General features: G+C 43.2%; 2 protein-coding genes across 2 annotated transcripts; one reads left to right on the top strand and one right to left on the bottom strand.

The window, feature by feature from the left end:
- Positions 1-16650: 16650 nt before the first annotated feature.
- On the top strand, positions 16651-40698 carry LOC107189575 (zinc finger protein 135-like). The gene is made up of 5 exons (XM_015578136.1): positions 16651-16852; positions 19820-19918; positions 25136-25794; positions 26409-26685; positions 40368-40698. Exons 1-5 carry the CDS (start codon positions 16651-16653, stop codon positions 40622-40624), a joined length of 1494 nt encoding a protein of 497 aa, XP_015433622.1. The 3' UTR covers positions 40625-40698.
- An 11927-nt stretch (positions 40699-52625) lies between these two features.
- LOC107189557 lies at positions 52626-53826 on the bottom strand. Its single transcript, XM_015578117.1, has 5 exons — positions 53778-53826; positions 53224-53411; positions 53071-53152; positions 52758-52848; positions 52626-52695 (listed from the first exon to the last, which is right to left on the bottom strand). Exons 1-5 carry the CDS (start codon positions 53824-53826, stop codon positions 52626-52628), a joined length of 480 nt encoding a protein of 159 aa, XP_015433603.1.
- Positions 53827-57372: the final 3546 nt, after the last annotated feature.

The raw sequence follows: 57372 nt of genomic DNA, 5'->3' as shown, positions 1-57372 counted from the left end.
ATGCTTGCCCAGAACGATAGAGGGTCGGGTTCCTCTCGATTGAGCCGAACAATCACTGCCCGACCTCATTGAACTCGCTACGATTAATACTTATATACCGTCAGGTTTTATTTAAGTAGGTCGGGCAATGACCACATATTCGGCGTCTCGGTGCATTGGATCGTTGTTGCAGACGATCTGAATAACTCAACAGCGAGAATCACCTAATCCATAAATCTTAATTAGGAGAGAGTTGTCTATTTTGGACTACTTTTTTATTTTTCTCTCTTACACAAGCATAGAATATCTCAGGATGCAAAGAGAAACGGAAAAAAGACAAGCATTATACGTCGTATTGAAAAAATGTATGATAAAAGTAATATCTTAACTAAACCAATAAAATTAAATCTACAATTTAAAAGAATTGTTCCGGAAGGACCATTGATTCGTGATAATGTCCGTACTATTCCACATGTTAAAACGGTCATCAAGATAATATTATAATTAAAATTAACCGTCCCCAATTCCCCAATATTAGCGTGTAACGCCTGTATACCCTAATAATTTCCTCTCAGCCTAATTAACCTAAGAAACTGTGTCATTCGAGTCGATCGATCGGCCACGCGCAAATCACACGTCCACGGGCAAGGAGGTTGCGTCACGAGCTAATTAACCGGAGCCTCGTTTACGTGCGATCAGATTTTAAACAATTAGCCGATGGGTGTGTGCCCCATCTCGTGGGACCGGTCGCGCCCATCTTCGGCTCCCGTGTCTCCCGGGACGAGCGTGACTTTTCCGCGTGTACTTAATGCCTCGCATGCACCCACACGTGCCACGACCCGTGGTGCTTTATATCCCCGCGTCTCTTTTGTACCCGTTACACCCGACAAACAAGAGTCTCCGAAGGTCCCGGTTACAGTACGTATATGCGGAACAAAATATCCTCGGACGAACTGCCTGCGAACACGCTAGCGCCGTTGGTCCAATTCGATTCAATTCCACCGTGTGCTCTCTCTCTCACTCTTTCTATCTCTTCTTCCTGCGAGTACCCATACTTTTTTTCACTCGGTCTCTATCTCCGACCTGCACGATCCAGTTACTCCCCGGAGAACGATAGATCCTCGGTTGACTTTGCTCGGGGTGGTTTCTCTCAACTCGTGTCTTTTCTCTTTCTCTATTCCTCTCGTCGCGTTTTTTTCTCTTCTTTCGCTTCTTTTGTGTGGCCTGATGAGGGGTCGCGATGATCTCGAATACAATTTCAGGACCCTTCGAATTATCATTGATTTCATTCCCTTCTGAAAATTTTAGGTTGGCCTGGATTCAGGGGTGGATTGGAAGTGTAAGCGTATCCGGTGACGGAGGAGCCTTAGAACACTAATCCAGAATTTACTGTACATGTTCGACGGAACAAATAGAACTTTGAAACTTAAACAAGAATCCAAATGTTGATTCAATATGAACAAAACATTCCCTAGAAGTAGCTATTTGTTGAACACCATTTGCAACAACAGATACCAAGAAAACGTTACCCGTTATTGCTTCACTGTGGACATAGCTTTGGAACAAGGACATAGACCTAGTAAAGAACCATACGGTTCATAATTCGGGCAGCTTGTTGAAGACGATCGATGCCAAAAGTGATGACCATAAAATACGCGGGAACACCCGAGGCCAGCGGCGGCGTTCGATAATTCAATTGCACGCCGTTGTTCATTTGTCTACAGCCTCGAAGCGTGTTTCGTTCGGTGGGCCACTCTCATCAATCCTTTCCGGCAACAGAATTCGAGGAGGCTGGGCCGCGTCTATATCCGGCAGTTTGTGTTCACCGGTTCGGCCCCCGTGGGGTCCCCGGTGTCTCGTTCATCCTGGTCAGTTAATAACCGTGGTCGGGATCCCATCGTCCACTAACGTATACCGACCGCCGTTGCTGACCACCGTGTCTGGTTGGGTTTTCGGCCGAATTATGGAAACACGCCGCCGTTATACGATGCGGTGGCCGATGATAACGCCAACCGTTGCTCGTTCCTCGTTTTAATTAAGCCCACCCCGAGCATTTCCAACGGGCATACATGCAAGATATCCTTGCCCAAGGATCCACTGGTAACCATGAATTCCACGTGACTGTTTCCAGGGGGTGTTTACGAGTGAACGAAAATCCTTTCCGGTGTCCTGGACCGAGGGAACCGCGGAACCTACGCTAACAATTGCGTTATTTCTCCCCACCATTGGAGATTTTTTTTTTGTTTTGGTTTTCTCGCGACACTCGAGCCATTCTGGCACGCGAATTGAAGCACAAGGTTCTGAGAATGATCCTAACCCGGTTGGTTTGCACCACAGTTGGGTGAACTGGAGATCCTCGCCTGGGTTTAATTAAGCTTCGTCCAGCTTGGAACGAGATCTGGGGTTCTGATGAAATTTCGAAAGAACGGAAACTGACCTGAGCTTTTTTGTTCCAGGTGGAGAAATCGGGGCAATTACGGACTTGTATTCGGGGGATGTATTGCCAACCCTTGAAGATTGAATGGACGAGGTGCATAACCTATTTCTTAGTATATTTTTTAGGAAATAACGAAACCTTCAATGCTTAGAATTCACTTTTGGTACAAAGGAAACAGACACTCGCCGTTTAGAAAGTTGATTTATTTCCATGGTTCCCCGCGATGAACACCCGTATCGTTCGTTCCGACGCCCGCGGGTTCGATGGTTAAAAACAGAAGAATCCACTTCTTCAAAAAACCGTTTCAACCCTCCGCAGACGTGAACCCTTTGCAGCGGTGGGTGAGACGTGGCGATGATATATTTTTACAGATGTTCGTATTGTTTCCTAGCTGAAGTCTGGAGAAATATGTATTCGCCCGAATGTGAATTTCTCATCTTCGCGGAAACGGTTGGGGGGGGGGGGGATATAATATTTCTGTTCCCCACGAACCGAAACCACCAACGATGTTAGTAACGTGAATTTTATAAACAGACGGGATTAATAGAAAATAGAGATGCTATAAATGCATAAACATCCGCAGTCCACTCATATGTATTAGGAAATTTATAGAATATGCTGAGAGTCTGAAATAAATATTGTTTAGGGGATAATAAACGAGGTCTAAAATATACAGAGGGGGTCTCAGATTTTAACAGCAAATTTTTCAGTATGTTCTATGGGTCTAAATAAGAAAAAAATGTTACATAAACCTAGGTTGTTTGAAACTTTACTAAAAAACGTATCCTAATACTTATGAACGGACCAGTAGGCAGGATTCATTTACGAAACATCTGGAGCGACGGGATGCGCATGCAGTTCCGTTTATTCCGACAATTTCGTTTAAATTAGCTGAACGCGGCCGTTTTTACGTCGACGCCGACCGGTTCACACGTACTCCCCCTCTTTCTGTTCCCGCGAGTAATCATCCAGATTCGTAAATTACTCGCCCGCCCTTCCCCCTCCCTCTGCCGTTCGCCGCGTTCCTACAAAATCCACTTTGTTTCCGCGCCGGTTCAATTAAAATTATAAAACGACGGAAATATTCGCCCCGGGGGCTCCCGAACGTCGTCGCCCCGTTGTTGCTACGTTAATCTCTTAAGAACTTGGCTTTCCACGGCGACGATTAACCCCTGGGATTAGAGAGACTTTTTGTTTATTGTTCTGTTTCGCGTTTCATTGTTCGTATTAATTTTTGAGATGTCACTGTCTAGATTCTGTCGATTTTTGAAGAGGCAAAAGAGGAGGAAGTGTAATTTTGAATACGAGCTTTTCCTTTCATAGGATTTATTCTTGATGAACTTCTATGAAGGATCAGACTGTGGCTGAACCTAATATGTTAGGTATACTAATAGATAATCCAATAGTTTTATCGATTACAAGGATATATTCTTTGTTGATGAATTTTTAACAAGGTTAGCACTGTTGCAATCCTATACTTCTGCTACATAAAATAAAAAAGTATCCCTTGTTACTTGGTCCTGTCCACGTAACAACACAAGTTACATACCTTCTTCTTGTCAACGTGGTGCAATTTTTATCTGGATAGAAACTCGATATTAACGCATCACATGGTATGGAACTCTTTATATTTCCGAGAATGATACGTAGAACAGAATCAACGAACGAAGCCCACAAACGTCGAACGGGGGGGAGGGGGTTGAGGAACAAAAAAAAAGGGGGAGGTTTATTCGAGGCTCGCCCATGTTTGCCGAGCAATCAAGCCCAATCATTAACCCCCACGGCAGCCTGATCGGAACGAACGTGTGGGCACACGTTGTATGAATAAACTCTGTTGTATGTTCCGCGACGTTGGTCAGCCTCTGTTCCACGTACGGAGGAATTGTTGCGACGACTCGTGGACAGGAAGTCCAGCTAATCAGGGGTAGTGAGTGGCAAACAGGGGTGCGGTTATGCCCATCGGGGGCTACCTAGCGTGGCGGCTGGGCGGCGTGTACACCAGGGATTCGAGGACGACGGAATCGTCGAGGTGAAGCTTCGAGGAAAGACGAAGAAAACATCGTGGCTCGTTTCATCCACGGACGTCTGCTTTCCCTTCCTATCCCGTTACGATTGGCTAATTAAATTAGCCGTCAGTCTCTGATTAGCTCGGAAGAGAACTGGGGGAGGTTGGGGTTCCTCTCTCACCGGGTTGAAAGCGGATACTTAGCTTCCTTTTGTCATCCGTTCGTGATCCATTTAATCTCTCGTATCAGCGATGCTCCCGCTACTTTTCCTGCTTTGGTTTTAATTAAATTTCTTCGGAGTATACCGCGTCTTCGCGTGATATACTGCCCGGATAAAGAAATCCTCGAGGAATATATGCAACGTATTTTCCATCGGACTCGGAACCCACGTCGAGACTTTTACGTCTTCGACGGTAATTTATAGAGTAAATTGTGCTCAACGTATTGCCGGTTAATTAATTGGTTCGTTTGTTCCGTTTTTTTTTTTGGTCTTTAATGGGAAGGGTTGGAACGTGAGGAGGAAACGATTGATCACCGAAAAAAGAAAGAAAACGGGTCGCGATAAATAATAACCGCAGTTCCACACGGCTTCTAGGGTTCCGTTGAGCAAATGAAAGGGCGCGAGTTATTATCCGGAGGGCACTTCTCCTCCGTTCTTCTTTTTTACCCTGGTCTGGAGGGGGCGGCAGTTGGAAGGATGAAAAAGTGCCGCGTTATAACCGCGGTCGATAATAATAAGGCTTGTAATTCGCAGTTTGACGAGCCCTTACGCAACCTTCCCACCCCCTCCACTCTCGAAAGCGACTTAAACTTTTTTCGAGTTCTCTACTTCGTCGTTCGCCCTCGATGTCTCCCCAGTGTGCTCGGGATCACCAATTAAAAAGCAAGCACCTGGACAAAGAGGGTCGAAAGAAGACTCGACTCGCGGCGATTCTTGAGGAAGAAAAATCGTGGCACTGATTAACATCAGGTAATACAGCCACTTGACGGGTTACTTAGCATAGATTAATTTTTCTATTCTCCTTGCCTTTTTAGAAATCAATTTCCTAAATTCGTTAATCTCATAATTTTGAAATAACAATTTGAGGGTCTGGGTGTTAAAAGATTGAGTGTTTCACGTTCCATGTCCATTGCCTGCACATTTGATGGGCGAGACAGAATGTTCAAGGGATAGCAAATGAAGATATTAAACGGGTACGACCGTGTTGAAGTTGAAAGATCCCGGGTCAGTTTGGGGAATATTACATCATGTCGTGACTGTACCATTGAACACACGCCTCTTTTTCCCTTTTACGATATCGCGCGGGGAGACAAGAGTTTCAAATGGGATCCTCGTATAGAGAAGAAGAGACACGAAACGAAGTCAACAACGGCTGACGACGACGATGATGATGACGAAGATGAGTCAGAGTCGAGATTGAGAATAGCGTCGGGGTTAACTGACGAAGGAAGTCCGACTTGACCGGCGTCGTTTAACCCCCGAGATTAGTCGATCGTCCGGCGGCAACGACCCATTGATCTGCGATCAATCGGATTCATTGACGCGACGTTCGAACGTCGCCATTTTTCGCGGCTGTTCGAACGCACTAAAGACCCCCCACCCTTGAAAGAAATTCAATTCGTTTTGCGACAGACGACTTAAGTGCATCTCGAAGACGAACACGATCGAACAAGTGTTTTGTTGAATGTTAACCCTTTGTGATTGAGGAGCCTATTCAGGTGAAATTTACTAGTGATACATTAACCCTTTAACTACGATTGTCTTCAACAGACTACGAAGAAAAAATAATCTCGTATAGTGATATGAACAGTGAAAGTGATGATAGTGAAATCGGCAATGACTCAAATAGTATTGGTAGTGTATTTATTATTTAATATTGATATTGCCTACTTATTATTTTCATTAGTACCATTTATTGGCCTATTTTTTGCGATTGAACGGCCAGTTTCATGAAGATACAGGGTGAAACAAAAAAAGGATTCAATAAATTTTGGGGTAGATAGTACTTTTCGTATGATGAAAGAAAGTTCTAATAAACGTGAGTCGAAAAATTATTATAAAGCTATAAATAATTTTTTTTCGTTAAAGCTACTGACGTTTTTGCTTCGGGACCTATCGTAACGTATGGAAACAATGAATTACCTTATCATTTCTTCTTTTCCTAATTACAGAACGTTTTCTACAATTTTTATTAGTTTTTGTACAATTTCCTTCATTATTTCCGTACGGTACCGATAGCTCCCGAATCGAGAAACTCACTCACTTTAACCGAAACAAAAAATTGGTTATAACTTTGAAAATATTAATTTTTCAGCCTATGTTCATTACGACTTTTTTATACAGCGAATACTATATACAGTAGTAGAAGTTATGAACACTTTTTTGCATCATCCTGTAACGCGTAGATAAAGGGTTAAACTAACCCTATATTACTAAAAGCTGGATAAGAACTGGTGATTAATATTTCACTCAAAGTGTCTCTGTTTAAATGAATTAAAATCGCGTCTCTGTCTCTCATGAGCCCAGCTCCTAAATCTTCGTTGTACTTTTTGTCCAACTGTACCCAAAGTAAATCTCGAATCTCCGGGTCGCGTTATGGCCGCGTCGGGACCAACGCTTTTAGCGGCTCAGGTGGCACCGTCGCCCGATAATATAACATTATTTTAGTGGAAGCGTTTTGCCAGCCAGGCGGCCGAGATTCTAACATCCGATTCAGCTGGCTGACGCAGGGCAACATGGATGAACGACAACCCTCTTACCTGCCTCTCCTAGACGCATCGGGATCTCATGAATTTTTTATCGCGATCCTGGTGAATCATACGCAAACTTACTTTCTGATATCGACGTGTTCGATAAAGAACACAAGAACAATTTGCTAAGAGTTCGCGGGGTGTTCAAGAAGGATAATACTAAACTCTGTCCACTTTAATCAATATACAGACTCCTCTCGATTATTGTCTGGCTTGTTCTACACGATTATTCTCCAGGCATCAAGTGCACACTTTGATGCCCCTTTACTTTTGTTGTCGAGGCTCAGGGGGACACAAAAGGGACAAACTCTTAATATCTCTTAACCCAAATGTGATATTCTATTGCATTTTGCTTCAAAATAATACAAAAAAATGCCTGAAAAGCAATTTCAGGATTTTTTTGAAATTCCATCTCCAGAGGGCGAAAAGGGACAAACGTGTTCCTATGCATTTCTCAATATCTCTTAATCCAGACGTGATATTCCATTGCTTTTTGTTTCAAAATGATACACAAATGCCTGAAAAGCAATTTTAGGATTTTCTTGAAGTTCCATCACCAGGGGGGCGAAAAGGTGTATGGATATAAATAAATGTGAGAATAAATGTAATACAATATATATTTTATTCCGAATACAATTATGTTACACGATAGAATATGCAAATATTAAGTACATTGTATCAGAAAGGAACCGTGTTCGTTCCTCCTGGCAACGAGTCAAATTGCCAGGACAAATCATTCACCAGAAAAACGGATGTCCCCGTTCTCACGAGCATCCTCGATGATCTTATTTGAATCCAGCGTATCCTCCACCGCTCTTTACCGTTGCCTTTCACTTTAAATACACACACCAGGCCAGAGTTTCCATCGCCCTTCCGCGAGGCTGCATAGGTGCGGAAGACGCGCGTCAGTGAGGATAGAGGATCCACGCTGGCGGGGGCAGGGGTGGTCTTTGATATGCTGACGTCGATATTATCAATTCAGATGAGGCAGGGAGGCGGCGCAGTCGTTTGGTAAAACTGCGTTTGATCTGGTTCATTCCGCGTGTTACGTGTGCGTGAATGCACGGGACCGGTCTAAGGCCGCCTTGGGCATTTCTGTTTCAGAGGATCCAGGTTCCAGGCGGAATTTGTGATCATCATGCACCGCCTGTCTCCTATCATTATATCCTCGAAATCTATGGATGGAATATTCTTCAGGCTCTGAGAGGACCGTTAGTCTCCAATTACGATCAATTAAAAAAGTACCGAGCACACATTCCAATTATCTTCATCCTATTCCCACCAATATTGCTTGAGTTCATCTCGCTTGTCATTAGCTTTTCCGGGACACACCAGGTTTCCACGAAGTTTCACGCGGCGATCGTGTCGCGACGCCGTGTACGGTTATAAAAATTAATCGTTTTGCCCAGTTTCCTAATTCCTGCCGCAACAGGGGGAGGTAGTCGACTGCCCGTTCAATTGGTTTGTATGGGCATCGCTCGAGGCCGAGCCTAGAGGACCAACAGTCGAAGTGGGTCTTTAGGTGGCATAGCTGCTGCTCATGCGGGTTTCGCCACGAGGGCTTCCTACCGAGCGGTGGCTAACCCCCTGGCCAGGCGTTTATTCTTCGTCGTTCGTTTCACTCTTCTTCTTCTTTTTCTTTTTTTTCGCCTCCTCGTCTAGTCGATGGCGCTCGGTCGCCTCCGCTCCGTTCTTCGGTTCGTTCCTACTGTCGTGTATAACCCAATAATCATTTAATTCCGGCAGTCGTACGCGCAGCGCTTGGCGCCAAGTCAATCTAAGCCAACCGGATATGCCTCTCTCGTCTGCCTCGTTCAGCCACTGACGTAATCCCGAAGTTTAGGAGCAGAGAAGGAGGATGCCCCCTTCGCCAATTGTGAACTGGTGTCCTCTGTCAAAAATGTTTGAAGGGAACTTCGGTATTGGAGAACCGAACGATTTGAAAATATTGAGGATGGAGAGGAATATGACTTCAGGTATTAAATTTATAGAATTGTATATTCTGTATTTTTATCATAAGTGTATTGATCCAAAGGAAACACTTTAGTTATCGTTAGCATTACTGTACTAGTGTATCTTCTGTCCATCTTGTCGCCATTGAAGAACAGGTTCAGTCGTCCATATGGAGTCCTATTGTCCAATAAATTCGAAACGATTTTCACTGTCCCTCTGATTACAGCCGGCTAAATATCTCAATCTGGATTCTCTCTCCTTTGTGCCCAGAACGAAACCATAGATCAATGACGGAGGGGAGTGACGTTATGGGGTATCGAAGTACCCTTTTGAACGGTTATCATCGAGAACGTCGGCCAGGTCAGCTCTCAATTCCACCCTCTCTTTCTCGATCGTTCGTTCTCTCTATCTCTCCCTCTGTCGCCAGGCGTGAAACTGCTAATGAATATCGGCCCTAAATATCAGTCCACGGGGATCCACGAGGGTGGTTGTATTCGTCGGTGCATATGTCTGTATATTATGGGGGATTACATACCCCGTGGAAACTCACCGTGAAAGTCCCCATACGTGTGGACCCACGACCCTGGTCACGCTCGTTTGTCCCGCGTTAAGGCTACCTTCCCCTCTTTGTCCCCGTACTGTGATCAACTGTTCCCCGTCTTTTTCTGTCGCAGTTCGAAACGGCACGGTGTAGTTCGTACCATATGCCAGCTCCCATCATACGGGAGTCAAGGCGTGCCCGTGTAGGAAACCCTATTCTATGAAAATCTAATCGAACATTGGCGACGACTTCATGGCTCGATGCTACTATTAACACTAGAACTACCAACGATAAACGCATATCTTTTTCGATCGATCGATAAATACTTTTGAAAATTTACAAATTTATAAATTAACTAATTTCTTTAATGTCGTATCGTAATAAAAGTTACAAAAGATCTGAGAAAATGGATTGTTAGAACATTTTAATCATCGTTGGAAGAATGTATTGGCAAGTCATTATTTTGACTTGATTGGTGGTTCTATTCTCGGTTCGAAAGACGAAACAGGTCTACAAAAAAAAATAATGAAATCTTCCGGTTCAGAGTCGATTCCACTGTTTTCATCGACGAGACATTCCACGATTATTCGCATAAATCGTTTGTTTATACGTTACAGTAACCCAACTCGTGTCGATAACGATATTTCGAGACGGTGACGCGACTGAAGCTTTGTTTCCATCGTGGACTAACCGCCACAAAAGCTGACCAAGACTGTTTTCGTCTGGCATACAGAACACAACGGCCTTTACTGTGATCAATGACACCACCGTTTTAATTGATCTCCCTCGCTCGTCTGCGCAGTCCGTCATCGTACCACGTCGAAATCCATCGATCTTCGCGGGATTTAAATCGCGCCGGTTTCCCACCGATGATCCCGCGGAAAATTAGATAAGCGACGCCGATTCGGGGAAGCAGCGTTAATGCACTCGTAATGCCGTTGACGTTGTTCGTTCCATTATGCACGGGATGTGTGACAGGCAGAATTACGGATTTCGAAATTTCTGATCGATACACCGCGACCAGCCTCGGACAATTTGTTCATTGTTGTTTACACGACAGAGATTTTTCTGGGACGGTTCCGAGTGTTTCACAAACTGGTATTAGAGTATTACTCCGATAAGAAGTTTGACAAATGATTGGACAAAGAGTACATTATCTTGTTTATTTAGAAACTATTTAACACTAGAACTACCAAAGCAGTCAAAATGACTGGTACGTAAATTCTTCTCAAAATTATTAAATGTCATAACAGTGTATTTTCTGAGATTCTTCGCACCTTGAATTGCAATGTACAATGGAAGAAGTTAGTTAATTGATCAGTTTGCACATTTTCAACTAGCTATCCCTTTCACGTACACGATGAAGATAACACATTCATCTTCGGTAGTTCTAGTGTTATAATATTCCTGAATTATATTTTTGGTAATCATGGAATCACTTTAAATGTAGGTAAAGTACAGGTGTACACGTTCATTGGATGTTTCTTAAATTAACATCGTTACACATGGAGTGTCCTTTGTCCAAGTGATTCGCAATCAAATGGTTAAACAAGTATTTCGAAATCAGTTGTTCAGTCGGAATAAGTAATATCCTTTAAGCAAGTGCATAATAAATAAATATAAATGATTCATCGTTTCGAGTAATTTCCGTCCAGTTCAACGAACGAATATTATCAAGAAGTGAACGCTACTGTCGATGTCGATACGAATTTGTCTTGGTCATCGTTGCCGAACGTTTCGAAATCACCGATCGCTCGATACGATCCGCTCCAAGATTCATCAAGATCCCCGATTAATCGGTTTAATTTCGACCAATTCCATCCAATTACGGTCTACGTGTATCCGTTTCCAGATATCGTTGCGTTTACTCTAAAACGATCGTTCGTCTACCCGCAGGGATCCATCTGCGTTTCGACACGTGATCTTCGGTTGGTGTCTGTTACGCTGCTGCCCACATGCCGCAGCGTGCGTTCCTTTACGGTCCTGTAATATCACACGAATTATTGTACTATTATTGTTCACGTATCGTTTTCAGCCCCGACGATAGCCATCACCCACATCCCCAATTGGTAAAGACAATCGCTAATATGTTTTCTCCTTGATTGAGGGAGTGACTCATCTTGCGCGTCCTCTCGTCTGGCCTCCGAGAGAAGACACGAGCGTGAGGCTTGTTATAATACCGGCGAAACAATTGTTCGACGGGACAATCAAGTGTTAAATTCGTGGCGCCAGCCGCTCGTCCCCTGTATCCGGCACATTGAACTACTTTGTCAAGGTGGATGATACGATTCGCCAGTAGAAAAGTGCCTGTTGTTCACGCTTGAACACCCCTGAATTTATTAATTTATAAAATCACGTTCTTCGAACGTGACGAGACGGATCTGAAAGAGATAGTTCAATTTAATATATCTTAATATCTAATTTAAAATTTACATTATAGACAATACATTAGAATGCTGCAATTTTGCAATAAATAAGATGGATGTTTCTAATACTATTTACCCAATTGAATAGCTTTCTTTGACTAATTTCACCTTTGACTAAATTCTTCTTTAGAGCTCGAGTTCGCAATCTCTTGCACTGTTAAACGTGAACTAATCTTAACCAGCCACCTGCATCGTCTTACTGACAAGCTTTGTTATTTTGATATGACTGATATTCGACTAAACGCATAAAAATACAACAGAACTTAGAGAAAAGTAGTTAAAGCTTGTTCCTTTTGTATATATTCTAGGTAAATACCACGTTATTCTTTAACGATATAATCACTTTCGATAAGGTTATAAAAACTAATAGAAACATTTTGTATAGAAAATATTTATAAATATTCCTAGAATATTTCACAGATTTCCATCATCATATCAGTGTCTGGATACTTCTGGTCGGTAGTGTACGTAGAAAGAGTTCTATTGTTTAGGGGAGATAAAAAGGTGAAGAAATAGTTTTCTAAGTCGTTCAGTAGATCATTTCTAATCTACATTTGGTGCCTTGAACTTTGATGTTCATCGAAACATTGTGAATACTCCCAATATGGCTTAACAAGTGTGTACGTGTATTTTACATAATTGCAGCGATAAGAAGACGAATTCTTTGATTGATTAATCGTCTTTTTAAAAGCATGATTTCATGGTTTGTTTGTCCGTAGAGATTCTCCGCGAGTTGTTCGTATTATGAATATGATGGATCGGAGAGAGTGCCAGACGATTCGACGAACAGCCTGTCGTGCCTGGTGTGAGACATACTTAACGATCGCTACACAGCTCGTAGATGTCCATCTGTGTGCCGATGGATTAAGCTATCTTGCAGCCTGTAAATCACGTCCGGTATATACTTGTGCAAACAAACATGGGCAGGTTCGGTCGTCGCGGTAACATTTAATACGTATCCGTGAATAAAGAAAACCGATAAAACGATCTCTTCTTGAAAACGATTACGGTTTCATTGAATTTTCGTTTCGCACAGAATTCCGTCCATGGCAGTCGTTGCCCTGATTCTTTCCCGTTTAAGTACCATTCTGTCTATTAAATTATCTCCTTAGGATTACTACAGATAACAACTAAATCAGTGTCCAAACATATCATTTTTCTCCATTGTACGTTTCAACGTTTTCTAACTTCTTCCATTCTTAGGTCTTTCTAAATATTCCACAATGATTATACCTGTTATAGAATTGTTAAAAAATAGTTTAAAATTCGTGTCTATTCTACTATATTATAACCATAGAATTCTTGAACTTTTTCGGGAGCGTTCTGTCAGATATTTTACAAAATTTCCATCGAGTTTCAGAGTCCATAAGGGGAACAGCTCGATAAACGCGACTCGTTGTTTTCGTGTTCGATGCTACCAGGACCATAGAATTTTTATACGAGTTGTAAATTATCAGCGCTTAACCGTATCGAAATATGTTGAAATTGTATCGAGCCTCTTCCGTTGCATCAATCACACCGCATTAATTCGGCGCGTCTCGCTCCGTTTTTCTTTTCTTCAATAAAAAAACACTACGGAGAGGGGATGGAAACGCAGAGAGACATAGAGAGATTATCGATGATTCGAGGGATTCCGGGCATTTTTAAGAATGCATCGATTTTCTCGGGAAAGGAATTTGAAGCGAGTTGCGCAGTTGTCATCGTCGAGCTCACGTGATTCCCTCCACTTCGATTTCTTCTTTTCTTTTTTGTTGCTGCCAGTCAGACCATTCGTCACGATAATCGAGGCTCATCGTGGTTACCCTTCGAAATTTTCGAGCTTACCGGGGCCCGCCAATTACGCACTATTTCGACCGGTGATCTACGAGGATGTACAGATCGAACGACTGTCGTCCGTGCAATCTACAGCTTAAGCGATTAACTGTTTATTGCTCGTTGTTCGTATTCTGCGCGTTGGTTATCGTTGTCGAAGAATTTTCCACGTCGATCTCATGAACACGTACGTTCGACTTGCAACGACAATTTAAATCCATAAATATTTGTTCCATGAAAGAATTTCGCGTAAAAATACAGTAAATTCTCGATGAGTTTTCGAAGACTCCTGAGGCAAGGAGAGGTTCTCAGGTGTAAAGCTGACTTTGTAATGAGGTTTAGCATAGCTTGGAATGAAATATTTAATGTTCAGTGTCGAGGAGCCTTCGGACAATCATCGAGGATTTACTGTACACCCTCGAACATCTGAGCTACAGCGAACGTGTTAGAAAGGGGGTTACGTATTGTAAGATTCATCGTTAAAGGGTTTAACAGAAACGAATAGATTAAAAAAAAACAAGTTACAGTGGTTTTTCCCCACTTACCCCCAAAGTTCTCGTGAAACCCACCCTCCATCAGCACGCTGTCGCTCAGATGAACCAGGATAAAAGGTTGGACCGCGAAGGTGGTGAACGCATAGAGACCAAAAGAAGTGTTGTCAGGAGCGTAGCTACGAGGCAGGACGAGATGTTAGGCGTCAGGAGGGAACGACAAACCGCATCAATCATACTCACTCACTCGCATCGTCGTCTACGAGCAGCAGCTCGTCGCTGCCACTAGGCCGTTCTATCTTCGCGAGAAAATTGCTTGCACTCTTATCCAGAAAATGAGGAAACTCAGGGGGGATCGTGTCTCTACACGGAAGATGTGAACAGTCGAACGTAAATCACCGATTATTATTTTTAATATATACACTTCCCCCCTTTACAAGTATTAGGACACTTATCGAATATGCAGTAAATATTACTTTTCCAGGCTTTCGAATAAGTAGCATTCCAAAGTAAAAAACAAAGTGATAGTAAAGATTCCTAGAAAATATATTTTATCATTTTTCAACCCTTCTAGGGGTTATATTTCGATAAATCTTTCCTTAGTGGATGTTTACGTCATCAAAACAATGTACCTTCAACATTTCACGTTCTTTATGTACCTATATAGATTACAATTTTATATTTTCCGTGTCGATAGTAAACAACACTATGTTGTTTACGTCATCAAAACAATGTACCTTCAACATTTCACGTTCTTTATGTACCTATATAGATTAGAATTTTATATTTTCCGTGTCGATAGTAAACAACACAATGTTTCTATCATTCTCACACGACCCAATCTCCAGTTCTTCACTGCAACTTCAAACACCAAACCACTATTTTTACCCCTCGTCCTTCACCACCTTCCTAAGCCTCTAGCCAACCAGCTCGACACATTTCCTCGGACCTACACGTCCTTCTAGAGCACAGGTCGAGCGCATCGCGAGTAGTTCACTTGAACCTGTATCCAACCTACCGTAAAACGGGGTCGGTCATCTACATTTATTTCCGTGCTCGAGGGTGAGGCGCGGCGCGCACAAATATCAATCAGTGGAGTCAAGAGTAGAATCAGGGTGGTCGAGTGGTTCCACATAATGCTGCAACCGGAGGTGAGAGAGCGTTCCACACACCGTATACGTTCAATGTCTGTACATTTACAACACATTGAACCACCCCACACACACGCATAACCTCGTGTGCCGTACCACCTGGTAAAGGAATAAACACATCCCCCAGCTACATACATCCCATCTACACACACATCGATCCTGTCGAGTGTGCGCTTCGGTGGGGTTGTTAGGAGCGTACGGTAGCTCCGGGTAGAGTCCAATTGTGTGCCTCGTGGTGTACATCGTGAACTTGTTTGCTAGTGTGTGCGGCCGTCTAGTGCCATAGCGAGTGGTTCTCGTGGGGGTGGAGTAGGGACGAAGGAGGCGTGCCTCGGAGGCGGAGTCTCCGTCGAAAATCCCGGCGTACATCCAACATCTGTGTGGGTGTTCCTGGTCACGTTGTCTCTCTTTATCCCACAGTACATCACCGCGGAACGAACGAACCGTACTCGTGTGCGATTCTTCCCCCTCCCGCCCCACCCACTCCATCGCTCTGTCTCTCTTTCTCGCCAGTCTAACTCGCGACTTTCGGCCGTCATCGCATGGGAGTTCCTCCACTATCAGACCCGTTAACAGCAGTCGGCGTCGAGGCACCCACTATAACGTCTCTCACATCCCCGGGTGACGGTGCTTCGCCGTTCCTGACCTGTCCGGGCCGATGGGCCGCACGGAAATCAGTGTCCTCGACAGCCGGAACCTCGTTCCATGAGATACGTGGTTTCATTATACGACGAACATCCGAAGTCTGAAGGTCGGTGCTCGTACGGGAAACATCGGTACATACAACATTGGAGGTCTTTGAGGTTGATTCAGGCAGTTTTTTCGTTCCGATTTATACACCCCCGTGGGATTGCTGAGGTGTCCTTAGTGGAAAGGGATGAAGATCGTCGAGCAAACATTGTAAACAGTGCCAGTGAAAAAGATTCGGGGAGACTGTATTGTTATTAGTTTCGTCGCGAATCGAAAGGGTGAATGGGTTCATTGACATTCGAGTATCCGTGGTGGTGAAGGACGATACAGGATTCGGCGTGGTGGATGTCGTGTACAAGTGCGAGGCGAGGATTGTTTTAAGGAATAGTGAGATATCGAACTGACCGAGCACGATGATGGAAGTGCAGCAGCAACACTCGCCTGTAGGGGTGGGTCCTCTGGACTTTTCGCGAAGGGGTGTCGCCGAGGCGTCCGCATTTCGCGTTGTCAAACCAAAACAGGCGTCCGCGTTGGTGCATCAGCAGGCGTTGTCGCCGGAAGCGAATAACAATGAGAATCTCCAGGAGAATCCGCAGCTTCCTGTGGAGGCTGAAGGTGAGACGAATTTTAACGTCGTTATGTAATAAATTAACGGTAGAATATAAATTATCCAGTGTGCGTAGTTAAATTGAATTAGGATCGTGTGATTTCGAAATCGCAGTTACGTCATTGCGCTCGGATTTGTCAAACGGGTAGGGATTTGTTGAGCTGTCATCCCTAGAAACGACCCATAAAGCCACTGTAACGGTAATTGATTATAAACAGAAACAAAAATTGGTCCAGTGACAACCCTTTGGTGCTAATATCAATTACTCGCGAATATTACAATTTTGTCACAAAGTGTACTAGACCCAGGAAATCGAGGAAGAATATTAATATTCCTCAATTGCAATACTTAGCAATGAACTTTTCATCAACAATCATTCGGACGTGTCAGACCCATAAATTCTGAAGTTCAGAATTAAAATGTTCCAGATAGATTAAAATTCACTCAATACTCGTAATTATTAAATTTGCTTCGCGAACAAGGGGGACTTTACATATTTATAACTCGATGCAATAGATTAGACCGTTAATCCATCAGTAGCAATCTCGATGAAAGATGATTAAAATCGTCCTTCGCATCGATTTCAATTCGGTAAATCCAAGAATCAAGTGCAGCGCCACAGAATCCCATTTTCCCTCGACCGCATCAAACCCGATCGTTTCAGCATCCCCCTCGCCTCAACCCCCTTGACATTCATCCCGTTGTCGCCTGTCATCATGCTATCTATTACCTTCCTATTATCCTTGCACCGCGCCTGCACCGTTTACGCCCATGAATTCGTGCTGTCACCTGAGCCATCCGCGCGTATGTATCGGAACACGCACACGCGTGTCACTCTCCTCTGGTTGCACCAATCGGTCCCGGAACAGACGAGTCTGCCGATTGGTCCTGGCGGCGGTTCGAGCGCGCGAATGCACACACGCACAGCGCCCCTGAAACGTCGCGTTGCACGCGTTCTGCGTTGGGTGCGTGCAGGTGCGTGAAGGACGCACGGCTGTTCAACAGGTGAGAGGGGATGAACGGCGCTGCGTTAGACGTCCGCCTATACTAATACTGGCTAATCGGGCTAATAGCTAACGCAATAATATCAACCCAACAGAGTCTGTCGACCTGAATCGAGCTAAGTGATTTAACCGTTAATTGCCAGGTGATGGGCATGAGAGGGTTGTGGAGGTGGTTCCTTAAGGGTGGCGGACTTAGTGTCTTGTTTGGAGGGTGATTTGAGGCGATGATGCTTGGGGGATTTGACGGTGTTGGTTATGTAGTGTTTTGTATGTAATATTGTATGACAGGGCTATGTAATATTGTAAAACAGTGTTTCCCAATGGCGTACTCCCCACTGGGGGAGAATTTGAATATTTGATGGGGGGTGAGGGGCAATTAGCAAATCATTGACATTCATCACCTCGTCGACAAGCTATTAGTTTTAAACTTTTCCAGAATTTGGTTTACTATTATATGCTAGGGGGGCATCGGGGCGTTCAGGTCAGGTATGATCCAAGGAAGGTTAGGAAACACTGTTATAGTGGGTGGTTCATAGACTCCATTTCAGAAAGGTGACGAAAGAGTTCCCTATAAATTTAAGTCTTTAACTTCTGACCTCTATTGTCCCACATGACATGTTCAGCCGAAAAGAATAATAGTCCAACTAACAAAGTTATGACAGTAAGGATAATAATATAGATGGTTAACAGTTACCATTTAAATACATTCGATTGCGCTAATTCGGATATTTATTGCCAAGTCGTCTGTGAAGGTTTCAGACTATTTTAATTGCCGCCATACCTCGCGATACCAAAGATTAATTTCTTATGTTACTTTCGTATCGAGACTGCAGTACTTAACCTTCAATGATCACGAATCAACCAAGCTAGGACGTACCAACATAAATTTGGGCCCCCTCGCAGGTGTCCCCGCAAATTGGCCACGATTTTCCTCCGGAAATCACGCTATACGATTTACCATTTATAGATTTACGACCCGAAAGATAGGCCGCGAAAGAGACACGGCACCGGGGATAAGCGTCGCACGGGCAAACGCCGATATCGTCGATGCTCACGGGCAACAAACACGTATTACCTGCAGTGTGTACACACGCCGGTATCGATGTTGTTATACCTAACCGCCTGGTCATCTTATCTCGGCCGCGTGGTGTGCTTCGCTTTATAGGAGAATATGATTTATTTCTGATAATCCTGCGAGAATGAGATAGCCTTTGCGGCGTGGCGCGCTAATCTCCGTCCCCGCTATCTCAGATTATCCCGACCGGTCCTATATTGCCCGGATTACGGATTTCATTTCTTCTCTCTCTTTTTCTTGTTCCTTGTGCGTCTATGTATGTGTATTATTTTTCTTCTTCTTATTCCTCTTCGAATGTTCTCGATACAATCGATTTTAATCGGTCGTGGCCAAGAAAGCTAGCCAATTCCAAGAAACGCAATAGCAGAGTCCGATAAGGTAGCACGATTACAGGAAAGTCATCCAGTCCATCGTCTGAGATCAGGGATTATTTTCTTTCTTTTCCCACCTTTGAACGATGAAGGTTCAACGGCTATGATGAAAATTTCCGACTCGTGTGTACTTTGATTCGCGAGATTTGCAGTCATCGGGCGGGGGAGTTCGAATTCCGGCGTGGTAGCAAAGCCGATCAAAGAAGCCTGGAAAACTAATGGTGGATGCCGTAGATAGGAATGCAGGCAGAAAGAGAACGAGTAATGGCCGGGGCAAGGTTGATAAATAGAGAAGGGCCTCCCTTCTTTCTAATAAAGACGCTCTTGTCGAGGGGTTGATCTCTCCTACGGAACGGGAATACGAAATTTTTCACGGGGCTTGAGACGTCGCTTTTGCGACTGCTCCAGCGACGCACATGACGATGCACGAATACGTTCGATTCTTGTTTCGTCTTCGATTCGATGAAACGTTAGATCGTAGACTTCCGAACGTCTACTACATGACGGTGTATTCTTTGCTTTCAGGTGGATGCAACGTTCGTTTGATGTTCCCCAGACTGTGGGCCCCTTTTGGAAACGCTGTGGAAGTCACGAACTTGCCGTCTTTGCCCAAGAGTCATACAGGTGAGCACTGAGTATTAACAAGAAAATATTTTTAAAACCATATGTATTAGAATCTACAAAAAAAGGGTCCATTTATTCAGTACTATAAATTAGCATCCAAAAACAAGTGGAGAATGAGGACAGTAAAGTTCAAAGACCTTTAGCCTTTGCTCCAAAGTGTCCAGCGACACATCCCCCAAGTATCATCAATTACACAGAGAGACAATAGTTGCTGCTTTTGAAATCATCATAGGTCAAACTCGTCGAAATTAACGAAAATTAACATCTGTCATATCCGATCTGCGCGAGTTGGAAAGGCGGCGGGGACCCAGGAAATTACGAATTCTGTCGTCTAATGGTGTTTTAATGCGACAAAGTCCGTTCCGACCGGTCGTGAAAAAAGGTGTACAGATGGAACGTCTAGTTGCGCCGTTCAGCTTCCTCCTCAGCCTCCGGATGACGAGTAGTTTTTATTTGTCGATCGTTAAGAGACGACCGGTCGTCCGATGATTGGGATAAATGGTAGCACGCGTCATACCCGCGGAGGGACATCGGCCCTTCTAACTCCTGCCGTCCCAATTGGAGCAGATTAGAGGCGCAGCACAGGGATTCGGACCGTCGGCTCCTTTGTGCTCGTACGACGGTCGGTCTCTCAGTTCTACCTACCCTGAATTAGTAGCATCTTCTCATGTTAAACGCTCCGGCATACACCGACCTCTTCCGACTCCTTCTGAGTGCACGTGGTCATTCATTTGCTGGTTGACGTCCACCTATAAGAGGCCGTGCACTCCCCTGGCTGATCCTAAGTCGAGCAAGTCTTTCCTGGTTCTTTCAGTCACGTCCAGTCGCGTACACTCGAAGTGGAAACTATTTGGATTAATTGAATGATATCAGGTTGTTACAGAAAATTCTGTCTAATGCTTTTTTACGGGATAGAAAGAAACTCGTACAACCTGGAAGTTGACAATACGAATATTATCTAATGATTATGAATAATAGTGCAACATATATTTCTGTGTCTGATAGCATTTGAGAATGGACTGTCTTATCCCTAGAATGTCAAATATGAGACTTATCTTGGACATCTTGTAATACTAGTTTCTCCAAAATTTGTTTTCAATTAGTTTCTTGATGCAAACAAGACATTTGTGATCGATAGCAAAGGGCAAGAATGCCCGTTGAAATTGATGCATCGTTAACACGATGGACCAGCAGCTTTAGTATAATTCCCGACAATCTGCTAATCCTCGTCCATTCAATCGATGCTGGGATCCATCGCATTCGTCGTAACATTTTCTATCAAATCCTTTCATCGGAAATGTTACGCCGAAGATTAGGCTTAAAAAGGTAGTGACACGAGGATGAAAAATCCGTTTTTGAAAACCCACATCTTCCCGTCACTCAGGCCCGGGTGACGCCGCCTTTGAGCCGCGCGAGTCGTCAGCATTTCTTTCCTCCGACAGGCAGTACGGGAAGGGGGTTCCAGAACGGTGAAGTGTGTAACGGCTTTAATAGCGGCAGATCGCTACGCAGTAAACGACTGACGGACGACAGAAGATTAAAGTTGCCCGTTAACTCGATCTAATTGTTCCCCCGGCTTGGCCTTCCTTTATTAATCCACGTCCACAAGCATCTTCGGCATCGCCGTCATTGTCATCCCTTGTCACGAGTCGACTCCTTGATGCTACTTGCGGATCCATCGTTGCGTCTCTGTAAATTGTCTTGTAGCATCCAGGCAAATCCGGCTTCGTCGGTGCCTTACGACGAATTTCATTCTTTCCACCGGTTGATGATCGCGTACTAATTGCTAGACTGCGGATTTTTATGCTAAATCAAATTTCTTAAGGTTGTTCATAAATACAAAAAGAAAAGTAGAAATTTCTTTCTTCCCTTAGGTATCTAATTGGGTTCAAAGGAAAATATAAAACTCGTTGCATCTGACGAAAGTTTTGATCTTGATTATATTTCACAGATACCCATAGGCTATAAATACATAACATCCGCAGTCTACTAATCGCAGTACAATAATCCTAGTTGAAAATGTAAATCTGTTAGATGTATTAATAAGTAATCCACTATCTTTCAACGTAATTAGCATTCGATTCTATTTATACCCGATTTTATACCCGCTATCTAATATTGAAATTACTATGCTATCAAAATTAATGTGTACAATGTAGCACAATTTCTGTGAATCGATTGAATCTTACGTACGATCCTCAACCATAATACGAACACAATGCTGTGAATGTATATCAATCTCGAAAGTGTGTGAATCGGTTTTAATCACAGTTCTAATCGGTATATTTTTAGGAGATAATAGGTGACCGACATGAAAATGATGATTATTCTTTAAAAGGATTAAAATTCCAGTGATCCATTTTTATATCCGCCCCCCCCCCCGTGGCCCACATTATAAAACTTTGATCGTTCTCATAAAATAGCAACCTCGACAGACTTCTATTTTCTTCGTGAAAATTTGTCTGAAAGTTTCTTCGCCTCTCGACACGGTTCGATACACGGACACTCATCCTGGAAATATGAAGTCGATGTTCCATGCTCTTTCCTCAGGCTCCAGATGTACGCTCGCGTGTACGAGCGTGTGCAAGCGTGTATGCAAGCACTGCCCCGAACCCGGACCAAAGTAGTAACCCATCTGCCGGACGGTCGGGCACGATGGCGATGGTTTTTCTCTCGCCGGTTCGCAACCGCCGGTTTTTACCGCATTCCACCGGGGCCAGACGTGGCATTTGCGTAAGCAGTTCTTCCTATCTCGCTCGGAGTCACATCTGTCCGGACTTCCTCCACCTTTTTCTTTTCTGTTTTGAACCACCACACCACCTTTTGCTCGCGCGATCACACCGCTGCGCTGTCCTCCTCTAATTTTAATCGCATTCTCGACGACTGCACACGTCACATATTTTCTGTAAAAATGTACGGATATTAGAGATTTAAGAAAATTTCTGTGTCGCTTTAGCACTTGTAAATTCATTCGAGTATTAATCTTTTGTTATTAATTTGCAATCTAATCGATATCTTTAACGTGGTTCACTTTTATTTTCTGTCATCTTGAGGTGGGCCCAAACTAATATCTACAGGTATCGTAATTTCATTCCCGCTATCAAGGAAGTAAAGTATTAGGCATTCTACAACTGATTCCCATCTATTCCTCCTATCTGCAGCGATAAAACCGCTCGATAGACATAGGCAGATTTATACTGGAACGGGAAACGTGCATCTAATCAGCACGTGACCTATATATAATAATATATAATTACATATAATCTTTAATCAATCAATCCTCGAAAAAGACAGCTTAGGAATCGCGACCTCTGAGTTCTTGATACGCGAACGTGTAAAAACTGTGGAAAATCGAATTAATGCTTTATCATTGAAACATGAAAATTATTAAGAATTCTTGTCGCTTGAGAATAGTATTAATGATATTCTAAAAAAAAAAGAAAATAAATTTCCGAAATTATAAAGCAGTTAATAGTGTTCCTTCCTATTCCAGGATATTAAGAATTCTTTATAACAGGGTCATTTTTGTTACAATTACCAATTACTTCCCCCGCAGGCATAACTTTTTACTCATACTATCCGTGCTTCTTTTTTTTGCTTCTCGACTCGTATCGCGGGCATTTCTCATTACATTAGAGCACTCCACCGAGACTCCTGTCGTATTTTGATTCGATTGCAAAGCCACCAGGAGACACGATAATAATCGGCCCTTCCGTCGGGGATCGTGGCGAGCTTTAAATGCGATTAACCGACACCGGTGCATCATAGAGCCGGGGCACGTGACCGCGTGTCACGCGCACGGATTATAAATATAATATACTGGGCGTATACACCATGCATTCTACGATCGCCCGATTGATATCGTCGTATTCGAGGGTGCAGGTCCCCCTTTCTGGGCCCCCTTTCTCCCCCCCCCCCGCGCTTCACTCACGAGTCCCCGTTTCTCCAGCGACTCGAACATCGTAAATCACGATCATCGAGGTGGTCCACGATTATTAGAAATACCGAGCAATTTTTCCATCCACGTTGAATCACCGTCGAAATGCGCGACTCGATCGCGACCAGTTTGTCGATAAACCCCCTCCGTCACCTATCGGCTGATTATCAAGTCGATGATCGATGAGCGAACGCGTCCACGACTATTGTTCTGATTTAAATTCCTCGCTCATTTTATCTGCGCTTGGAGTGGAGTAGCCGCCGACGAGTGTCGTTGTGTTTGCGAAAGGTTAATCCGTAACATTTGAAGTGATCGATCTCTACCCCCCTGTCGCGATTAATTCTTGCAAACGTTTCGAAATAGTGTGTAGATTATCGTCTTTTTTTGTTTTCGTTTGATGTTCGACCACGATTATTTGAAAGACAAATTAGAGGATGCGTCGCGAAAGAACGTGGTGGGTATGTACCCACTGAAGCTTCGATTCGCTCTCTTCGCGATGGCTCGTTAACCCCCGTACCCTTCCGCGTGAGATCAGTCAGAAAAAAAAGAAGGAGCCGGTACGTGACTCAAATCTCATTCCAGCAAGCTCTTCCTTCGGAGGAAAACCTAATTTACCTTCTCCTGCATCCTTCCTACAGCGTCTCCTATTTCACTTGTCCTCTATACGTGACTCGTCAACCTACTCGTTCCCTCCACACGAAGCTACATATCGCCGTGTATCAATCGTCAATCTCGATCGTTAATCTACGCGCAGTCCAGATTTCGATTAATTCACGTGTCGAAAAATACGTTGTCGCGGCGATGATTATCAAATAATCCTGTCCACGTTATTGCGTCTAAATCAGTGTCTGCCAACCTTCTTTTAGATTATGCCCCTCTTCAACGCCTAAAAAATCTTGATGCCCCTCTAGTATAATAGTAAACCGAGTTTTGAAAAAATGTAATAGCTGCTGTAAATAAAAAAGGGAATGTCAACGATTTGTTAATTGCTCCCCCAAAATTTTTGGAAAACACTGGTGTAAATGAAAGCGTACTATGATCGATGCAGTAAATCCTCGATGAGTAGTCGAAGGCTTCTCGGCACTGAACATTGAATATTTCATAAACTAATGGCCATATGGGTCTGGAATAAATACCATTGACTACAGAATTCCAGGTTCTATAACTGTACTAAACCTCGTTAAAAACCCAGCATTACACCTGTCGAGGAGCCTGCGAACAGTCATCGAGGATTTCCCATAAATCAAAATGTGACTCAGATTCGGAACTCTGATTTTCAGAACGATTGTCCTTTGGAGTCGGTCGTCTGGTGGGTTCCCCGGCGACGAGGAGTCCATCCCCGACGCACTCTCTGTGTCCAGACTCACCGCCGTCGGATCGACGAGACGTCGGCGAGGTGGACGTGGACGTCGAGGATGAAGAGGTCGACGTGGACGTCGTGGAAGTCGGTGACGAGGATGATCGTGATGCAGCGTCGAGCCCTCCACGATCATCGAGCACCCCCTCGCCGACGAGTGTCGCGATCTCGCCAGTCTCGAACCCGCCCAAGAAATCCGGCGACACATTCAGCGTGTCCGCGCTTCTGAGGCCTGACCCGCCGTCCGCTCACCTTCAGAACGCCTCCCCGCATCGGGACGGCGCGTCGATCGGTGGACATCCACCACCACCTGGCTCCTCGATGCTCTATCCGCCCCTTCATCTTCAGGGTGGACTCCTACCTCCCCATCCTCATCATCCTCTCTCGTACCTGCATCCTCAGCTGCTGCCTCATCATTTGTTACCACCGCACCTACACCCCCTGTTACGGGGCGTACATCCAGGTCACCCTGGCCTCCACTCGACCCACAGCGGCCACGGACTTCATCATCCTCATCCACTTGGAGATGTCTACAGCTGCGTCAAGTGCGACAAGATGTTCAGCACGCCCCATGGCCTTGAGGTACGTTGCTGTAGTTGCTTTCAGATTGTACAGTATATTCTGGTGTTATCTTGATACGAATTTTTTAGTTGAAATGATATTCTGTGTGGAAATACATTTATGTACTCCTGTTGAATGGGTGTAGAGTAAGGTTGCCGAATTTGGACCATTGCCTAGGTCTACTACTGCAACTGTGAGCAATTTAAGTTGTAGACAATATGCGTTGCTTGTGTATTAAGTTACTCGATGCAATCACCGCTATCATTTTGTGAGATAGAATATTAGGGTCCATGTTGACATCATCATACATTGTGTATCAGACGGCGCAAATTGCTTACGCATGACAAGTTACAGTAGTGGTCCAATCTTAGGCGAAGTCCAAATTTGGCAACATTCCCCTACAGTAGATTTCGCTTATTTGGGTCACCGGTTAATCGTGACAATCGTTTATTTGGGACAAAGCTAAAGCAACAAAATCTAATCGAATGTTCTGTGATGCATCGCATAATCAGGCTAAAGGACGCTAGACCCGATGTGTGAACCAGAATCCATTCTAGTTTGTTGCTTTGAAGGATCCCAATGATTGAACATAATTTATTGTTACGTGTTCATACGAGACTCTTCTTTGATTACAGGTGCACGCAAGGAGGTCTCACAACGGGAAGAGACCGTTCGCCTGCGAACTCTGCAATAAAACCTTCGGCCATGAAATCAGCCTTACGCAACACAGAGCCGTGCATTCCGCGGAGAAGGTGTTCGAGTGTAAGCAATGCGGCAAGGCGTTCAAACGATCCAGTACTTTGAGCACTCATCTGTTAATACACTCGGACACGAGACCGTACCCCTGCCAGTTTTGCGGGAAGAGATTCCATCAGAAGAGCGACATGAAGAAACATACCTACATACACACTGGTGAGTGATACTCGATACATATACATATATCATATAAAATTCGGAGAATGAATCCTCTATTTTCAAAAGACATTTTGACCGGTACCAGTGATGTTTTTCAAAAACCCTGGCATTAAGTGGGTAAATTAAATGTTCCATACTATCTTCTTTAATTATTTTGAGCAAAGGATGAATAGTAAGCAGGAAGGGGTTGAAGAGTTACGTAAACTATTTTGTTTAGGGTTTTATTAATGCTTTTAGTTTTGGAAGTGTACAATTTTTTGAGTTAATAGAATTCATGCGTTGACTTGGAAAGTATATTGACACGCAAAGAACAATACGGGATTAAATCCGTCATCGTGAATCGCGCAATTCGAGATCCTCGTTCCCATTTATCGCAACCGGGGGGATCCCGTGGAATCAATTAGCAGAGCAAGTCCGTACGATAAATAATGCAGTTAACCGTCTGGACGAAGTCTTGCCGCGAGCAAGAGGATCCGGTTGGATCGTGGCACATGTGGCCAGTGCATTTTAGGGGTGGCGAGCCCCTCATTGGGAGCTTCACTCGGTAATAATCGTAATGTCTTTCGGGGGGTGGTCATCGTTCTGTCCTCCTCCGTCTCTGTAACTCTCTTTCTCTGTCTCGTTCCTCGTTCTCACGACGTGAAGTGACAGAACGGAGCCCCCAATCTTCGAATGGAATTTATCTATGACGAAAATTGTTCGTGGGAAACGTGGACAGGTCGTTCTACCCCACCCGACTCCCAGAAATAAATATCTCGTATATGGATTTTTATTTCCTCCGAGAAGTGCATCGTCTCGTATTACTCTAAACACTTTCCTGTGATGAAAACTCACGCCTATCGTTCGTGGGTAACACGAGGTATAAAAATAACAAACAATTTATAACCAATGCTTCCGTATTCATCGAGAGAATACAATCTGTAATCGTTCGATGATACCTAAAATCCTCTAAATAAATCGAACCTCTAGAATTTCTAAATATTAATACAAAACCGAGAAGTTTGATCACACCGCGCTACGGTAAACAATTTCCTCCAGTGTTTGCCATCGCCGGTACGTATCGAAGTTCCAGACAAGGTAGCATCTCTTAGGTAGTACTGGGTTGAGTGGGCGACGGTGTTGGGACACTTGACACTTAGGTGTCTCCTGGTTGATGGAGCGACGCTCCTCAAGGAGTAGGTTCTTCGAGGGTGGAAGCGAGGGTAGAGGAACATCCGAAGGAGGTTGCGGGAGTGTTCCAGTCAGGGGTCTGGGTTTTGTATCGTCTCCATGGCAACCCTCCCAATGTCTTATCAAATTATCACCTTGTCCTCCCCCATGCTCCTCCTCCTCCTTCGTCGCTCTGACAGCCATTCGCCACCCACCCACCCCCCTCGTTCACCCTCCTTTCGGTGAAACAACCGAAGAAGGAGCCGGCGAAAGAGGATACAAAACGATGGTCACTTCCGTAGGCTCCTAACAACCTATGGGACCACGGTGTGTGTTGTCTACGGTCCTCTGTCCACCTTCCACGCATCCACCTTCGGAGGGTCGCCACGGAACATTTAATTCATTATTCAGGGGGATGAAAAATTCAGAGAGCTCTGGCCGGCCGATGTCGTTCACAGTCCGCTTGCTTCGATGTTACTGTACAACGAGGACAACCGCATGTTCCGCCTTCTTTTGTTTTCTTGATTTCCCTGGGAAGATTCCACTTCTTCAATTACCATTTTACAGCAAGAAACTTCGTTCTTAATAGATCATTCTCTTGCGAGAAATCTTTTAACAATTTACCAATACAATCTGAAGTCTTAAACATCGAGCATTTCCACTTTTTACTATACAGCGAACCAAAAATCGTTCTTACCCTCCGATTCATAGATCATCCTTTGCTCCACTTACTACAACAAGAATTCAGTATTGGATCCACTCTCTACTACACCGCCAACCAAAAACCAGTAATTTCCTCTGATTCCTAGATCAGTCCTTGCTCCATTCGCGAGACCAAGAACCCAGTATTATCAAACGCTTCCAGAGGTCTATCCCAGCCCGATATCCTTTATCTTCCATGGCAGTTAACTAGGTATTTCAATTAAAATCAATCGTCTCTTCAGACTCATAGATCATTCTTTCCTCCGTTTAGTGGACCAAGAACCCAGTATTCTCAAACTCTTCCAGAGATCTATCCCAGCCCGATATCCTCTATGTTCCAGTCAACTAGTTCAATTAAAATCCTCAATCATCGACCGTATATCTCGCCCCCGTCCCGGACGAAACGAAATCCCTGAGCATCGACGAGGTGGCGTGCGTACGTGCGTCAAGCAGTAAACCGAGGGTGTTCTGGGACTGTGCTGGCTAATGATAATCAGTCCTCTCTTTTCAGCCGCCCTCTCCGCCCCTTCGTCCCAGTGTTCCCTTCGTCGTGAGCGCGGGCCATGTGCAATAAGGGTGCGGCACCGTCGGATTCCCCGGGGACCGGCATGGCGTAACGTAAAATCATTATTAGGTAGGTAGGTAGGTGGTTGCTGGTGCACACGAGGGGTGGCGAGAGAAACGGCTCGGCTCGACGGAGCGACCAGGAGGGAAACAGCGGCCAGGGGGGTGGATGGCGGAGGAGGGGGGTGGTTGAAGCGGCGCTTACGGGGTTGGGAAGTGCGGGAATAAGAGCTCTGCAAATATTGTTCGTGCGCGAGCCAGCAGCCGGAATAGCTACGAGGGGTCGAACCGTTATACTTCGCGTTACCTTCGCCGTTAGGTGCGCCTTTTAGGGGTGCACGGGTTCTGGACCGACCGCACCGCTCGCGAGTCAAGTGTGCACGCTTTCGGACGGCTGCAAGGGGTTGACGAGCCGGATGACTGTTCTCTGTGAATGGTGACAGACCGACAAGTGGCACACGCGCTCGTTGGTCGTCCCGATAAGAAAACATCCCTAACTTATCTGTTTCTGATCCTCGTTCGTACCCGAGAAAATATTACTCTTTGAAGTTTCTCGAGTAGTGCCGAGACAAATGGACGTGATGATTAGGTGGAGAGAGATGGTCCGACCCGGAAGGTTCATGTTGCTCTTGCTGGTAACTATCTGGTTCGGTTGTAAATCAATCGAGGTGGTGAACGTTTGTCTTTATGGGGGAATCATTTTGTGATACATACCCAAGCTAACTTTATTTGGTAATATTCTTAGACAATTTTGATACTTGGTATTCGATGCAATATAACGATGGAAAATATTACGCGCGCTTGAAAGTGGTACACAGTTTCTTGACGGAAGCATTATTCGTTTTTGTAGTATCTATAATATGTATATTGATTTCCAGCATCCTAGATTCTAGTTACTCAGACAAAAGATCAAAAAGATATTTTTGATGTTAAATATATTCCTTTATAATTACCAAAAATGGTGAACTAATTATTGGTGTACACTTAATACTATAGAATTGGAATACATATACTGTATCAAAAGCATTCTTCAGCATTGTATTACTTGAACGAAATAAGTCTCCGATGATTGAATAAAATCCCACGAGTTACATAGCTACAAACCTCCCAGCCACGATTTGTGATTACAGGGAAATGTTATCGACCAAAATCCTCGTCTTTGTACCATTGTGACAATACAGTCGCAGGCTGCACACGCCCTTAAGCACACACACGCTATCCTTACACGTCCGAACGCACAGCAGTAGCCTCCGTGTTTTCACAATAAACACAACCTGTCCACCGTCGGCGCAAAGTAAAGTCGATAGGGGTGAAGATCATGGGGATCGTCTGTATACACTTTCCGATCTCATCACGTAGACGGATCTATATAGGCCCGATGTTTACGTTCCCTGAGATGCTGCGCGCTTCCCTCGCCAAAGAGATGGCTCGCCTTTTTAGGGGTTCAATCACGCTCGTCGTAAATCGTCATCGATTTTCTCGTACGCGATTTCCGGGGGCCGTTCGTACTACGTTTCAGGGTTTTACTTCAACGAAGTGGCTCGATTGCAAGAGGTGAAACAAAATTCTGTTCCACGGGAAAAGGGACCTTGTCCTCAGTGTCCCAACTGTGTTTTCCATCGTGACTGGTCAATAGGCCAAGTGCCAACTCAGAATCAATCTAGCTCCTAGATGGACCTATTTCTAATAACGTTCAGGGGCCTTGCAGAGGGTACGTGGGTAGAAATACATACAGTAGAGACAGTCAACTCTGTAAAGCCTACGAAATCTGTAGTTTAGAGGTAGAAGCTTGCGGAACTGTCAGAATTGTTATATCTAGACTGCGGATTTTATGCATTTATAGCCCATACGGCTCTGTGAAATAGAATGAGTTTTCTATTTTTGTCTGAACCCGATAAGATACTTAAGAGAAAAAATAAATTTCTACATTTGCACCTGTCTTTATAAATTACTTTAGAAAATATTATTTTGTATAAATATCCGTAGTCTAGTCATATCTGACAATCCATTGCTAATCGCTAGCCCATGTACCCAAAGTAAAAGGTAGATAAATCAGAACCTAGTGATAATTCTGAATATTCATAACGCTCCGTATAAAAATCTCTAATTATCTTCTCAACTCTATATACACATCCCTCTCGATTGAAACATGTTCGACATGTATGCCGACGTTTCTTCTCCGCCGATGGACCAATGTTTGCCAGTTTGTGGCTGAAAAGGGACAAGCCAGGGCAGCTCTATAAACACGAAAGAGATACGTGTGGTACGCGTTCCGTCGGCGTATTATGAATTTAGCGGTGGCTCTAATGTAGGGATACCTGGCCGAACGTCTCCCTCAAACTCACCTCGAGGGTGCGGTTATCGTATACCCGGCGAGATACAACCGTGCAACCTATACAGCCCAGCTTTGTGGCTGCGTTCAACGTGCGCCTGTGGACTCTATCTCCGTCTGTCCCCCCATCCACCCCCGCGTGTTCCATCCCACCCCCCGTCTCTCCTTTTGTATGTAGACGAGACAGGGCTATTAGAGGTTTCCGGCTGACTTGGCGCCCCGAGCATCGGGGGCGCCCGCAACATCCCTCTAAGCTGTTTAAACTTCGCGACATGCTCGGAGGACCGCCTGGTGGCCGCCCCCTTCAACCTTTACTCTCCGTGTCCCATCTTTCGTCCCGGTTTCGTCTTTACGGCTCGTTAGGCGACGACGACGCATCCCTTCCAATGGCTGGATAATAGTTGACGTGCCGACGGCACTCGCGGCTTGCGGGATTTTTATCGAGAATAGACTTCCCCTGGAATTCCTAGTGGATCCTAAACAATAAACGGAGATCGATTCTTGTATAGGAAAAGTCAATATTTGATTATCCAATATGGACCCGCCCTTTAATTCTTTGTAGACCCTAAACACCAAAAGAACAAATCGATATTTCATTATTTAATAATCCAACAGTCAGTGCACTATGAAAATAGTTAATAATCTTCATTTCTGTACTAGTAAAATTTTTATAATTTTTCGAAACCTCAACTATTGCTCATCGAGAGCACAAAAATTAATATTCAACAGGAATTCGATACTCTCAGGCGTTCCTGAAAAGAAAATATCGATAAGGGTTGAGAGAGTTCGACGAGCAATCCATCAGCGGAAGATGGCTCCGACGGTCGGATGCAAACGCGAACCGCCTCCGGAGATGTAAATACGGCGGAGGATCCATCCCCTACTTGTTCGTTAGACTATACGGCGGTTATATTTAATGTCACGCTGGGTGAGCGGCATAAGCAACCGATACGGCGTTAAACATGCAAATTCGCCGGTATAACGTTCCGAGCTGGTAGCAAGGCATCATATCCATAGAGCAGCGAGCGGTGCATAGTGTTCATAGTGAAGCGACATGATTAAATTTCCAGGGATATCGACATGCCAGTAGCACGTCAACCCCTTCCCTTCAAGTGGCCCCCGCCATATCTAGCCACTCATCCCCCTATATTCTCCTTTTTCGCTTCTCCGCCTATCCGCGTAACTACCCGCTCCCAACCCGACAACCACCCACCTGGCAGGGGGTGGAAATTAACTGCTGCCAGAACCAGGGCGTTCCAACGACGCGCGTTCGTGCTCCTCGCAGCGTTTTCTGAACGTGGCTGACAAAAAGAAACGGAATCGTCGCGACGTGAAATCTTTTTCTGTGGTTTTCATTATGAAGCTTTATTGGGGATGCTTCTGGACCCCACCCAATGGCGCAACTAGAATTTTTTTATGGGAAGGCCAGGTCCCCTGACTTTCGCCCATAACACTGTCCATCAGGCATCTGTACGTAATTTAATTGATGTTGCAGGATTATTCGTTGAGTAGAATGTAAAAATTAAATAGCTTAATTCTAATGCAATTTTATTTAATATTTTTTTTATTTTTTATAACATAAGATTTTATCAACTGACCCCTACCTAGTTTTGTACCCTTTGGTCAGAAATATCCACCAGGTTTTTGAAGTTAGAGTCTGGAGCGTAGTTTGCAAATTTTATTTATTACTTAGAATGTTTCTTTTTATTTATTATTTAGTCTGTGATGTCATAAAAATCTGCTTTCGGTAATTAATAATGCTTTAATTTATGCATGTAGATCCTAGAACATTTAATTACGTATCTATTTAGTGATTGTTGTAAGGAGACAGAACATTTCAGCAAGATTTGGATCGTAAATAGTCCGATTAAACTTTAATTAATCCGTCTCCGAGTTATCGAAGGAAACCGAATTCTTTTATATTCCTCTTAATCTTCTTGTTTTTCAAAACCAATGTCGCCACCAGTCAGATATGTATTGGATGGAAATGTACGCCGATACTGAATTGAGTTTTAGCTTAAGGTATTAGGAGTCTTGATTTCCGTTATCTCGATCGTTTGGCAGGTTCTTTTTTTTTGTTTTTTCACGTCGGGAGGGAATCGTATCTATTTTATCTATTTGTTAGACGCCGATCCGATTTCAATCGAGCGCAATTTCAGAATGGCTGGCTATGGGTAATTCGTATCGATAACGGGGCTCGTTATTAATGGCTTCTATCGGGGAATCTCAATAGACGGATAAGACAAAGTCGCCTGAGTCACAATTGTCAATTAAGGTGCGCACATACACGCACACATGCATACACAGACACGAGGAGAACGGAGACCAGTCGAGAGGGTCCTTCGCGCGGACGGAGCAGATCGGATTTGTCACGATTCCTAATGTTGATCGACGCCGTAATAATTTAATAGCCATACATCCGCCGTGATCGTCCGGGAGAGGATTATTACGGCGGTTCCCTGCGGTACACCGAGAGCACTAAGCAGCTAACAGACTTAGCTCGAGTATCGTGTTTCTTCTCCTTCCTTCTACGCCATCCAACCTCGCCCTTCTTACGCGCTCCTGATGGAGTACACGCGATAACAAATGTATCTGTGTCGTTCTACGGAACATTGTTGTTAACCAAATTACAATGTAAGTAAATGCCTTGCCACGGAAATCCAGAACAACGTTTGTCACAAGGAAATTTACAAGTGCATCTGAGGGCTGTACACACTTCAAATTAGTGGATATACCTGTGGAAATATCATAAGAAAATCAGCCCGTGGATTAATCTATCTTTTATTCGTAAGTTCTTTCAAAACGTTGTATGAACTTTCATCGTTGATATGCATTTTCTTCCGTGTCAATAAGATAATCCATTCAGAAGAAATAAAAATTTGAACCAGAAGCTGAATATACCAAAAACTCTAATACACACAGTAGTATAACCCACTACATACTCAGACTTCCACTGATCATCATCAATGGATCAATTTAACTTGAAATTACAAATTTATATTCAAATATTGTTTCAGTTAAATTATTCCTACTAACTATTTAATTCTCCAAAGATTGCCAAGTTTTTTAAGTTACATCTCTTCTATTTCCAAATTCATACTGGCTATAGTACTCCCCACGCCAAAAATTCTCTCCATCCCATTCATATCTCCAAACGATATTTTTCATCCCCCGGCATTCGAACCCCCGATTTTTTCATGTTTACCAGACGTTCCGGCGTCAGGTCGGAATATCAGTACCGAGCAAAACAATTTCCCCGTTGCAGCACCGACCGCCGCAAATTCCCAGGGCTGTGCTCTTGTCATTTGGCGCCCTCCTCGGACCCACCCACGCAACCCCTTTCCTATGCAACCGTGCCGTACGTGGCGGCATGTAAAACTCGGCGGTCGCTTTACACGGTTCGTTGTAGTTGTGTTCGACAATGCGAACCACCCCTTCCCCCCATACTATTGCCGTTTCTGCCGTGGCTGGCGATTCGATCCCGGAACCAGGCACGTTGTACTCGTGTACCCGTGAAATAGTAAATACAACCGCGTAGTTGGATCACTCTGGCCCGTGGGACTGGTAACAGTCGTTGACTGAACCCTGCCGAATGAACAGGACCGATTGTTCAGTCGGTGAACGACAAGGCATCTAAAGTGTCTTTAGGGGTGGTTTATTCTAAAGCAGGAACACTATTCTTAAAAAGTTTCTGAAGGAATCGAAAGGAAGTGGTGAGTTTTAAACGGAATTTATATTTAAGGGTAGTTTCAAGTGACTCAAATGTTCGTAATTAACATTATCTTCAATACGTTTCACTGGAATCAAAGTCCCATTAAAATTTTGTTCGTAACGAAATTAGAACGACGATGACAGTGACCACGGAACCACGAGATTGATCATGATTCTTCGGGATGAATCTTCCAACGGAATCGCGGGAAATCCTGTTTTTCGATCGGTAGAAAGAACGAGGGAAGGATTTCCGAATGAAGGCACCTGGATTCCTGTTTCTGTTTCATGTGACAGAAGTGGGGTTCGTCGGGAAAGATCCGCTTGACATCGGCTGGGGTGTGGAGGGATGTAACGCTTACGCGGAGCTTTGCAGACGCGCAAGAAAATCCATGCTGCCCCCGTTATGAAATATGAGATACGGTGCTCTCCTTCGATTTTCTCTTTCTCTGGCCTCGCTCTCTCGCGAGGATTTCAGTTAGAGGGTCGGGACGCCCTCCCCCCAAGAGGGTCGGAACGTGGTCGATGAAGACGAGAGGAAATCAATGCCTCGGCCAGAGTCCGGTTCACCTTCGTCTCTCCCTCTTCTGGCTCGTTTCTCCTCCGTTGAAATTCCGAGTTTTGTTCAGTGATAACTCCTTGGAACCATCGTAAGAAAGAAGAACAAGAAGAAAGAATATTTCTCGCAAACTAACGATAAAAACTTTCATCTTTACGCGATTGGATTCATTAAGATAGGACGATTGAATCAGAGGTAACGGGAATATGTAGAAACAATTTTATTCAATAAGAACATATAATATTATTCAAATAGAAGTAGATAGTTGTACAGATTTTTATTCATTTTGAGGATCCTCTTCGAAGAAAGTCAAAATTTTTCGTGGAGAACTTTATTTCTATTCTTGTCTTGAGATTCATGATACGAAAGACTTCGAGGAGAACAATAATGCATACAACAAATCTTCCATGGTTAATCCCTAATAAGTTGATGTCCTATTTTTGGAAGATAAAAGAAATTTGTTTATGTTGGTACTAAATTTTTATTTTGGACCAGTGTGCGATGTTCACAAAATTTCTATACCACACACACACATAATATATTCAGTATTCCATATTGTAAAATTACCCTAAAATTACCCTACATATGTATAACTGTTCCAACATTTCCCACGTCTGATTTAAACCTACTCCACTCTCAGGGCGTCCCATAGACGCAGTTAATCATCGAGGAGCATCCTTCAACCCGACCCCCGCAATAACATTCCCATAACCATCTGGGAAACTCGACGAGAAAAGAGAAGTATAACATTTCTCTTTCCGTCGATATCAGGACGGTTCCGTCCTGACGGCGGAAGTGATCAAACTGCCGTCTTGGTTTCTCCGCTCTCGAGAGTTGCCCCGAAGTCGTGCACGGAGGGTTGAAGGATCACTGGAAGAAGGGGGTGGATGATGTTTGTAGTGGGCAGGGGGCGAGAGGGCACGCGAAGCAGGGAGGGAATTAGCGAAGAAGAGAGAGAGAGGAGCCTCGCAAGATTTCCGGGAGTTTAATATAGTTTTAGGGGCGTCGGCCGACAGCGCAGGGGGTGTAATGGCGTCTTAAACCTCAGGGGCTCTCATCTCGTCGGGCCTCCAGCCTGGTCGCATCGCTTCTGTTTGCCAGCAGCTACCACCTGAAAAATTGAGAGCACGGAATCTGTACTGAAGCTGGTTAAATCTTTGACCAGATCTCCTCTCGGTTTGGAACCACGTAGTTGCATGAACGACGCCACCCCTATACGTCTTGGTGTACAACCCCACCTTCCCGCGCTGTTCTTCGTGCGCGCAACGAGGAGAACGTAGAATGCACCGATGTGAACGGCGAAGGAGCCACGGTGGCTGGGTTTTTCCGTCGAGATAAAGACGGAAAGGGCAACCTCGGTGCGAGAGCTCCGACGGTTCTTGATTTTTATGGGCACGTAAATTCCGGAAGACGTCCTCCCTACTCGCCTCCGCTCGCCATCTTTTTCCTCCACGCGATCTCTCGTGGATACTGAGCTTCCTCCGCGTTCGATGTCCTCCCGTGCCGTGAACCTGAAATTCGGGGGAATATTTACGAGGTCGGACGGTCGTGGAGGAATTTTTTAAAATGGAGTCGAATACTCGAAGTAGAACACTGTTTCAGTTGAATTAATCGAAACGGTTTGAATGGGAATATATAGAATTGACTGTAGCATTTTGTGTACAACTCTGGTGAGTTTTTTTTAATTTTTCTAAACGGCTGGCCACGGGTAATTTGTTATTAAAAAGGTTTAAAAATAGGTCTGTTTAATATCGATATTTTCCACTTCAAAATAACGAGGTACAACATATATATCAGAATCGGCACTAAACATTAAATAGTTCATCAACTAATGACCATATGAGGCTAAAACAAATATCACTGGCTTCAGAATTCCAAGCTCTGTGCGAAACCTCATTAAAAAATCTCAAACTAATCAAAAACTCACCGAGGATTTACTGTACATTGTGAAAGAATCATTGTAATTGAACAATTGGAATTCCTTTCGAATTGAATGCTTAGATAATTTACAATGTTTGTATATTTATTTTGATGGTTTCCACAACGATATTTATATCTTAGATGTTTTATTTCGCGAAGGATGTAAGTGCTTCGTCAGATTTTTCGAAGAGACACCCGTTTCAGATCGAAGAGGCAACCTCGGCCGGGGGGGAGGAGGAAAGTTTTTGATTTTACTGCCGCGTAAATTTCAAACGGCCCCACCTTACGGTACCTTTGCTCTCTCTGCTCTCATTTCTCGCTGGTTTTCCAGCTTCTCGCTTAACGCCGTGAAAATTCTATTCATTCTGCCGTTTCATCTGGGCACTGAGAGAGAAAGGGAGGGAGATAGAACTCCGTGGAATTTCATCGAGCGGCGGCCCCGACGAATTCCAGCAGCACGCCCTTGGCGACTCACCCTTAACCCTGAATCCTCCCTTGAATCTCGATTTGAAATGTTCTGAAATCGTTGCGGTTGTTCCACCGTCCGAAAATTCAAATTGCTCGATGCCGTTTCCGACTCCGCCAGTTGGCCTCCGACCGTCCTGGAATGCAGCGGCTTTCTCGAACCGTCGTTTCCCGTAGAATTTTCGTCGAAATTTCACCGTCAAATACACGGAAAACCTACTATGGCGGACGTTTATGCAAATAGACAGTTTTAGACGGTAATATAAGAAAATAAAATTTATACAGAATTTAATTCTCTGTACTAGAAGCTTCAATATGTCAATAATAATTTTAGTGTGTTCATCAGATAAGGAAATACCATCAATGCATTAACAACCCAAGTCTAGTAATCTAAAATACTTTTATCCAAGAATTTCATGGAATAGCAAAAATTCTGTCCCAGAAGAAGATAATATCCCCGGTTCTAAATTAGCCGAAAAAAATTCACCAAAAGAATAGAATATCCATAAATCCCTAAAAGACACCACTTTCTATCGTTACATTTTCCAAGGGGAAATCGAAGTTCGCTTCGCACCAAAGAACTCCAACGTACAGAAATATTCACGGCGATAGAACGAAACGGAAGAAATCAAAACGTGGAGCAGTTTATCCGAAAAGAAATCAAGATAACGATCGGGTATAATCGCAAAGGCGATCGCCGGTAGTATCGGCGCGGGGCGAGATTGAAGGCTCGGCTAACGAGTTGTTTATGGATCCACCCACCGCCTCACGTTGATCTCGGCCGTGTGTGTGTGTGCAGACCCTGCCTCTGGCGTGGAACACTTGGACAAACGTGTAGCCAGCGGACGATGTGTAGTATATACGAGAGAGCGTCCAGGGGAGTCCATTAACGGGGGGTGGGCGGGCGGGGGGGAGGGCGCTCCGTTGCCCTCCGCCTAGCACATAGTTCGTATCGCCGTCAGCTCCTCCTCCCTCTTCAATCGCCCTAACCGCGCTCTATCTCCCTCGTTCACGAAATTCTTCCTGCGGGAGGGAGAGGGGTAAGCTTTTTGTCTCCCTTTTTCAACCCCCGTCGACTATCCGATTGACTGTTTCACCCTCTCCATCCTAAAAATCATTTCCCTCCCCCTTGCTCCGTCCTTCTTCCGCCTCAATTTGATCTCCCCTTTCTCTGTCTCACCCACCCGAACCCACCCACCCCCGGTGAATATCCCTCTTTCTCTTTCTTTCACTGTCGACCGCCGGGTTATCCCGCCGGTAGTCATGGAAACACGGGGGCTGGAGCCGCCCCCGGCCGCCAATCAGAATCCGCGGCCACCGACGGAGAAACGAACGGGGCTAACCTACCCGTTCCCCCAGCCCACCCCCTCAGCTGCCTCACCCCACCCGAGCCGGCCCCCTGCCAGTCGCAACCCTCCTCCTCCCTCCCGTCGCGATCATCCTCTTTCCTCTCTGCCTCGCCGCCGCCGGGGAGGCTGAGATTCTCGCTTGGGAGGAAATCTTGACCGGGCGTGCCCCGCATCCCTGATACCACCCTCTTTCCATCCTCCTCCCCCCTATCACGAAACACCTCCACCTTCCACGGGAGGTTCGGACGAGCTTCCCAGGTCTGTACTCGCGGCCGCTATCGCCAGCCAGCCGGCTAAGCACCCCCCCGTGAGCCTGAGGCGAGGGAATGGCTTGCCCTGTCGGTGGAGAGATTTCGATCGACTGAGAACCGCCATGGGGCCTCTCGTCTGCGGGTGTTTATGGGGGCGGTATGGTTCTTTCGTTGTTCTACTTACGGTCTACTTGCGGATAGTTTATAGCTCTTACAGATTTTCATTTATATATACGTGTGTGCTGGTGATTATGAAAGTGGTGCAAATCATGTATTTTTGGTTTCGGAAATTCTCCGTAATATTGACATATCAATCGATATAGTATAAAATAAAAGAAAAACCAGATTTTTTTGGTTTCTTGATTGACACCGCTTTCATAATCAGCGGCACCGTATGTCAGGTCTCTGTTTAGTTTGTAATTTTTATATACAGTCAACTTTTCGATTTGTGGTTATCAGGGGGAAGGATGGGGTGTGGCTAAATTTATTTTAACCCTTTTAATACCTCTGAGCCGATATATCAGCTTCCCATTTTTAATATAATTTAAACACGTTTGTATAATAACACTATTTTGGCAAAATAAGTACATATAGTGGAACATACGTTTACTAGAAAGCACGGTAACGACGATTCTGTATGGACGGTAAATCTGATAGACTGTTCCCCGTTTCTGTTTCAGGCGAGAAACCGCACAAGTGTCAGGTATGCGGGAAAGCGTTCTCCCAGAGCAGTAACCTGATCACGCACTCGAGAAAGCATACCGGGTTCAAGCCTTTCGCCTGCGAGCTCTGCGGTCGAGCTTTCCAGCGAAAGGTCGATCTGAGAAGGCATCGGGAGACCCAACACGCGGATCTGAACGCCTCCCAGCGAGCCCCGATCGGCTCGATCTCTGGACAAAATTCTCTGCCCAATGGCAATCCGCCTATGATACAGTGAACGAGCCTCGAACGATCCTCGAGGAAACTGTGAAAACCTCCCCTCCGCGAGGGTTAGATCGAATTTTTCGACCGCCTGGTTTCCTTACCCAGGCGGCAAAAGTGCAATCGACGAACGATCTTCGACGAGCGATCTCGTCTGCCACCTCGGTCGAAGTGAACTTTCCCCCCACTCCCCAATCGAATAGTGTAAATTCGCGCGCACGGACACTGTATTTATTATTTAACGACTCGTTCGTGTGCAACGGCTGCATCGAGACGCCTGGAACGCAACATTCCGACACGTTTTCGTTACCCCCTCCTATTCCCTCTCCGCGCAGAACGAGTCGAAAACATACCACAAGAGACAAGCGCGTGTAAAGGAATACGCGTGATTGTTATCGAAGCTGTACATTCCATAAGAAAGTGTAGAAGTGCATGGAATTTCGACGAGCCTTTTTCTTGGGCGAATCATATACACACGCGAGTACGAACACGTCGATACGTTTTTTCGCGAATTTTTCACGAGATAGTTGGATACAGTAAATGATCGGTGAGTGTTCGAAGTCTCCTCTGCAGTGAATATTAAATAGTTCATTGTATCACTGTGCTACACCTCGTTAAAAAGACAGCGTTACACCTGGGGACCTTTCATTGTCAGTGCCGAGGAGACTTCAAACATTCATCGATGATTTACTGTCGTTTTAACCCCTTCGAAGTTGGAATGTCCTGGGGACATTTTTCTGTTTTATTCGTTGTGTTAATGTGATCACGGCATCGATGTAATATTATTTAAATGTTTTATTAAGTATGCTTCCAGTGAGAAGGAAATTCTGATTAATTGGAATACTCAAGCAGTTAATTGTTAAGCGTCAACGCTAGGGGTTAACGATCTGGAATGTCCAAGTTCGGAAGGATTTCTTTGTTTCGCGACGCTGCATTCCATGTTGAATCGTTCGTTAAATATCGATAATCATTGTACTTCTCTTATTAAGTAGACGTTTACACGAGGCCTTTCGCGACGATTAATCGAGTGTAAATGTTTCTAAATTGTACTTAATGGGATCACCATGTAATTGGCGTGCTGCAATTTTACGTAAATTTTAGGAAAGGATTCGGTTGATTTTATTCCTTGACATAGTGTATAGGTAAGTCTCGAATTGTGCTCGTTTGATCGTGGTTAAAGGATATCGTGTAATAAAGTACGAGGAGCGTACTGTATTTTGCATATCTGCCGCACCTTATCGTTCAAGAAAGGGCCATCACCCATCCCAAAGTTGCAACTGTGACCAAAAAAGACCTTGTAAATAAAATAGCACATAGACCGTATTCTCGCCTAGCCTAAGCGTATAAATATATACATAATATAAATACGAATATAAATTCGAAAATCGAGGCTATAAATATTATAAATAGAGACGAAACACGCGTTAGATGACCGATTTGTTCTAACGAGGGTGACCGAAATCTCCTCCGGAGGTCTCGCCAAGTAATTGTATTCTTCCTCTCTTCTCGCTACACGAAAGTTTTTATTGTTGTACCATTACTATCATTATGTAATTATTGTAATTAGAGACTCGCTATTAATATTATTGTCATTATTATTATTAATTATTATTATTAATAAATGCTGTTACCATTTGTAACTCGCCTCTCAGTGACACGATCAACCCCCTTTCATTCGAGAATCGTATTGGATCGAACCACAAGTCAATTCGACGAAGTATATATAGGTATATATATAATCGTTATTTGAATAAAAAAGAATCTATTTCAATCCTTAATCTAGGACTCTCTCAATTCATTGCCTCAATCTCTACGCTCAAGGAATATCTCTTCGACTTTCTCAAATCCATTCTTTTAATTTCCACTATTTCCAAATTCATTTCTTCAGAGAATAGCACTTTGAAAATGCTCCATTTTCATTATACGTATATGTATAGTAATGGACCTCTCAATACTCCCACAATTTCTATTCTAACCCTTCTCAACTCAATTGTGTCCGACAGACACATTTTCAAGTTAATGTACATACAGAAATTTATATTATAACATTTATAATAATTTATATCACGTTACTTTATTTAATTACAATATTGAGTACTTTCAGTGAGACACCAGATTGTTGAGGGTTTATTTACAACCACAATAAAATAACTAGTATTATTCATTGTCAATAGGAATCCCGCTTAATTATCACCGACAGCGAGAATCAACAATATTAACTGCGCAGAGGAACACGGTGTCGTCGACCTTGCACGCGATTAATCATTGACCAGGAATCTGGTAGCATCGGATCACGGTCGTTCCCGGCTCCGTGAGTCTCTCTCTGGGTGTAATTCAGGGTTAAACGGCCCTGCCAATTAAGCAGACTACCCCTTAACGGCGAACCCCTTAACGGCCCAATATGTTTTCCGGTGAGTTTCGTTCGAGCTCGCCCCACCCCTTCCCTCTCGTCGCCACCCTCTTTATCCGTGAGCTCTCCGTGCAGTTCTCATTATTTCGGTCAGTGTCGGGATGGGCAGGGTTCCCGACGTGAGATTTTCCGGAGTGGCTCGTTCCGAAGGACCTTCCACGGGACTGCTGTCTCGCGAAGCAACCCAAGGACATCGACGGGGAGGAAAAACGGACGTGGAGACGGGAGGAAAGACGAACCGTTCGGTCGCTGGGGTTGAACGAGGAGAGAGACAACGTTACGGCACTGACTGCACGACACCATGACGCAGCCACGAGGGCAGATTGGACAGTTATTGCATTCTGGGTAAGATTAATTGATATGGAAGGGGATCCCGCGGGGGGGCACGAGCTGCCGCTTAAATCGTGTCTCAGGAATGGGGATGAGAGGAACGGTGATTAACCGATTGCACCGTGAACGGAGTGGAACCGAAACTCACCCCCTCCCCTCTTCTCCCCTATCTAATAGCCATTGAGTAATAGAGAGAGTCTCATTATTAAATAGCGCGAGCGGCTGTGTCTGCTTGGCCGTTTATTTGTTCGGAGTAATGACGTGATTATCGGGAGCGCGTATCGTAGGCCAGATTTATCGAGGCCTGTTCATTCTCCACGGGCGACAGGTACGACGAGAATCTTCGTTCGTGGCTCCGTGACTCGATATACAGGGTGTCTCAGATAACTCGATCACCATGAATAATGACTTAACGATATAATTTATGATGAGTTCGAGGCGTGGAATTTAAATGGTATCATGGGGTACATCTTATAAGGTACGTGTTTTTTTGTGGGTGGAGGCATTTCAAAAATTTCATGGTCACCTTGATGTTTTTTTAACGGAATGACCTATTTTTTGTACCGTAGATCGATAGATTATCACATTCTGAGTAACAATGTGTTCGCCTTCAGACGATCTAAAATAGTTAACGAGGTGTTTACAAAATTATCACTGTATTGAATTCGAGGGGCATCAGTTCCAGATAGTAATTATTTTTTAAATATCTTGTTAACTATTAAGTTTAGGACGTATGAGTGTCAACACGGACTTAAAAGAAGTGGACTGAGTCAGACATTTTTCGTGTATTAAAATATTTAAATAATATAGTATTAGAATCAGATGATTTAGAAATTTCCGGACATTCGGTAAAATTCACCGAGCAACTCCACCGTTTCATCGAAATCGTCTAAACCAACGATGTAATATCATCCTCGTTTAGCCACATTGATCAGATCCCGTTCTATATTTCCCCGATTCTCATCATCCGCAACGAGGTCGGTCGACCGAACTTCACCCCCGTGCGGCGGCGGCTGTAATCCTCCCAGGAAGGATTCCAAGGTCCTTCAATTTCCGTCCCCGCGTTTCAGACATCGTCCCGACGATTCTGCATCGAACCGTCGAGAACGCGGATTCCCCGCGCAATTCCAACGAGTTTACCCGCCGCCGTACAATTCCCGTTGCATCGTGGCGGTGCCAATTTCCAGCGGTTTCTCGACGTCACAAAATTTCATCGTGGGACCATAACGGGTTCACAACGGTAAAGCTCCGTGGTCCTCTCTCATCACGCCACCGTGCACCAGGAAACGGCTGTCCAGGGCCGTGTCATTTCGCGACGGAGACGGTCGTAGAACGTTCGAATGCATCGAGGAAGAGGGATGAAAGAGGGTGGGGGTAGGTAGCAAGAGAGAACTCTGTATAGCAGTCGTATACGGATACACGTTATGACTATTAAGGTATTTACGGCTCCTCGGAGGACGCTACCGCATTGAAATATGGCACCTCCAGTCATCCTCTGCATACCAGGGAGTGAGGTAGGGGGCTAAGGGAACACCCTCTTTCCACGTTTGCTTACTTCCATATCCCATCCAGCACCCACCCCCTCTTTTACCACCTTTCCTATCACCCCACGCTGATACACCTTTTATTTCACGTATCCTCGGCCCTCCTGACCGTGCCCCACCGAACATCCGATCCTTACGTCCTCCGCGACGGTTTTCCATATTATTTACAGCGCCTCGTCCCGCGTGTTACTCCGCAATAAATTTCGGGGCCGTGACGGCAACGGTGGCTGCCTACGCGGATGCTGGAACGTCACCAAATTGGTGGAAACCCAGAACGTCGTAACCCCGCCCTCCAACCCCTGGCTGTGACATCCCTGAGTGATGTACTATCGCGCGGAACCGACACGGCTGCGACGTTATACGTCCGCGTGTAGGGGGTAGGGAATCGATACGCGTGACCGCGGACCGATGATATTTTTATTGTGACTTCGACGCTCGCGCTGATGTACCGGGGAAATTAATTCTTCAGCGTGGACATTCCGTTGGAACGAGATGACAAACCATCGGTGAGAAAACAAGCAATCATCTTTCTGTGATCATTAGACCGCGAATTTTATGAATTTACTGCATCTGTTAAGTAGAATAAAACACGAAATCGGTTAGAATGAGTTTTCTATTTTAGTCTCGACCCAATAAGATACTTAAGAGGAAAAATAAATTTTTATATTTGCTCCTGTCTTTATGAATTACTTTGGAAAATGTTATTTTGTATGAAAATCCGTTCTAGTGTTCATAGACGTATAATATCTAGACCGTTTGTCCAACGGGCTGTCAAATGTTTAAAAATGTACACGAAATTAATATGCGAAAAATACATTTGATGCTTGGTTTCCAAGGAAATCGACTTTGACGATTAATCTGAAACGCGTGTATTCGCATGATAGTAAGTAGAAACAGAGTGCAATGGACAGACACGCTAGCCAAGTCGTATTCAATTACATTTTCAAGATTTTCTCCAAATGGAAGCCTTAAATGAAAACATTTTATTGTACATTTTCGACTTATTCTTTCCCACCAGTTATGACACTCTGTATAGTACACCTGTATGACGTTCATTTAGGATTGATTAGTATTTTTGGAAACATCCGTAAACGGAATAAGCGCGAACGGAACCGATATTTGCCACCGTGAAATCCCATTTTTCGTGAGAACGCGTAATCTCGTTTGCTAACGTGGATTTTCCCGTCAGCCAGGTGGTTACACGCCTGGGCGAGGATTAAAAAACGTCAATTCGCAATTATCGCCGACGAAACACGTTGGCCAGAGCGCCGCGCGGTTAATGGAATTTTTTAGGAGGAGATTACACACCGCGTTTTATTCAATTTTACGCTGTTTGATGCCGCTCAGTAATGCTACCTCTCGTCCCGTATAGATTCTGACATCGTGGATCTTCCTTTGACTGACACCGTCCAGGTCCTTCCGTTGTATTTATTTTGTGTGACAATTTGGTGCATAAAAATTTACACATTTTATCCGAAACCATATTTCGAACCGTAAACTTTGTATAATTTTCTTTAAATGCTTTCTGAACGAGTTTTTAACATTTCACGAACGAATGTGTTTGGTCCTTTCCTCGAGAGGACATCGAAGCGTCGACTCTGCGACGGGCTGTCAAGAACAACGGCCATTTGTCAGTAGGCTTTTCTAATAACGACGGGAGACTATCCTTGCGTCGAGGAGCGAGTTTAAACAAATAGCCTGGGAACGAGCCACCAAGAATAAAACAAATGGCAGCCCGTTGTTCTCGCAAGGAAGAAAAGGGGGCAAGTCGCACGTACGGACGCGATCAATCAGGCGTCCTCCGTTTCACCGACTCAATAGAGTTCGAAATCGATCGAATTCTTACCTGGCCGGGCTTGAATTTAAACATCGAAAGCGACGACTTTATATCACGATTCGATCGCGCGGGGGTATATCAACCCCTTAGGAATTGGAACGATCATTTTCTCGCGGAACAAAGTCTGTTTCACCCACGAAAGATTTAAGTTTCTCTCAAAACACAGTACAAATATGGCGGTAATACAGGGTGCGTCTGAAAGTTATATACAAGCTTAATTAATATTTTTTATTTCAATAAAAGTCATTTAAATGACGCCAGAAATAAATTATGTATTATTTCATACTTGCAAAACAAATTTTATTTTTTATTTGGATTCAATTGAGACTTATCTTTTCTGCTTTATGATATGTAATAAAAAAGTGATCAAATTTCTATTTTTAATCGTTTTTCTGTTTCTTATTTAAACTCTGAAAGAAAAAATAAACTTCTATTTAAATAAAAGTTTATTCAATAATGCCCAACACTGTACAAGTCAGAAGTACAGTCTTCAAGAGGCCAATAAATGCTTATATATTATTCAAGGAGAATGAAAAGTCAGAAGTGCCAATAATTAATTACTTTATTATCCAAAGCATCTTACAGTGTTCATTGATACGTACAGGTGAGAGTACTAAAGTTACGTGGAAATAACCAAGAGAAATAGGTCTATCGATGTTCGAATACGTGGGGGCGATGACGACGTCCCCACGGGAGGTCGATTCATTACCGATCTTGAATAAATGATCGCGTGGCACCGTCGACGATTGGCAGCGAATAGAGGCGGCTAGGTGGACGACTCCACGGAAAAGTGATTATTCGTTCGGACGATCGTCTCGTCGTCGTCCGCCAGAGACGAAATCGGCCCCCGGAGGACGTGGATCGTGGCGATCGGCGGCGCCATGTATCTCCTTCAGCTGCATCATTGATGATCCGTATAGGCGAGTCCTTCCACCATCCCGATGTCCCGGGCTCTCGCTCCTCGTTTTTCCATCGACTCTCGCAGTTTCACCGTTTTCACCACGTCAATACGGTTTAGCCGTCCCCGTGTGTGATTATTCCGCGTGTGCACGCGACTCGCAGCATCCCGAATTTACGACTTCTCCGTCGGACGGTCCCTCTGTGTCGTCGGAGGATCCCTGCGTGAAGCAATTACTCTTTGTTTCGTGAGCTTACGCCATCGTCGCCATAGTAAATTAACTAAGCATTCAATTCAAAAGGAATTTCCGATTGTTCTACAACAATGATTCTTTTTACAACGTACAGTAAATTCGCGATGAGTGTTCGAAGATTCCTCGGCACAAGGAGAGGTTCCCAAGTGTAACCCTGACATTTTAATAAGGCTTAGCAGTTATTGTAATTAATTTATGAAATATTTAATATTCACTGCCCAAGAACCTTCGAATACTCATCGAGGATTCACTGTAACAGTTCCCTGCAATTAACGTAGGAGAAAAGTCTAGGTAGAGGAAATCGAAGTCGCGACGATGCTGCCCGACTAAGTTACTCGTGTAACCGAACACCACAAATGGAAAATGCAAATGGAATCAGTCTGCCAGGCGCATAATTTCGCGGACGTATCGACGCCTACCTGGACCACGTAGCAGCCGTAACTCAGTTTCGAAATGGATCGCCTCACAGGAATACTTTATGCGTGCTACACGTCATTCCTGGGCGGTTCGGAGTGACTGGGATCCTCTTTGGGTGGCCTGGGAGATGGGTGGAGATACGAGGACAAGGATCTTAGGTATTCTACGCGTGGAGAGCGGAACCGACTGCATCGGGGGTGGCTTAACACGACGTCGAACCTCCAACCAGAGGGAGGAGGATCGGGCGCGAACGGGGGACGGGAGCGACACCCCTTCTTCTAGAAGGAACTTCCGAGCAACGGGTCTGCGGGTAATCATATAAGGATGACTAGGGCCGTGGGATGGCGGACTGGGGTATCAACTTTTGATCCTTCGATATCGCGAGCGACCGGTGATCCCTTCCCAACGACGACGTCGCGTCGGTATTCAAACGTCTCTAACTCGATATAAGCGACGCTCCCCAAGGCATCCTTCCAACGACGACGAGGAGGAGGACGAGCCGAAGGACACCTATCCACTTCTAGCCCTCGACCTCCTCAGCTATACTCTCCCTCGAAATAAGAGTACCCTCTCGTGCTCGACTGGTGAATTCAATTTGCATCATGGCTTCTATTTACGGTACCTGTCCAACCCCCTACTGGAAAGCGATCTTTGAATGTTTCGCCGATAGCTGGGCAGATCTGCTATAACTGATGGCACGATACGTCGAATAGGGATTGAAACTGACGTTAGAGGTTTTTATTCAGTGTTAGCATATGGTGCTGAAGTGTCCTGGTTATGATTGATTTTGTTTTGTATATTATTGTCTGGATTTTTTGTATAGCAGAAGTATACTTTGGTTTGTAATGTAGGTTAGGGGGTTGAGTTTTAATAATCGATTGTGGAATAGCGTGGAAGTAACTTTCTCCGAGGTTCTTGTAGACTTGTTTTATATTCTTGTATGTGTATTTGGAAAGGGAGGAATCTGTCTGACTGGTAGTTGATGTACAGAAATCTATATGTCTGGATACAGGAAATGCTGGAAGCTATGCGAATATTGAGTCCATTTGCTTCAGAACTTATGACATTTCGAAACATTATCTGTTCTTATGTCTTGAAAATATTCGTGGTTCAAGGGAATTATATAAAAAATGTAGAGATGTGGAATATTTCTGGAGGGTAATAGTGTAATTAGGAGTTTAAAAATTGTATTTGAGTGTCACAAGATGGAAACACAAATGAAAATCAGAATTTCCGGTTAGTGAGTGCTTTATTCGTAAACTCTGTGCATACTTTGTGCAAGAAAACCCTCGAGCAAGCATTCAAAAATTAAATAACAAAGAATCTATTTATATTCTGCCTGAAATAACGAATAGTGGCGCCATCAAACGGTATAAGCTATATTAATGGGCTGATAAAGCAAACATTTTGTGTAGCTGGCGTCATCAAACGGTAAACACTTCGTCATTTCAGTTTTCAAAGTGGTACAATTATTATAAATTTGCGAAATATTGAAAGCTTCCTTTGTTTCAATGTCACATCAACTGCGACGCGTGTATTACTTTAGACTTTAGACAATAAAATATATTTCTAAGATTGAAATGTACATATTGTCGGAACATTGCTCTGTTTTTCTCATCTAGTTTATTGACCTAGCCTTGTACCGTAACTGTGGTTGGGTCTTTCGACGAAATTTTAGCCGGAAAAAACAATTCAACTCGAAATAATGTAAGAAAGAAACCAGATAGCCTACGTACGCCCAATACATACCTGTAACGGTCGACCTTTCGGAATTCTTCATCCCCACTCTCCAAAGGCACGCAGGGTCGAAAATTTGCAGTTAGTCTCTCGCGAACCTTCGAGGTAGTTGGATGTGCGACTCGTACTCGTCCTTTCTCTTCTTACTAATCCCTTGTATGTATAGTCATCTGACAACCATTTCCTTATTTACTTTAGATATTGTTAATTTATTTATTGTTCATTAACTTATTATTGTTGAATTTTACTAACTGTATTTTATACGTATTGTATAATTAAAAATATTTTTCCAACCATTTATTCTATTCAACGAAATCCCCGATCAACATCTAAAGCCACAAAGCGTGTACCTCTACGTTAAATTACTGTATGTTAGACATTCACTTTTTAAATCACAATTATGTAATATGTTCTAGGTAAACAATGGGAATCCATCGTCAGTATACATTGTCAAACATGTACATATTTGGCTACGTTCCTTTCCGATGCGACCGACGACGGCATCGACGACCCTTTCGAGATCCATTCCGATGGTACAAGCGGTACAAGCGTCAGTCTGAATTCGACAGTTGCACGAGCAACATTAGATCAAGTTCGAGATTTGTACGAGTAACAGAGATAAAGGATCACGCTTCCAACCTGGACTGACGCAAGCCCTTTCACTACCGTTCATTGTCCCGTAATCCAGATGCAAAATAACAACAGATTGAATCTGCCAGAGGACAACTGCAAATTATTACACACATCTATCGTATGCCACCGGTCATCAAAATTTCGGCGACAAACTTATGAAATCTTTATGAAGCTTTGAAGACGGTACGGAAGATTTGCAAGTTACAGAGGAGGGAATTATTTGCGGCATATACGTTACAATATTTTGTAAGCCTGAATAATATCTAAGCCTACTTCTTCTGAATTTATATAAATATCATAACAAGTATATTGTAAAATCATATAGATAAGTAGGATTTAAGTAAAATAAGTATCTAAGGGCACTTTCATTGAATCTGTACAATTATTATTATAAATATATTGTAAAATCATGTATGTAAGTAGTACTTAAAGCAATTGTTGTTAAATTTATAGAAATAATACTGTAAATTGTAAATTTTCATAAGATTTTTTCAATAAAAACCAGTCAAATCATACATACGCGTAATTCATTAATCCCAGAACTATCTCCTATTCCTAAATGTCGCCCTGTTGGGGCCTAGAGACCCCCACAACCGTATAGTTCCCCGCCATCTTGGATTTTGAAAAAGCGCGGGAAAAATTGGGTTTCATGGGACATGCTAGTGGCGCCACCAAAAAAGTGGGTGGCGAAAGTTGGAACTAAATCTAAAACTTCTTAAGCAGCGCCATCTGGTGGCGACTCTGCGAACTATCGAAGAAGTTCTAGATTTAGTTCCAACTTTCGCCACCCACTTTTTTGGTGGCGCCACTAGTATGTCCCATGAATCCCAATTTTTCCCGCGCTTTTTCAAAATCTAAGATGGCGGAAAATCATGCAGTACGGTGGCGCCCCCACAAACAGTGGGTGGCGAAAGTTGGAACTAAATCCAGAACTTCTTCGATAGTTCGCAGAGTCGCCACCAGATGGCGCTGCTTAAAAAGTTTTAGAATTGGTTCCAACTTTCGCCACCCACTTTTTTGGTGGCGCCACTAGTATGTCCCATGAATCCCAATTTTTCCCGCGCTTTTTCAAAATCCAAGATGGCGGAAAAACTATACGTTTGTGGGGGTCTCTAGGCCCCAACAGGGCGTTATTTATCAATAGGAGATAGTTCTGGGATTAATGAATAACGCATATGTATGATTTGACTGGTTTTTATTGAAAAAATCGTACGAAAATATACAATTTACAATAATTTTTGTGTGAATATAACAATAATTGCCTTAAATACTACTTATATATACGATTTTACAATATATTTATAGTAATATTTGTATAAATTCAGTAAAAGTAGACTTAAGTATGATGTAGACTTTTATAATAGTGTAATTTGTTCCCCGCTAGCAATATTCACCTCTGTAATTTGCAAGTCTTGCGTCTGATCTTCAAAGTTTCATACAGTTTTCGTAGGTTCATCGGTATAATTGTCCTTTGTGGCGGCATACGATAGATATGTTTAATAAATTGCAGTGTTCCTTTATCCGATTCTGTTGACCATGTAATAACTGCAGCAACAATGGTAGTTCCTGTAGATATTACTGTGTTCCAAGAGGTTACTGTATGCTGCACATTTTACATGAACCACTTAAAGTCTTCGTTAAAGTCTTCGAAGGAATCAAAGTAATCTTTAAATTCATAAATCTTGCATCATTTTCATATATCCAAATCATGATATGGTGAATAAATATGTGAAAATATAAATGGTTATAAAATGGCTAAATGGTTCAGTATTTAAGTGAATTGAAAGAGGGAGATAATTTTCCACAAATAAGACTCGTGTTTATCTCGATACACAGGGGGAAACGATATTCAAAATAAGAACGCGTCTCATATTTACATGTTTATTGTTCTCAATATTTTTCCCAACACCATACACCGGAATTAGAGTTTAAGTGTATTTAATTCATAGATGCCATTGCTAATTCTCCTGAGGACCCACGGCCTCGTATCCAGTCCTTTTCTTTCGTCTCCATATTTCGTTATCGATACTAATAATACGTTAATAGTATTAATTCTTATTTAAATTTGTTTAATTCTTTCTTAAACTTACTCATCTGCCTCCTCGGTGTATCCAGCTAGAGTTCGCCAAAGCTTCTGCGAACCTCCAATTCGCAGTGGAAAGTCTTGCCAAGTGCGAGCATCTAATAACAACGATTGAATAATATAATTATAAAAAGATAAATGCTTGAATTAAATTATCTGAAAATGAACTAGAAATTTATTTAAGTATGTATAATCTTATCACTATAAGAAATGAATTAGGTATAAGTTTTGTTGAGATTTGTCGAAGTTAACTTTTGAACAGTAGTTTTATAATTACTGAATTGAAATACGTGGCAAGCAATCATAATAAATTCTCTTACCATCATCCGATGGGTACTCCATGCGTCTTTTTATCGGACCAGGAAAAGGATCCCCGTTACCATAAGACTGCCAAGATTCAGGCTTGTAAAAATAAGACGATTTGTGTTCAATAATAACATGAAAGGCAATTTCATTATTTTATTTATAAATACCTGGGCTCCGTTGGCACGTCCTTCAATTTTAGGAACGTTCTTACGGGATTTCAGGAGTAGATCCTCGTAACCGTCGCTTCGACCCACACGAGGTATATTCTTTGCTATTTTCAAGAAGAATGCTGGAACTTCATCAGCTTTGGAAACGTTTTGCGATATTAACAGGGCGAAAACTCCGACAAGGAGAACTGTAACACAATTCACGCAAATACACATTTGTGTTTGTCAAAACAATTTTCCACTATCTATAGGAGATCTAAATACAAACATACAGTACTGTAATCTAACAAAACTATGTTCCCCGTCATTTGAAATTTAAGTACCTTTCGATAAATATAATTTAACGAAAACATTTATATAATACTTTCATAGAAAATATTTTTAATAGTAATTTTAAGTACAAAGAAATGGTACTTATTTATAATAACTCTTACTCTATACCTAACAAAAGTCTGAACTTTACAAAAATAAAAACACCAATTTATTACTTCTTAAAATAAACCACCGTGAGTAATTAAACTAACAATTACAAAAAATTCACAAGTGAAACTCACCGCTAACGACGAAACTTCGCCTAGATCCCGAAGATCCTAATAGGGGCATCATGGTCCTCGTCTTGTTCAATCTGCAAACGAATCAATCACCACCATTCAATTCGTCGACAAACGCATTCACTTCACGACACACGGAAATTCCGAAAAAAAGCGGGACACAGGTAATCGTAATTGTTTCAGCTTTATCTGACGGTCAAATTCGTTCGCTGAACCATCGCCATCCTCGGCTCGAGGGAAGATCTACCGATCGACAGCCAGGTAGTTTCGCGACTGACGACGCGTGGCGACACGCGTTCCACGGTCGTACAGAGGATACTGAGCGATTTTCCTAGGACTTCTTCCATTACCGCCAAGAGTGGACAGAAAATACTTGAAAATCGTGGGCGAGAGGGAGCGGAGTTTGCACGCCGAAGCCCCGTAACATATTTAAATGTTCCGGATGTTTGCCCGGGCATTTGCGACCACGCGTGAAAATCCCCCCTTTTCATAAACGCGGATAAACCCCATTTTCCGTTGTTCGATCGTCGAATTTCACGAAAGATCCTGGGAGAATGTTCGATTTCAAATTTTCTATCATCTTTGTTTCTCGTTTTTTGCTCCAATAATCTGTATTTGAGAGTTCCCGATACTCAACGTTCTACTGTATAGGGTAAATTCAGGAGAGACGCCACCAATTTTGGTTGAGAATTAATAACTATTTTGGTTTCGTACTAATTAATACGATCTTTTTTTCATTATAATAACACACTCACATACCACGAAGAAATATTAAACAATTCTAAATTTTACTCACGCAAGATCAACAAAAATTTTTATAAATGACAGGTCGGCTAAGCGAATTTCACTTTCTTATATTTTTTCCTATTATATATATTCGCTCTCCAACAGTTGCTGTATTGTAGGACATACAGCAGTATTTTGATCCAGTCAATTGTCTGTTTGGTAAGAAAATAATTTTCCCATCACTCTATGGAATATTATATTTGTAATTTAAAATTATATTTCGACAAAAACACTGTGTTTACCGATTAACAAGGAATCATATTAAACAATAAAAAAGGTACGAACTTTGTCCTGTCTCCGGTACTATTCTCCGGTGTATTCGCGTATATAGGTGTGCGATGGAGGGAAGCCAGTTAAACATAAAAGCGAGAAAATTGAAACATGATTTCCTGACCTGTACTCACCTTGCCGCGTGTGATCACGATACAGTGACGATGGGTCGACTAGTTCCCTATTTATGGTCGAATCAACGATTAATTGAGTATTTCGATCGCGTCGATGCTGTGAATCGGGGACTTGTTGCTCCCCTATGACGACGAATAAATTATTATCGTCATACGAAAGCTGCTGAAAAATTATTGTCGTGGAGGGAATCGGTTTCGGATGGTTGAGTATGTTTAGATAACTCGGAGGGAAAAGGGACCATTTTCTTTGGGTCACTCAACAATTTTTTATCCGTATTTACGTGTTGAGTGTAATGTTAGTCTCATGGTTGTTACATGAACAATAAGTATGTGGAGAATTTCAATGTCTCTAGTAAGCAGTATGTATTTAATAGAATTTACTATACTAGTGAGAAGATATCAAATAATTAAAATCATCTGGGAAACGTTCCGGCTGCTATATTTGTACAAATGATGATATTAAATATAACAGACAATGTATAACATGTCTAAGAGATGTATGTAAATAAAATGTAATGAAAGAAAATAATATTTTATGTACTGTATATATATATATAAAGGAAATAAATGGTATATATATTTGTAAAATGTTTACATTTTTTTTAACACATTCCCTTCCTCTTTATATTGTAAGCATTATAATATTTTCTATCAAAAAGCTGGCTCTGAAGTGTGTATAATGAAAATTTTTGTATGGGTCAAGAGTGAGCCAGTGGTTCGAGGGTTAATAATTGTTATCGATTTCTAAATTGAAGGAAATTATGGTTTAACACTGCAGATTGTATGATTGTATTGTAAAAAAAATGTATTTCTAGGTTTATTGAAGTGTTTTACAAAGATATCGATAGAAACGTCAATTATTTTACCGTTTATTTGTTACGAAACGCTTTTTGGACCACGTAAAAGGGGCATTATAACCCTTATCCGGGTAGTTGAATGAAACGTGCTTTCCATATCAAACCGGTCGATCTACATTTCATATATCGGAAAAGGTTTCGTTGAACTTCTGCTTGGCATCGAGAATGATTCGGATTCGAATATTCTTTTCAACGAATCATAAGATTTTCTTGGACACTCTACACTTGTGTGTTTCACTAATTATTGTATAAAATGATAAGATATACATTTAAATTAAAATGAAAAATACAATTCATATAAAAGTTGAAAAGAAAACAATTTGAGTAATATTTTCTGTAAGATGATCCTTTAAATACCTTTATTCTTCATAGTTCAATTAAAGGAATGCCTAAGAACCAAGTTAATTTAACGTTCTTTAGACATCCAAGGATAATTGAACTGAAATAAAGAAGCGAATGGTGTCAAGTCAATTTTACAAAGTGTGACATTTTATTATATGGAAAATTTTACAATGCAGTATCGATCAATCGAAGCCTCTGTCAATTGATTATACAAGGACGAGTGATTTGGACGACGCGACGAGTCAGAGAGCGGCGAATCGATAAATGAGGAATTTGCGTAGCTCGGTTGGCGTGTTATTAGACGTTGATAAGGCGATTAAGCATTTGGTAGCGTTTGACGTATCGAGATCGTGCCTGGTCGGTTTAGTACCCTCAGTTGGAATCCTGACGAGCGGCCCAGGCGTTGCAGGTATCGGTGACGGCCTCACAGATCGATGACATTGCTCGGCTGGTTATTTCGTAATCTTCGAAATATGACAAACGCGAAAGGTTTGATAAATTAATCGACGAATCAGAAGAGACTATAGAATTCTGAATGAAATTAAAAGACACTTATAGAATTTAGAGACAATGCTGACAACGTGGATAATTTTTGTAATAGATTAATGAAAATCAAATCTGAAGAAACTACAGAATTTTTTATGAAAGCAGAGGTAATAAATGAAGATATTATTTTAGTTAAAATAAAGTCTTTGGTATAAAATCTTTAATCGAAGTAGATCCAATTGGACTTGATCAGAGGAATAATATTAAATAAACGTTCTTTTCAATATTAAAGGAGTTAATTGACCTACCAGTGATAGTATTGGATCGCTTGCCAAAAATGCTACCATTAAACGGCGGCTTCCTATAGGCAGCGTCGACGCTGATGGCGAGGACGAAGAGAGCAGCGACGATGGCAAGAATGAGGCGTGTGGACACCATTTTGATGAGTTTGGTTTTGGGTTTGCTTGAAAGAAAATTAGAATTTTTCAGTAATACACAACAATTATATAGAAACAGAGCAGTGTCGAGAAGACTAGAATTGTGACTGTTCCCAAAGTCTCTAGGTCTTGAAATAAAGAAACTTGAAAGTTCACTATAAAAGTGACCACGTTACTTACAGACGTAGAGAGCCCTGAGTATTGTACGGTGGTTGATGGAAGAATGTTGTAAATAAGGTAAAAGTCTCGAGCTTTTATACGGTAGGAAAGAGCGAAAGACAAATGT

Source organism: Dufourea novaeangliae, unplaced genomic scaffold (genome assembly GCF_001272555.1).
Source record: "Dufourea novaeangliae isolate 0120121106 unplaced genomic scaffold, ASM127255v1 scaffold169, whole genome shotgun sequence".
In the NCBI taxonomy this organism is placed as follows: domain Eukaryota; kingdom Metazoa; phylum Arthropoda; class Insecta; order Hymenoptera; family Halictidae; genus Dufourea; species Dufourea novaeangliae.
The sequence above is the reverse complement of the archived record's forward strand: the minus strand, read 5'-3'. Positions and strand labels throughout refer to the sequence as shown.

Coding starts and splice junctions, on each gene's coding strand:
- LOC107189575 (XM_015578136.1), top strand. CDS start 16,651: ATGATGGAAGTGCAGCAGCAACACTCGCCTGTAGGGGTGGGTCCTCTG. Junction 19,919..25,135: donor TTTGCCCAAGAGTCATACAG/GTGAGCACTGAG, acceptor TCTGATTTTCAG/AACGATTGTCCTTTGGAGTC. Junction 25,795..26,408: donor GCACGCCCCATGGCCTTGAG/GTACGTTGCTGT, acceptor CTTTGATTACAG/GTGCACGCAAGGAGGTCTCA.
- LOC107189557 (XM_015578117.1), bottom strand. CDS start 53,826: ATGCCCCTATTAGGATCTTCGGGATCTAGGCGAAGTTTCGTCGTTAGC. Junction 53,153..53,223: donor GACGTGCCAACGGAGCCCAG/GTATTTATAAAT, acceptor TATTTTTACAAG/CCTGAATCTTGGCAGTCTTA. Junction 52,849..53,070: donor GGAGTACCCATCGGATGATG/GTAAGAGAATTT, acceptor CGTTGTTATTAG/ATGCTCGCACTTGGCAAGAC.